Source organism: Amphibalanus amphitrite, unplaced genomic scaffold (genome assembly GCF_019059575.1).
Source record: "Amphibalanus amphitrite isolate SeventyFive unplaced genomic scaffold, NRLGWU_Aamphi_draft 000196F_arrow, whole genome shotgun sequence".
Classification (NCBI taxonomy): Eukaryota; Metazoa; Arthropoda; class Thecostraca; order Balanomorpha; family Balanidae; genus Amphibalanus; species Amphibalanus amphitrite.
The window spans coordinates 1-54,662 of record NW_024881691.1 but is presented as its reverse complement, the minus strand read 5'-3'; the positions used below and the strand labels follow the sequence as shown (position 1 = coordinate 54,662).

Genomic DNA, 54,662 nt, shown 5'->3' with positions numbered 1-54,662 from the left:
GTTTTCCTACAAGTTATTGCAGTCTCCCGCATAGTGCGTGTCTCTCCCTCTCTCCCGTAGGGTATGGCTAGGTGGTGGCGCCCCACATGTTATCACAGTCACCGTATGGTTTGGTAGTTGGTGTTTGCACGTGCATTTAGGTACCCACCACGCCGGAGATCGGCGCGGTGATCCCACCGCGGTGGGACAGGGGACAGGCGCTGTGGGACAGGGGACCGGCGCTGTGGGACGGGGAGCGGCGCGGTGGGACAGGCGCTGTGGGACAGGGGACAGGCGCGGTGGAACAGGGGACCGGCGCTGTGGGACGGGGAGAGGCGCGGTGGGACAGGGGACAGGCGCTGTGGGACAGGGGACAGGCGCTGTGGGACGGGGACAGATGCGGAGGGACGGGGAGCGGCGCGGTGGGACAGGGGACAGGCGCTGTGGGATGGGGGACAGGCGCTGTGGGACGGGGACCGGCGCGGGGTCCCGCTCGGTTGGACCGGGACCGTCGCAGTGGTCCCGCCGAGTCTGGCCGAGGGCGGAGACTGGCGGGCGGCACAGCCAGCGGTGACAGTGACCGGCCGATTAGCAGTTCCCGGTAGCACCTTTGTTTACGAGGAGCGCCGCCGCGGCCGGCCAGCAGTGCTGCCGCACAGGGGACGCGCCGCGGACGTCCGGGGAGTACCGCTCTCTCAGAGACCCGTCTGCGCCGCGCCGGCCGACAGTCAGCGGCGGTCGGTGATATCAGAGTGTCCTCGTCGGTACGCAGCAGCCTTGGGGGGCTCTCAGCGACCCGCCAGCCGCCATGTCTCTCGCGCGCCCGTCTCAGGGGTGTGACAGTGCTGAGCGCGCCTCGGCCGGCGACCGGTGGGCTGCGGGGGCGGCCGCGCCGGGCCCCGTCAGCGGCTGTGCCGCCGGCGACTGTCGGGTGTGCGCCCTGTGTGTCCGCGGAACAGAGAGGGATCCACGACCGGGCGCGGGTCAGACACCGACCGGGGACACCCGCCGGACCACCCGACACACCTCTGCACGACCAGTGGCACGTGAGTCAGCCGAAACCGGGGAACCGAATACTCCAGGGGTCGACCACCAGGGAGTCTCTATTTGGTATAGTACCTAAATCGAGTTTTACAATAAGCGTAGATGAATAAAAAGGCTGAGCAAAGAGCACGTAGGTAGCTTTTGTGGGTCACAAGTCCACTAATTAACAATGTAAGTAGGTATTATTAGGCTAATCAATGAACGAACACAAAAGGTCAATGCAGTCTGAGTCCGTCCAAGAGTGTCCGGCCGGCAACGTCCGACCCCCTCCAAAAAAAAAAAAAACGGATTCCGATCCCTCCGGCGATCGAAATACCTACGTACGACATTTCTGAAGTGAGCACACAACTATAGTTGGCGTAATGGGTACTGAAAGAGTTTGTTATGTGGTCTATATCACGGGTTGGTTACCTACCGTATACGGTAGGTAGAAAATAGAAAAATCGATAGAAAAACATGGTTGCCGATCGGATAAACTATTTAAGCTCAGAACGAGCCGACACAAAAAAGTTGAGTAAGTCATCAGTCATGAGTCATCTACATAAATACGCTCGCCGTGTCCATACCTATATAGTATTCATGAATGGACGGCGGTCGTACTAGCCGTGCCAGACGGCACCGTTATCGTGGCTGGTAATCCCGCATTTCATGAAACACCGGTTCCCAGCGAGGGGCGTTTCAGGAGCTCGGAGCCGTCTAGGGAGAGAAGGAGATTAACGGAACCGCAAAGCACGGTAATATTGCTGGGCTGCTTGGGCAGGAATATGAGGGTGAATAAATCGGCTTCCACGTACCTACCTTATCTACCGTGTTCGGTACATAAATATAGCTCCCAAACAGGAATACATCTATATGTAGGATTAGAAATCGGCAGCAGATGCCAGATATAGGCAAACCTTATAGAAAGTAAAAAGCGTAGTTTTTTTTTTTAATCACGTTCTACAGTTGATTATACATGATGTATGGCGCGATGGCACGACATGTTAATGGCTTATTAGTGAACTCCTTAGCTACGCAATACGCATAACGCATTGCTATCAGTGCAGCGTATGTACTTACACTTTAAATAAACTTGATCTAATAAAAACTGTGTAGTTTTCCTTCTGTCCGAGAAAAGCGGTGAAACTTAACCCGCGCGGGGCTGGGGGGGGGGGGTAAATTTTACCCCCCCCCTCGCGAATTTTTGCAATATCTCAAAAACGGCGGCGCGCAGCGCCGTAAAACTTTCAGTACCTTTTCCTACATCAATTTGACACGTTCCCTGAAAATTTGAGCGAAATCCGTCGGAAAATTTTTGAGAAATTGACGTTTTAATGACGTCATGTTCGCCATTTTCGCCTAAAAAACGGCAAAAGTTCAAACGCCGCTAACATCTTCATTTTTAAAGGAATCAAGACGCAACAAAAAAGGATATACGTAATTCTACTTTGTCTTTAAAATGGCTATCTCGGTTTTTTGAAAATTTTGGATTTTGGCCCAATTTTTTCAAAAAACTGACTTTTTTGGGAAAATAGCTATAAAATCCAAAATTTTGAGTGTATCAAAAAAACCGGAATATATGTAAGAGAAGTGGTCTATGTGCACCTACATACCAAGTTTTAAAAGAATCGGTTCAAAAATGTGGGAGTTATTCAAAATTGTATGACGTCACGACACACAAAAATTTTGAAAAATGACTTTTTTGGAAGTTCTAGACCTCGTACGGAAACAAAAATAGCACCATTCGATTCGCCGTGAAAAACTGCATCAGATAGACACCTTTTTAGGCCTTAACAACCAACTTCAAAATTTGACCTCACTTGACCTGACCTTGACCTGACCTCGAACTGAAATTCATCCAGATGTGGTTCATATCACTTATTGAGTGTGCCTATTGAATTCTATGAGTAAAATGACCCATAAAACATGTGTCGCACATGCCCTTTTCTATATTTTGTTTTTGGTGACCTGACCTGACCTGACCTGACCTTGACCTTGACCTCTGAATGATATTGTATGCAACGAATATTGTCTTGGTAGCCTAAGAGCACGTTTTGGGCGATCAGTCTCAGTCCATGACTCCATTCTTCGGCAACTTCGGTGCAAGGCCGATACTGTAGGAACTTGCAATTTGTACCCTTGACCTGACCTTGACCTTGACCTCGAACTTAAAATTAAGTACATGTTTTTAGTTGTTCGTGATGAGATCTTTCGATTGGCGTTTGAATTTTCCGAATCGGACCATTAGTTCGGGAGATAACGGGGGGGGGGGGGGTAAAATTTACCCCCCCCCCCCCAGCCCCGCGCGTTCGGCTGGAGACCCCAGCCCCGCGCGGGTTAATCAATACCGGGCTCCGGGAGGGGAACTCATGCCTAAAATGCCCGCCATCCATCCGCCAGCGCCCGCGATGATCGTCAAGGCACGCCGAGGCGCGCCTACGACACACGAACCAAAGCGCACAGCACTGCTGATACTGTGCCGCATGCCCGTCTGCCCTGCGGGACAGTATACCTAGCCACGGAGGAATACGATTAGCCATTCGCAGTGCCGAGATACGGGAATAGGAGCGAGCCAAATGATTGTTGGGTTTCATCTTTTTAGATGATCAACATGACCGGCGCAGCGGAATACGATGGAGTAGGCCGTAGGGTGTCAGCCATGTGAGTTTCTGTGTGCGTGGGCCGTGGGGGAGGGGGGAAGTGTTAGTGTAGAATGTAAAGACACGCCGCTGTTCTCACCGCCCCGATTGCCGTTAATTCTGGATAATCTTCGACTTCGTCGCAGTCAAACCTGGTCCGAGTGGTGTTAGACTGATTTGAGTCACCAAGCTGTTCATGTGAGATAGCATGCCGATCTGCACCAGACGTCTCCCGGCGACACCATATCCGGATCACGTATCTTTGGCATCCATCGTTTGTATCTTGATCTAGAGCGAGCGCTGTGGGCTCTGGTAACCCCGCCCCGGTCCCTCTGTATAACCCCCAGGTCAGTCGGCGCTGGTTTCTGGTGACCCGGTCCCTCCGTGTATTGTATAACCCTCAGGTCAGTCGGCGCTGGTTTCTGGTGACCCGGTCCCTCTGTGTAACCCTCAGGTCAGTCGGCGCTGGTCCCCCTCCTGCTGATCGCCGCTCTGGTGACCTCAGTGAGCGCCAAACCGGTCAAACGAAGCTGGCGAGACCCGTGTAACCTGGAGGCGGCGGCGGCGGCAGCCTCCGGCGGGAAGGCCACCGCCGAGACCAAACTGCTCGACCAAATCATCAGCGTCATCGACGTCATCCGACCTAAGGTCAACCGGCTAATGAACAAATTCGTGAGTACCGACTGTAGGGTAACGGGGAACGAATTGTCCCTATATGCGAAACTGCATGTGAACTCGTCACCAAAGATCTTGTGTGGATACGGCGTGAGGCACTGTGATCAAAATTCTTCGCTGATATAAATATTCCCCTTTCATGCTCACATATCATATTGGGATTGAGAAAACCTGGCATTCACTATTGCAACAAAGCTCACGCGAGATCCTAAGTGTTAAACTTCATGTGAATCTGAAAGTCGGGTAAAGAAGTACATCAAATAAACTGATACAGGTGAATCAAGGGAGGATTACAGCCTGTCAATGCCACGCCGAGATGCCACAGCGATAAAATCGGGACAAATCACACTGCCAGCCACCCCCGCGCCGCCGCGCCGGTCGCATTACGTCATCGTGACGTCACGATGTGTCATGTGGCGGAGAAAGTGGCGGAGCGGGGTGTCAGGCGCCGCCTGCGGTCTCACTGGTTACCCAGATAGTCGGTCTGCCGGCCGGCCGGGCGCCCTCAGGGTCGGACGGGTGTTGACCCGCCGGAGGAGGGGCTCTTGCGGTCACCTCCGCAGCGCCGCCGGCGACCGCAGAGCCAGACAGGATCGGTCGGGAGGCGACATGCTAACCCACACACGGACGCAAAAAAAGCGTCAGGATTTAACCCCCGCCAGACCTATTGGTTTTCTACCTAAGCGGCGGCCGGGGGGGGGGGGGGTCCGTACGTACGACTCCCCCTTCTCGTTTCGCCCCTGAATACTGAGAGGTAGAGCCTTAGGAAATAAGAGCGTGTGCGCCGTTACGAGACGCAGCGACTGTTACCCGATTTTAAGGTCTCAGGTCAACTGGTGACCTCTGAGGTCAGGTCAAGCGGCCCAGGACAGGGTAAGGTTTTTGATAAATAACTTCGCAAAAACGACTGGAGAGCCGCGATTTTAGCATCATCGTGTTCGCCTCGCTCAGGGGCATCGAATGGTATACTTCTTGCTAGGGTGAGGTCAACTTCAGGTGTTGCCCTCACGTCAAGGTCAGGTCAGAGCCCCCAGGTCACGAAGTTGGTCAAAGGAGGTCATGTTGCATATCGTTCGATTCGGCAGGTCTTCCTGAGTCCATTGAAGGCTTTCTTGACTCGCTAACTCAATTTGGTCGGGAGTTATTGACGAAAACTCTTATGACCCTAGTGACGTCATAAATGACATTACGCAGGGTCAACAATGCAAACGTGAAGCCCTTGCAAGGAGCGCATGAAATCACGATTCCGTGTGCTTGGGATAGTTGAGATCGTTCCCGGCGCCAAAATAGCAGTTTTCATTTTTCCCCATTGTGAGGTCACGTGACCGACCTGACCTCATGTAACCTAAAAGAAAAATCCGAGATGTACAACTTCTGAGACCTCTGGAGGATACTACGTCCTGTAAGTTTAATCTCCCTGTGAAAATTTCTCTGGTACTGACGGCGTTGCGAAGTTCCTCGCCTAGCTGGAGCAGACCGTACCCTGACCCCGCCTCCCTCCATTCTCAGCTGGAGCAGACGTACCCGGCCAAGGACGAAGCGGAGATGCTGCGCGACTGGGGCCAGCACAACGTCACCTGGCTCGAGTTTGTTCGGGAGACGATGGCGGCGCACGCGGCGCAGCAGTCGCCGCTGTCGGCGGCCGGCGCGCTGCCGCGCCTGTTCGCCGACCTGCAGCGGCTGGCCGTCGGTCTGGAGCGAGCTGCGCTGGAGGCGGCGCTCACCGGCAACGGCAGCGGCCTGGAGCTGTTCCGCGCCGTCCAGGCCGGACTCATGCAGGTGGGTGGAGAGAGGCGGAGAGAGGAAGGAGAGAGGGGAGAGAGAAACAGAAATGATAGAAAAGAAACCTTCGGAGAAATCCCATTCAATCACGGATGAAACTGAGGTCTGAGCTGCACAGGTCGATGCTAAATATGGATGGGGAAGCATACCCCTCTAAATGCTGATAGGGTAGGTAAGTGCTGTTCCGTGCGAAGTTGGCGTGTTTTGGTTTCCGCTGTTCGTGTTATCCCCCGGCCACTGAACGACGTCTCGCGTCATTTAACGGAGACGGCATCACCATTCCCGGGACAGTGCAGCGCCTTTTCTGGCGATCTGGCGCTAAGCCTTCCAGTCATTGTCGTCCCGTCAGGGACAGAAGAGCCTGACGCAATCCTGGCCACGGGCCCAGTCCCTCCGAGATTTCCCCGTGAAATGGTAAAACATATCCCAGCGCTTGTGCCTTCTCCAGTAGATAGCCTCTCAGCCTCCCTCTGCAGCTGCCTCTGACTCGCTTTCACGCCTTTCCACAGCTGTGTGACCCTCCTCTGACCCACTGTCCCTCCCGCAGCTGCTGTGTGAGCTGCAGCTGGCGCTCCTCGAGAAGCAGCTGGAGGCGGACGCGGCGCGCGTCACCGACATCCTCGAGCACGACGGACCAGACCTGGACGAGACGCGCGAGAGGGACCTGCGCAACTGGGTGCTCATGCGCGAGTACAAGGCTTACATCGGGCACGTGCACACGGTGGTGCGCGCACTTCGAGAACAGTCGGCGGCCGACTAGCGGCGACGGCCGGGGGCCCGGCGGGGGCCGAGGAGTGGTGACGCCGCTCTCCGGCGACCGCAGCGGCGCGCCGGCACCCCGGCCGCGCCGCAGCACTGGGCATTAGACGAGCCAATGAACGACGGCGCCCGTCGGACGTCGACAAGGCCAGGGGCCCCGGCGGAGCGGCCAAAACCGCCCTCTACGGAATGTCAAGGCGTCAAAAGCCGCCGGCCTGATGGTAACGGCCTCATCACGAGTCCGGCCGGATTTATCGGTGTTCAGCAAACACCTTGCCTGGGAGGACCTTAGTCGCTAAGGCGCTTTTCACGGCAGTGAGACACGTGCCATCAAACTATTGCAATGTGTTTGTCACTCTTCTGTGACCACATCAAGCAAGGGAAGTTGAGCGCAGAGTCCGACGCGCTACATGATTATGTACCTGATTGAACTGTGTCATGCAGCTGTTTGCAGCTGCTAACTAGTAAGTAACGTTGGCTGACTAAACGCTGACCGTTTCCAGCAAGCTCGATTACTTTCGGTGTTTGGTTTACGGCAATACCGGCTACACAGCGCGTGCTTCATGTCTATCGGAGGGAGAAAAATGTTATTTTTCTAGATTCAAGCGATAGCACCCACGGAGAAGACAGCCCAAAATTGTCCACATAAGGGACGTGGGTGGCGCTTGAATTTAACAGGCGCAATTCAACCATATTTGCGTCTGAAGCGATAATTGCAGATTGTTTCAATGGCGACATGTCATCGAGATCTGTGTTCATTTTATACGACTCGCGAGGCAGTTGCGGCTTCCCTGACAAGCTGTGAATGTCGGTACGAAACACTAGCACGCCGAAATCTTGACAGTGAGCTGTGAGCGATCATACCGTTCAGCCACTGTGCATTCCTAAATATGTGATACTTGCGTAGGAGATAGTTTTTATATGACTGTTCTTTTGTGAATAGCGCGAGCATGTATATCGCAAATGAAGTTCGTATTATTGTGTTACCTTTTTTTTTGTTAAATGAGCTTAGCTTTTAGTTGCTCTGAAGCCGACGATGTTTGACGCTGCTGTGTACCGCGCGGATGTGCTGAATACAATTCAAGGTAACAGCCGTGGCTTTGACGACAATAAATGCCGTGGAAAATAAATGCCGTCCCAAAGTCGCCCGTAGGCGTCAGACCTGGCTGGAATCGAGTCTGCTTTCATCAGCGACCAAGGCTGGTTGGGAGTGTCAATCTGCACGGCTCTGGCAAACGGCACAATACAGAGCCTGTCGTATAAGGCCACTCATATAATAATGACAAACTGGCCAGTCATACCTCAGGTCCTATCCTGTCATACTGAGTGTATTTCAAAATATCTTATTTACAACACAAATAGTTTCACTCTTAGCTACAGGGTTTTATTCTACACAACTTGGAGGGTAGCCGTTCTATTCAGCTTACAAGTAAAAAACGCACAAAAAGATAATAACAAGCAGCAGCCGAACGAACCCTGTTTCCAAGGAAGAAACTAAATACGAGCGTAAGTAAGAGTGTGTAGCGGAATTTTATCTGTCCAAATACGACCCAGCCATCTGGAAGAGAAAATATACCGTGATTCTGAAAAGTGAAATTTGAAAACCGCCTCCAGTCCCGTGATACCTCGACCGAGAGCCACGAGAGCTCCCCACTGCGGCCCCTCACAGGTCTCACTGCGGCCTTGAGGCCGTCCAGACACCCCACACAGGTGGAAAGAATGAGGAGTGGCGCCACAAACATAGAAATGATGCGCCAGAGGCGTTCCAATTTTCAGAAGTGCGACACCCCCGGTGTCTGAAGTGTATCGTTCGTTGACCCAACCGGTTTCTTCGGAAATACTACGCAATGTTTTGGTTTGAAGTAAGCCACTTAGCTACTCCTGGGTGAAGGCCGCCGGGCAGCGCGGTGAGAATTGAAGGCCACTGTATCACTGGGGCCCCGGAGTGGCGGAAAAGAATGAAACTCGCCGCGATCAACACACAAAATCCCGACTTGTGGCGGATAATCAGGAAGGCCATACCCTGCCCACAAATGGGACGACATCTCAGTGGCAATGGCCCGCAGCTCAGCACCTCCCAAGGCTGTGTGAGGCAATAGCAGAGTGGAGACTGTCGATGCTCACAGGACATACATACGGCTGCACTTCAACAGTAGACTAGCTTTGGGAACATTGCCAAACAAAAGAGACAATACTCCAGGACAGTTATCAAAACGCAGCGAAATTGAGTGGATCTAGCTCCAAAATGATAATGGAATATCAATAAAGAGAGTCCAGGATAAAAAAGGGACTTACCAGCATTCAGACAAGAAACTGATATCACATTTCATAATTCAGTGCGTATCGCATTGTGTTCTGGCCTCCGGGATTACTCTCCGCTGGCCACAACTGCGACCGATGAAAGTGATAAATACCGCCAGAGAAAAACACGTAACACATTTACGGGGAAGGGTTCGGCAGCCGCCAACATACCTAATAACCTCCGGCACAGGTGCGTTAACCCGACATGCCGTGTGGGCTCATAGGCGCCAACACTTTCTTCGGCTATGAGTCGACAGTCGTTTTTTCCGAGAACAGCTTCATACCAGTTTTGTGTGCGATTGCGAACACTTATGACGCAATAGGCCCGAGGAGCCGGAACGAAACGTCCGCTTATCGCAGCGGCCCTGACAAGGGATCTCCAGCCAATAATTTGACATAATTCTCGAAAGCTACGACCGTTTTTGCCTAAATCTCACAGCAGGCGTCGAGGCAAACGAACTTACGGCCATGAACCGGGTTATAATGATATCGTCCCTGAATCTCACGTGTTTAATTAAAAAACAAGATGTGCAACGATCGATACCTAGAGAGCTGCTGGCGCCGTCAGTGATGTGGAATGCGATTTGGGAATAACAGAGCTACCCGCTCCGGGTCATTCCCTTCCTATAAACAGGCGGTATAATGCCCGTTTGAAGCAGCGCGGGTACCATATGCCGGGTGTCATAATACGTAGTCACAGAAGTCGATGTGGCGGGGTGTGGTCGTGGTCATTAGTGTCCTGTATCCACAACTTTGTTATCCTCATTCTGTGTCTTCCATGTGAAATCCCAGCACAATTCAGGACCTCATTCTGTGTCTTCCATGTGAACTCCCAGCACAATTCGGGACTCATCAAATATCACCAATACCATCCGAGACTTCAAACCCAGTAAAATCCTCCCCGACGGTTCCAAGAGCACAACCCAATGAAAAAGCAATCACCATTTCCATCATAATGTAATCCATAGAATATAGAGGAAGGACAGATAACCGACCATTTTCCAGTGCGGCGGCCGCGGTGCGCTCACCACTTTTTCTTGTTCTGCTTCTTCTTCTTCTGGGCGTTTCGGGCCATCTGGCGGGGTCCGGCCGTCTGGTCGGGCAGGGGCGCCGCCTTCTGCTGTACCGCCGTCTTGGTGATGTCGCTGAGGGGAAGGACGGGGGGACGGGGGTCAGTGGGGTCGGACATACGGGGTCAGAGGGATGGGGTCTGAGAGGAAAGGACACAAATGACAACGTCGTAGGATGACGATAGAAAATCGAACAACTTTGGCGCCACACAAATTTTGATCGAATTAAGTCTGCGTTCGTTCTTTTTTTTGCATGGAATTTCTACGCTGAGGAATTCCTCACAAAAACAGTCGTTCGGGCATCACGAAACGTGAGGAATCCCGCAGGATCCCGCGAAACGGCCCGAACGGCCGTTTTCGTGAGGAATTCTTCGGCGTGGAAATTCCACGCGAAAAACGGCACGTCCGAACGCAGCTTTATGCTCCCGTGAGATTAGGACGACCAAAAGCAACATCGCACGATGTGCTAACAGGCAACTGCCTCCACTGGCCGTGCTGGACTGGCGACCCCCCTATCAGGCGCATCAGCGCCACTGCTCCCATCCCATCCCGCGCCGCCGCTGCTAGAGACCAGCCTGGGTACCCGTCAATGGTTATTTATGGTTGATACTGGAGGTTGCCCTGGACCACTTCATTGGTAATTGCGGCTTTAATTCACAAGGGGTCACCCTAGGCTACTTTCCGTTAGGTATGTACGGTCGGTACTCACTAGAGGTCGCTCTGCGCCGATGGGCCACCCTGGGTGCCCTTCATGGGCTCGTTGCGCCGCCTCTTGCGCTGTTTGAAGGTGGAGCGCTCGCGGCGCGGCAGCCAACGCTCCGGGTCCGGCTTCACCTTGGGGTTGTAGTTCTTGGGCAGCTTGGGCTTCTTCTTCTTGCGCTTCTTGTTTTGGTTCTGGATCAGCGCGTCACCGGGCGTATCCGGCGAGCTGGAACACAGCCGGGGGTCGGCAGCGTCAATGTGATGTCAGGCTCACCGATGACAGCAATCCATTAATTGGTTAGGCACGTAATTAGGTACTTTAACCCTCGCATGTGTAGGGGGGGGGGGGGGTCGGATGGACCCCCCCCCATGATTTTTCGCGAATAACTCGCGTAAAAAGCGGCCGATCGCGACGAAACTTTCAGTACCCTCACATTGATCAATTTTACACCTACCCTGAAAATTTCATGACCCTGACCCAAATGACCTTTGACCTGTGACCTCTTTTCCGAGACCATGTTTGGCCGGAATCGCGATTCTGCGTACCTATGTCGGCTCGCATTAGCCGCGCGTTTGCAAGCTTTTCGTGGTTTCAAACGTTCAAACATGTGATTTGATGTTGCTTCCATGCATTAGGGTGGGTGTCAAGGTCACCTGAAGGTCAGGTCAGGTCATTGACCTTTAATGACCTCGGGTGACCTCGGTTCACTTTTTCGAGCTGTACATGTTTCTAGGCTAGTTTTTGGAGCTGAATTCGAATTTAGCAACCATTTGAACATTTACGAAGTAGTTTTGGTGCCTTCGTAACATGTTACGAAGCTGTCAGAGGCGGTTGACACGTACTACGAATACCCGTCACGACGCCTACTGGTTGACCTGACCTGACCTGACCCGACCTGGTCTAAATGCTTCAAGACATCATCTGTGATCAAAACTAACACGATATTCGTGATCAGCACCCCGAAAAACCCCTCAGCAGCCACACTTTACGACTTTCTAACAGGTCCCGATTTTCCCGACTTTGGGTTATTGACCTGACCTGGCAGGTCAACCAATGACCTAGGACCTTAAATTGGGTATCATCGGCTTCCTCTCGTCACGGGCAACACGCTCGTTTTTTCCGCGAAGCTCTAGCTCGATCAGGGGCCAAACGGCAAGGGGGGGGGGGTCCAACCGACCCCCCCCTACACATTAGAAGCTGGCAAACGCCGCACACATGCGAGGGTTAATTCGGTATCATTAGCTTAACAGCACCAAAATAGGCATAACACATTGCCAGCAGAAATGTGCTCCTAGTCATAATTCCAGAGTGTTAGGTCCAGACGGTCGCCAGCATTCGATAATCTGAGTGATCAGGGACTCGGGAGGCCGTCCTTACCTGGGTGATCCGGGGCTGGGCAGGCCGTCCTTGCGGCGCGGCCGGCCGCCCGCCGACCACGAGGTGCTCTCCAGGGCGTCCACGTCCAGGCCGGTGCCGAGCTGCGGCGGGGGCAGCTCGGCAGAGACGCGCCGCGCCGCCGCCGGGTCGAACTGGCTGTAGGCGGTCACCAGCTGCGCCACGGTGCGCACGTCGCCCGGCTGGGCGCGGCGCAGCTCCTCCAGGCTGGCGGCGGCGGCGCGCGGCTCGCCGCAGCGCAGACTGAAGTCGGCCGACTGGCGCCACAGCTGGCTGGCGTCGCCGCGCGCGCCGGCCTGCGCCTGCTGCCTGACCGCCTCCTGCAGCAGCTGGGCGGCCGCCTCCTGGCTACCGGCGCGCACGCACAGCGCCACGCGCGTCGACACGACGCCCGGCCGGCGGCTGAGGTCGCCGAGCGCGCCCAGCTGCCGGCTGGCCTCCAGCAGCTGGCCGCGGCCCACCAGCAGCTGCACCTGCGCCAGCTGTACCAGCAGCTGCTGCTGCGGCGAGTCGGTGCGCAGCTCGGACAGCAGGCGCACCGCCTCGTCCGGGCTCTTGCGGGCGGCGGCCGAGGCGCGGATCAGCGCGGCCGTCACTGCCTCCTCCGGGTAGCGCTCGGTGAGCTGGGAGAGCTGCTTCTGCAGCGCCTCGCCCTGGTGGGTGAGCAGGCTGAACAGACACTGGTTGACGGCCATCACCCGGCGCTGGTGACCCGCCAGCTTGGCCTCGGCGCCCTCGGCCGTCACCGCGCGCATCCGCTTCTTGGAGTCGAACACGTTCTGGTCGCCGTTGATGCAGACAATGTTGTTGGCGGCCACGGCGAGCACGGCTCCGTCGGACGGCCGCTTCTTGAGCGTCTCGTGGTAGAGGAGGGCGGCGTCGGCGGGCCGGCCGAGCCGCTGCAGGCAGTAGGCGCGCTGCACGTCGATGACGGCCGTCTCCTGGTCTACCTCGTCGTCGTCGGCGCCGTCCTCGCGCAGCGTGTGCCGGCAGAGGTCGGCGGCGCGCGCCAGCTGCCGCTCGGCCGCCTGGTACCGGCCGGCCGCCAGCAGACGGCACGCCGCGTTGTACACCAGCTCGTACGTAGAGTCGCCCAGGTCACTGGCGTCCGGCACCGGCTGCAAGGGAACCGACATTCAGAGGGCGCAGCACGCGTCAAAGGCGCTCAGATAGCAGGGAAGTGCGAGACAGATAGGCATGCATCGGGTGTAGTCTTGGGGTACTCTCCCGTTATATCATTCACACCGTAATGTAGTGATCGTACCCTCCCTCTACTCGTATAATCGCCTTCATTCAGTTACCTTCAGCACAGCATACTCTCCCGGTATATCTCCCGTTATATCTCATTGTTCTCCTCCCGTCTTATCAAAGCGCCCCTCCCTGTCACATTACAGTGTCTGTCCCGTTCCCCAGTCGCACTCCCTCGTCTCCGACCCGTCAGTCCAGTCGTACCTGGTTGGTCATGGCCAGCTGCGCCAGCACGGCGGCCAGGTTGGCCATTCGCTCGTCGTTAAAGTCGTCGTCCGTGTTTTTGATGACCTCGCGGTAGGTCTGGTGCGACTCCTGGAACCTGAGAACGGATACGGAGTCTCAGACATCGACCGGAAAACGGCGGGGCTCAAGACGAAAAACGGAGCATACAACATGGACAGGAAAATGGTGAACCTCCATACATTACTGTAAACGGTGAGTCTTATGACATCGACTAGAAAACGGCGAGTTTCAAATATCGACCAGTAAACGACGAGTCTTACAAGATCGACCGCTCGAGATCGACATTGACAGCTGGCCTCCAATACCGACAGATAAACTGCAAGTCTCACGCATCGACCGAAAAGAAACAGAAACAGCGAGTCTCAGATATCGACCGTTAAACGGCGAGTCTCCAGACACTGAACGGCGACCGGCGGATCAAAGGCGTCGAACAACCAACGACGAGACTCAGATATGGACCGTTAAACGGAGCATCCCAATTCGACCGGCTTACAGCGAGTCTCAGACATCGACTGGCAAACGGGGAGTCTCAAATAGTCGATTACACAACACCCACACGTACATGTAGATAGCTAGTCTATTCCCCTACCCGAGGTCGTCTGTGACCCACCTGTCCAGTTTGTAGAAGAGCTGCGCCTTGAGCTCCTTAAGCTGGAGTGTCTGCTCGGGCGCCTGGCTGATGGCCTCCAGGGCCTCCTGGTTCTGGTTCAGGCGGTACAGACAGTAGGCCTTCTCAAAGTGCAGGGAGCTGCAGGGTGACAGGAAAACATACAATGCATACAATCATGACATCCATGGACCACATATTTCCACACCCATGGAAAACAGTAAAATAACCTTTTACTGACAACTATTTCAAAATAAATGAAACTCAGTCATCCAATATCACGAAGTTTCTTACCTTGCAAGTTTGGCGCTGTTGCTCATCTGTTTCAGAGCTTCATCAAATCTGCCCAGGTTGATTAGACTGATGATCTTATATTGCAGAGCCTTCAGAGCAGTCTTGTCCATTGAGAGGACTGTAAACAAAATGGTTAGATTGTGAGGGATCTAGGTATCAGAGCTTCTCAGATGTTGATAATTTTGAATGCAATCATATAATTTGGATTAAACAGAATTATACTGAAAAATGGAGTAGGGCTGCAAAAACATAATGTACAAGTTTAGAGAAATGTGATTAAAACTAATAAATTAGGCAAGCATATGTTTTTCTTTAACCCTGGAAAATGAGTAGCTATCATTCAACATCAAATCATTAAAACTTACTTTTATTGGAGATTTTGATAATCTTCTCATATTCATCTGCTTGTCCCAAGGTGTTAAGTTCAGCATAGAGGCCTGTTAAGGCTGCATTTAAGCCTTCTTTCTTCTTTGAAGCCATCTTACAAAACTTAAGTTGGTCTACAGCTGGAAAGAAACAACACATAGAATGGCATCAAATTAATGGCTTCAACAAATATTCATCTACAAAACCAAGCTCATCAATACGGCCCATACCAAGGCTGTCTCTAAAACACAAAACCAGTGACACTGGATATAAATATACAGCCATTCAATAAGCATACTCAATCTCATGCACAAACTGTCCCTTGCAATACTTGCTATCTCAAGCCTACTATAACTTGAACTTCTTTATAGATTTAATTCAAATGATTGAATAGACAAATTTAGGGCCAGAAATGTGCTAAGCTTCATCACAGTTCATTGCATAAGCACCAAACCCACCATTCTATTGTGCACTTTGTGGTAACTGAAAAATTTAGATACCAATTACCAAAGCTAAACATGTACATCAAAGCTCGGTCTGCTTGGACAGACACAGCCTGTTCCAGTCTACTGAATTCAACTGGCTGTGGCTGCTACCACCAGCCAGAAAATCCCCATCATGGGTATAATAATGTAGAGCATCAGACTTCAGAGGGACTCAAGTCACAACTGAGCTCTCACTCCCGGGACCCCTCGGCCCTGTTCAACGGCATGACGCTAGTTTACTACGCTACACAGCAGTGGCGCAGCCAGAACTCTGGCGACGGGGGTGAGAGACGTTCGCGATGGGCCCCCCCAGCAAAGTGGGGCCCCCTCAACCAAATGGGGGTCCCTTACCAACAACGAAAGGTCAGATCATTGTCATCATTACCAGTCAAATCGGGGAAAAGGACAAATATCTCTTGATCTGAAGAGGCACGTAAAAAACAACAGCATATTTACAGAAACACGACCATTCTGCCCATATTTGATGGACAGCGTGCAATTGATGGCAAGCGGCCACTCAAAGGGTCGGGCTAGGTCAAAAGGCTTTTAAAAAAGCTCAACGTCAGTTTTTCGACTATTACTTTTGATATAGGAGACGAGGTAGAGTTATGACATTGTCTTGAAGGTGTTAATCATCCATTACGGATCGGTTGATGACCATCATGAACTTCTCAAGTAAGGGCATGACCTTGATCTGCGGTCCCATTTTGAAGTTGAACTTTTTATGTGAAATTATAGGTAGCTCATTCGATGCATGTTAACAAGAGAATGATGACAAAGTAAATGTCTCAAAGTTTTTCTCACCAAAGTCCTTGCAAAAATTCTTAGCAAAACTGTTTTGGTAAAATGCGACTATTTAGATGGTTTTGCCGGTTTTACCCTCTGCTCTGTTGCCAAGCCATTGATATGAGGCATTGAGGTCAAATCTTAAAAGCGAAAGCGTTTTGAAAGGCCTATCGAATGAGTTGTTCCGCAAAGCTCTAGCTCTTTGGTTCACGAGTTATACGGTTATTTGTGAAAAATATAAAAACAAGAATTTTTTCGTCGTAATCTTGTCTTTGTGTTTATCATAATTTTATCATAATTTCATCTTCAATGACCTCAGCGATGACCTAATCGAAAAATAACCTCTACGATTCTGAAGCATCCTATAGCTATCCGTTGCTTTTCTCGTCTTTCTAGCCGTCTTAAATCATGATCGGGTTTGGCCGATACGCCCCCCCCCCCCCCATGGCTGATTGCACGAGTTAGAGAGCTATCGAACCCACTTTCAGCGCGCTATAGCTTTTTATGTCCTCGAGTGTCGAAATAGGCGAAACTTTTCTTTCGATGAACGTGATGACGTGTGCTTTGGCCTGAACTGCAATATGACTGAAGTAATTTCTCCATGATTTTCGACGCTCTTTAGAAAGCCGCCTACCGCCGCACTTGTCGCTACGTGACCCTGGAGTCAGGTTAGAAGGGAATATTCAAATACCCCTCAGGGGCGTAAAACTGGAAGGCCTGGGGCCCTGCTCTGCGGGGCGCGGTCGAGCTAGGCTAGAGCCAGTTTGGGATATTATATTTACAAGCCCACAAGTAAAGCCCTCAAGCCCTCAAGCCCTCAAGAACCTGCATAGAGCACAGGCCTTCCAAGACTTCGGGGTTTAGATATCGACAATCGACATGGTCTTTTGAGGCCTGCGTGGTGGTATCAGAGGTCGGTGGGCATCTCAAAAGCCGGTGCAGGAGCCTCAGGTGTCAGTTTGGAGCCATCATGGACCGGTGTGGGGTCCTGATAAATACCTAGGCGTCAAACCCCTAGACGTCGGGGTGGGGCCGGGCGGTGAGGCAGGCACAGGCCTGAGTTCAGATGTCGGCTTGGCAGGGCCCTGCATGGCTTTCTCAGAGGCTGACATATCGTACTGCGGGACCTCCATCATAGGCGGCGGAACGGGGAGGGCACCGTGCCCCCCTTTGATTTTGGCATTTTAACATTAGCCCTATGGGCGTTGCATGGAAAGAATGGGACCAAAAGTCGGCAGTGCCCCCCCCCCTTAATTGAAGGTGTTCCGCCGGTTCTGACCTCCATGAGCCTCAAAAACCTCTATGGGCCCCCTCACGCTTGGGTTACTAGCTTCCTGAAGCATAAAATCTCTGAGTCTTGAGATGGGCCCATTAGACATGAACTGGGCCATCAATATACATGTGGTGAGTTGACCTATATCAAACATGATATCAGCTCAATCAGGATTGCGGTAGCCCCTCTCAGACCCAGACCAGGCACGGAGTACGGACCCTCCCACACATAAGATGATCCTTTCATTCCTGGAATGTCTTCTCAGGCCTGAACTGGGCCCTCTCAGACCTGAAATGGGCCCTTCTCAGGCCGGAAGTAGACTCTCAGGCCTCAAATAGGCCCTCTAGGGCCTGAAATGGGCCCTCTCAGGCCTGACATTAGCCCTCTCAGACCTGAAATTGGCCCTCTCAGACCTAAAATGGGCCCCCTCAGCCCGGAAATGGTCCCTATCATGTCGAAAAGCGCCCCCTCATACCGTAACTGGGCCCTCTCAGGTCTGAAATGGTGCCTCTTATGCCTGAAATGGGCCCCTCTCAGCCCTCAAACGGGCCCTCTCTGGCCTCAAACGGGCCCTCTCTAGCCCCAAACATGACCTCTAGGGCATGAAATGGGCCCTCTCAAGCTTGAAATGGGCCCCCTCAGGCCTGAAATGGCCCCTCTCAGGCCTGAAATCATGACGTTTATAGGCGGCTCTGGAACCGAGCGAAGCTAGTTCTGTCTCGTGCGCGCAGGTCCTACTTAACAGAGTCTTTACACTGTGATGCGAAACATTTTTGGAATAGACTTAAGCGATTTGGTGCTAACCTATCTGCGAGAGGCTCTGCAGGCGCACAGTCACCAGACCGTGATGTGCTGAGCGCCGACCAGCTCAACGAGTATTTTGCCGGTGTCGGCGCTCGTGTGGCAGCTGAGGCCGCGCGGGCCGCGCAGGGGACCGAGACCCCCGCTGCCGGCCCGCGGCCTCCCAGGGTATGTGCGAGCGCCTTCGCCCCTCAATGCATAACGCTGCCAGACCTGATTCTGACCATCAGCCGGCTAAGTGCGTCGAGGGCTGTTGGGGTTGATGGCATTCCGATCGCTGCGATCAGAAGCTGTCTCCCTGCAGTCGGTCCGCCCATCCTTCACCTAATCAACTCATCCATATCCACCCTTACCTTCCCTGACGCATGGAAAGTTGCCATCGTCACACCAATCCACAAATCCGGTGACCCCAACCAGCCTGGCAACTACCGCCCCATATCCATCCTCCCATCTCTCTCCAAAATCCTTGAAAAGGTTGTATGCTCTCAGCTCACCTCCTACCTCATCACTAACCACATCCTCTCCCCATCCCAGTATGCCTACCGCCCATCCCACTCCACTGAAGATGCCATACTCGACATTGTCGAATGGGCGGCTCGCAGGGTCGACGGTGGTGACGTTGCCGCGGTGACGTCAGTCGACCTGAGCAAGGCATTCGACAGTGTCGACCACTCGATGCTTCTGAACAAGCTCGAGTGGTATGGCATCTCATCCCGCTGGTTCAGCAGCTACCTCTCTGGCCGTTCCCAACTCATCCGCTCCTCAACGGCCCTCCCACTCTCCCACGGTGTTCCCCAGGGGTCCATCGTGGGTCCCATCCTCTTCCTCATCTTCGTCAACGACCTTACCTGCTTCCTCCCCCATGGCCGACTCATATCCTACGCGGATGACACCCAAATCCTGGACTCAGCACCCTCCAATCCCACTGGCATCCAAGTGCTGAAGTCCCGGGCCGAGGAGAACATTCAGCAACTTCAACGCTGGTTTAGCTTAAACAGTTTAAAAATGAATGGAGAGAAGACCTGCTTCACTCTTCTTGGCACTCAAAATTCAGTTGATAAAGTCAAAAACTTCACTCTTAACGTAGATGATGCAACTATTCGGCCAACAAAACACATCAAGGTGCTGGGTGTTCTCCTCGACCAAACCCTGAGCTGGGAGCCACATATATCCTCTATCGTTCGGCGGTCAAATGGAATCCTTATATCACTGTTCAAAATTCGCCATCACCTCTCCCCTGACATCCTTAAAATCCTCGTTCAAACCCACGTTTTCCCCCACCTCCAGTACTGCTCGTCAGTCTGGGGTGGTGCCTCCAAATCCCGCCTGCACCGGCTGCAGAGGACCATCCATCTCGCTGTACGGCTCGTCTCTGGTCTCCGCAAATTCGACCACATCACCCCCGCCCTCGGCGCGCTCGGCTGGCCCGGCATTGGTGAGGTCATCGCACGCCGTGACGCGGTGAACGTGCAACGCGCCTTGTACGCCGCCGGCGCCCCCGACTCGCTGCGGTCCATGTTTCGCCCGCGTGCCGCCGTCTCCAATAGAGTCACCCGGGCCACGGCTGCGGGCGCAGCTGTGCTCGACCTGCCGCGGGTTCGACTGGCGGCGACCAGGCGGCTGTTTTCGTATAGAGCCGCCGCTGCATGGAACGGCCTGCCGCCGGAGGTGAAGGCGACTGGTTCCAGGAGACAGCTGGTGCAGCACTTTAGATAGAGACTGACAAGTGACATGACTGATTTTAGATATTTTATGTATGCTTTTGCGGGTGTTGCTTTATATTGACGTGTATATTGTATGTATGTATATGTGTGTGTGTGGGTGTGTGTACCTATCATGTATTGACTGGGCCGTAATAGCCACTTGTGGACAAGCCCTAAATAAACGAAACGAAACTGAAATGGGCCCCTCTCAGGCCTGAAATGGGCCCTATCAGGCCTCAAACATGCCCTCTAGGGCCTGAAATGGGCCCTCACAGGCATCAAATGGGCACTCTCAAGCCTGAAATGGGCCCTCGCAGACCTAAAACGGGCCCTCTCAGGCCTGAAATGGCCCTCTCATGCCATGGAACGGGCCCTCCTAGGCCTTGGATTAGATCAATCGGGTCTTGGATGTACCCTCTTAAATCATAAAATGAGACTATAAATGCTAAGGGGGGGGGGGCTATACAGGCCTGCAAACTGTTTTTCAGTTCTATGACGGACCTTGACGTTATGATAGAAAATTGTCAGGCTGCATAACGTTACAGTTCGAATCGACGGTGGGCCCCTAGGATGAGAGACGGGGGTGAGATCTCACCCCTTTCACCCCCCCCCCTGGCTGCGCCACTGCTACACAGCATGCTGTAGCACTGTGCGGTGAAACGGGGCCCTTGTAGCGGAAGTCCAATGCTCTACTATCTGAGCTACAGTCGCAGGCTTGCACAAAAAATCAATGCAATTTGTATCAGGATGGCAAAACAGTTCACACAGGAAAAAAAGATAAGGTGCTGGAAACTGACACCTCATTCCTCAACCCGTAATGGTAACTGTTACTGATTTGGGCTCATAGGATGGGTTAGCTACTTACCAGTGAAGAATATATCAATATAGGGCCTTGCAGTGAACTACCAAATAGAAATATACCAATTGAATATTACCCTCTACCTATCTCTTCTATAAACCCAAGGCCATATAGATACCCATCAACGCTATATTGATATAAACCTTCACTCAATATACCCTGATACAAGGCCATCTAATCTATAGAAGGTACAGTCACTCCCCCGCCGACCAATCAGAGACAGATCCTGAGTGACGTCACCCCTGATGCTCGAAAGGGGTACTCCATTCCTTTACAACGTAAAAATGACTAACTTAATTTGAAGATTGTTGGTGACACTCTACACATATCGCTCAACCATTGATGTCATTGGAAAGTCTAACTAATTTTCTAGCGATAAAAAAGAGCAGCAATATGTTAAGAAATGGCCGGTTTTGAAGATAAAGACGATTTAAAAACCCTCTGCAGTTGCAGGAAAGCAACATAAAAACGCATCGAGCTTATATTTTTACCATTAATAAATCATATTTTAGTAAGTTTTTAGATATGGTATCGATTTATTCAACAACTTTATTACAATATTTTTATTACTTGGAACTTAATTTCAAAATAATATTTTCAAAAATGGCAACTGTTGGCAAGTAGATGGCAAGTAGCTTTGAAGCGATTGTGGCGCGCCGCGACATTATTGTCCTGGGGCCCCCACATGATGTCATCAAAAGTGGAGTGACATGGGCCTGCCCTGATATAAACCATATGGCGGATACCATATTCATATGGTGGCGAAAAATATCCGTCCCCTGCGCCACGTTGCTCATACGCAATGACGTCACTGAATTGTGAAAATCATTTTGAGCAAATGAAAAGATAATTCTAAAGGGGCACGAATTTGTATTTCTTTGTTTTATGATAAAAGAAAATCGCTTTTCATGAATTAGCTAATACCAAGTTCCAAGGCTATGCTTGCAAGCTCGTTCAAAGTTTTGTTTTCATTGTATAAAAATGTTACATTTGTGACGTCAAATAATCAGGGTACTTTTTAGACAATTTTGAAGCATCAAATCAATAAACGACCTTGGCCAAACTTTTGTTTATTTACCCAAGATTCTTACAAATATTTTCCAGCCAAATGCTGCAAGATATATGGCTAGGTCAAGGTACTGAGAGCTGTATTTGAACCAAATTTGATCCATTTACACCACAGGAGTATTCGGCAACAAAGGTATGTATACATACCTTTGTTGTACCTTTGTTTTGTTGTTGTACCTATGAATGCTATTATAATAGCATTCATCTTTTTATTTCTATGCTGCTTAGATTGAGGTGCATCTTGATCTTGCCATCCATTACACATCAACATGATCATGATTCATGGATTAGGCATTTCTTATCCATGATCTTCAATAAGATCATGGATTAATAGGTACTTAATACATGGATTAATACAATGCACTGCTTCATCCATGACCTAATGATGAGACATATAACACTCTGATCCGGGATGTGACTTCGGCTCGCGCTTTCACGGAGATCGGACGTGTCAAATCGAGCTCTCACTCTCACAGGACCCAATCAGTGCACACATTAGTTAGGTACCCACGGCACAATTTCAACTGTCTCGGCGTATCTTCATGAGCGAAGATGCCAGTCCAGAGGTCACCTCCAATGTCGAAACCACAGCGGACCGCAACTGAAAATGCACTCAATTCGACGATCGCAAATGGATCTACAGCGACGCCATCGACGCCGTCGGATGCAAATGCGGAGGCCGGCGGCGGCGAATCTGGAGGCGGCAACGAGGTGAATGATTTTGTTGCCGAAGGAGCTAAAGGAGGTAAGGCAGGGAACTGTGCTATTTCTGAACCGTGTGGAATATTTGAGCTAGGCTCCAAGGAAAACCAGACAGATAAAATAAAAGAAGTGGCTGGTGCTGTCGCACGAGCCCCCCAACTGAGCTCACTTGCAACAGATTCCACAGAGGATGAGGCTCCCAAAATTAGGAGGCTCAGTAGTGACGCCTATAAACTGTGGGGCTCAAGGTCTTCAAACACGAGCCCTGATCCGGATGTAACAAACTTTGACAGAAACTCATGCAAGGGTGGTCCGAGCAACCCAATCTGTGACACTGATGTGAAGGATGGGGAAATGGGTGTACAGTGCTGCACGTGTGATCGCTGGTTCCATTCTAAGTGTCAAGGCATTTCAAAGCAGTGCTACAATGCCCTTGTGAAGCACAAGGTGTTATCTTGGCATTGTTCTGCCTGTAAACAAGCCCTCAAAACTAAGGGCAAGAGTGATGAGGACAACAGGCTTTCTAAGCTGGAGTCAAAGCTCGATGCATTGATTGATTTCATGCAAACAGCATTTGCAAAGATTGATGCCAACAGTCACAACGAGCACTGTGAGACACAGAGTGGTGTCAAGCAGCTGAAAGATCATGTAAATGAACGAATGGAAAAGGTGGAGAAGGTCATGCGTGCTCATGCCAAACTCATCGGGGATCAGGAGACACTGTTACAGCACTCCTTCAAGAAAATCCAGGATGATAGGGCGTCCTACGCAGAGGTCATCAAGGGCAGCGCTGAGGTGATGCAAAAAGCAGCCAAAAAGTTTGAAGCGATTCCATCCCAAGGGAAGGAGAATACCAGCCTCTGCACTGAGAAGGCAATAGCAGGTGTCTTTGATGACTTCTTAGAAAAAGAGAAGCGCAAGCTGAATGTGGTAGTGCATAACCTCCCGGAGCCAACAAGTGAGTTGTATGCTGAACGAGTGGAAGCAGACAAAGAAAAGGTTAAGGAGGTAATCCGTGATGCTATGCATCTCAATGTGAGAGTAACAAAGGCATACAGGGTCGGCAAGCCGGGTCAGGAGAAGCCACGACTGTTGATAGTGGGACTTGAAAACACTGAGGTTAAAAGTGATGTGCTAAAACTGGCACCTCAACTACGGTCGACAGATCTCTGGAAAAATGTATACCTTTCACCTGACCTTACCTGGAAAGAGAGGGAAGAGGGTAGACGCCTCCGAGAGGAGCTACGAAGGAGGACAGATGCAGGTGAAGTGAACCTCACCATCAGGAAGGGTCGGCTTGTGACAAGAAAACTGGACCTGACTCGGACAGTGGAAGCTGAACTTGTTCGGGGTAGGCCACAAGGTGCTGTAGCACCCCAGCAACATGCTACATCTCAGAGGCAGACCTTGACAACCCCAGGGACGGCCCAGACGGGTCAGACCCCGGATCAGGAAAGGTGCTGACAATCCAGGCCGGCAGGACCGAGATATGAAGAAGGTCTCAAGGTACTGTATGCAAATGCAGACCAGTTTGTGAAGAAACGTGATGACCTTTGCATGTTCATTTCGGGAAACGAACCAGACTTCATCTTACTTAATGAAGTCATACCTAAAGCCCAACTTCACCCAATATCCCCAGCCCTTTTGTCTGTACCTGGCTACGTCATGTATCTGAACTTCGACCCCTCGGAAACCAAGCTGGGCTCAAGTGGTATTAGAGGGGTCTGCATTTATGCCAAATCATCACTCCGGGTATCTGAAGTTGTTTTTAAGGATTCAACATTCAGAGAGCAGCTTTGGATAGAGATGCCGCTGGCTAGCTCTGATGTCCTTCTACTTGGCTGTATTTATCGAAGCCCGTCTGGTTCTGCCGAAGAAGATCTTAACAAGATTGGATCTCTATTCAAGCAGGCTACCAACTCTAGATACACACATGTGGTTATTGGAGGTGATTTCAATCTGCCGCAAATCAACTGGCAAGTGGGTCTTTCTTCAGCACCTCCCTCACACTGTTCACATGGGTTTGTTGACCTGTTGAACGACTCATTTCTGTACCAGCATGTTGACAGACCTACCAGATTTAGACTTGGCGAAACACCTCATACCCTTGATCTAATATTGTCTTCTGAAGAGGCCATGGTTAAGAACCTGGAATACTTGCCTGGAACAAGTGACCATATCATGCTTCAGTTCCAAGTGGAATGCTACTGTCCTCCCACTGAGCCATTGGAGCCACACCTCAATCTCAGCAAGGGCAACTACACACTCTTAAACCAACTCATGTCTGATGTAGAGTGGCCAACAAGTACTTCACAGGACACACATGCTATGTACCTTTTTATCAAGGCCAAACTGTCCGAGCACTTGACCACTTGTATACCCCTTGCCAAGTCCAAACAAAATAATAAGAATATCTACATCAACCACGAAGCCATTCGGCTAAAGAAGCAAAAACGGACACTGTGGTTACAGTACATGCGAACCAGAGATATGCTTGATTATGCCCGCTTCTGCCGTGCACGCAACAAGCTTCGGTCACTCACTCGGAGTCTTCGTGCGAACTTCGAGAGACATCTGGTGAGGAATCTGCGTACGAACGCCAAAGGTTTCTGGCGTTATGCAGGCACTCGACTGCGGACCAAGACAAGAGTGGAGGACTTGAAGGCTGAAGACGGGACGATGGTTCGGGAGGACCGCGACAAAGCCAACTTGCTCAATCACTTCTTCCAGAGTGTATTTACGGTCGAGGACCCCGTCCTGCCAGCACCACCACCTGTTTACCCTGGCCCCCTGCTGGACAACATTGACATCAGCACTGGCGCGGTCAGGGAGAAGTTGCTGAAACTCAAGATAGACAGCTCACCGGGACCAGACGGACTCCACCCGCGCATCCTTCGGGAAACGGCCTTGGTTATGGCAGAGCCATGGGCGCGTCTCTTTCGTTCTTCTCTGGACAACTCCTCCTTACCAAGTGACTGGCGCAACGATGAGATCATCCCTATCTTCAAGAAGGGAGTGAAGGACAGCCCTGCAAACTACCGACCAGTGACGCTGACAGCCGTCCCATGCAAGGTCCTCGAGTCATTGGTCCGTGACCAGATGATGTCCTACTTGATCGAGACGGAACAGCTGAGCAACCTGCAACATGGCTTCAGACAGAAGAGGTCGTGCTCCACTCAGCTTCTCGAAACTGTCGAAGACTGGACCCGTGCACTGGAGGAAGGTGACCCTGTGGATGCCCTGTACCTGGACTTTAGTAAGGCGTTTAATTCTGTGCCTCACCAGCGCCTGTTATTGAAGCTCCAATCCTGCGGCATTAGGGGTCGGCTGCTCGAATGGATAAGGGCCTTCTTGACTGACCGACAGCAGCGTGTGTCGATAAATGGGGCAAAGTCAGACTGGGTTCCTGTCACCAGTGGCGTACCACAGGGAACGGTCCTGGGCCCGTTGCTGTTCCTGGTCTTTGTCAATGACCTGCCCGCTTGTGTCTCGTCAGGGCTAAAGTTATTCGCAGACGACACGAAGCTGTACAGAAGTGTCGGCCAGGCTTCAGAGTCGGAGGCTTTGCAACGAGACCTCGATGCCCTGCTCGGATGGTCTGAGAAATGGCAACTTCCTTTTAATCAGTCGAAGTGCAAGTCTCTTCACCTAGGTCCTCGAAACGCCAATCACCTGTACCGTATGGGAGACACTCTGTTAGATCAGACGTTGGTGGAAAAGGACCTGGGGGTCAAGATAGACAACCAGCTCAAGTTCCGGGAACAGGCTACCGCAGTCGTGGCCAAAGCGTCACACATTCTGACAGTCATTCGTCGATCCTTCGGGATAATTGATGAGACTACGCTTCCAACACTCTTCCGGACCATGGTTCGCCCCCATCTCGAATACGCCAACGCGGTCTGGGGACCCTTCAACCGAGAAGACCAGAAGCGCATTGAACGGGTACAGCGACGGGCCACGAGACTGGTTGCCAGCATCCGCCACCTGCCATACGAGGAGAGACTCCGGAGCCTGAATTTGCCATCGCTCTACTATCGGCGCCGACGAGGCGACATGATCTCGGTTTACCAGGTGCTTCGACGGGGAGTGGATGTTGACCCATCTCAGTTCTTCACTGCGGCGACGACGACCAGAACTCGAGGGCATGAGTGGAAGCTGTCCAAGCCAAGAGCTGTCTCCAGAGTGCGGCGGAACGCCTTCAGCATACGAGTCCTGAACGACTGGAACTCTCTGCCATCCGCTGTCGTCGATGCGCCCTCAGTCAATAGCTTCAAGGCCAGGCTTGACGAACACTGGGCTCACGCCAAGTACACCATACATTCCAACGACTGATGCAGTGACACACTGACACAAAGCTCGTCACGTCCGGATCCAAGAGGCCAAAAGGCCTTCCTAAATTCCGCATTTTATAAGTATAAGTATAAGTATAAGTGTCTTATAGGTATAGGTATAGGTATCAGTATACCTGTTAGGTAATATAAATATGTGCGGGCCAATAAGCCCGCATCTTCAACACTTTAAAGCTAAGACTACGAAGATATAGCCTGGAGAACACTAAATTTTATAGGTGCCAAACCTTCCGCTAAAACCCGCTAGACCTGTACCTTTTGAAGTCTGCCAGCAGGACACCCTCAAGATTGATTCTTTTAAAGGCAATTGCTCACTTTCATGAAATTAGTTTTTTGCAATGAATTTATAATTTTTTTTTCTGCTAAAAATGATCAGCAGAGAAAGTAAAACCTCTTATTAAAAATATTATTTTCTATATTTTAATATAGGAAGAACTATTCAGTTTTAAAAGAGGGAAATGACCCCTGCAAGGCACACATTCCTCAGCAAGGTGCCTTTTTTCGGGACAAGACAAAGAGAAATGGAATATCTTTGCCTAGGGCGATCGTTGGGCCGTAAAAGCTCCTGATTTGTGCTTGTCTCAGCTCAAGGAGAGCTGCCGGGGAGAGCTGTGGGGTACCTCCCCGGCGCTCGAGGCGGGCGGCCCGCCCCCACCCGCGCCGTCCCGCGTACTGCGGTATATAGGGCCTTGGTACTGCGTTCATCACGCGTGGACGGCGCCCCGGCGCGGCGGTCGGCCGGCCGAGCGGGAGGTCAGCCCATCGTATAGGCGGGCCCCTCGCCCGGCCGGCCAGCCGACCGGCCCCGCTGCTTGGGACCGGTCTCGGGTTGGCCCGATGGGTGGGTGGGGGCAACATGTCAGTCAATGGACCAATCTGTTTGCGTACTATTTTGGTTAAAAACGGTTAAAATATTTTATTGAAATTATTATGAAAAACGGTTAGAATGTTTGGTAATAACTGTTAAAACGGTTCTTGAGTTATGCGCCGGGTTTTCGAAAATTATTGAAAAAGGCCAAATTTGACATTTGATGACCTTTGACCTTTGACCTGACCTAAAAAATGACCGAAGCGTCTTCTTCATTATTTTTGCGCTCTTTCGATTTTTGCTTGCCGCATGTCGCTACGTGGCCTATGAGCCGTGTTAGAAGGGGGCGTTGCCGTTAACCCTCGCCCATATTGGTGTTTTGTCAGCCGCGAACGTATAGGGGGGGGGGGTCCAACGGACCCCCCTTGCCGTTTGGCCCCTAATTGAGGTAGAGCTTCGCGAAAAAACAGCTTGTTACCCGTGACGAGACGAGAGGAAGCCGATGATACCCAATTTTAAGGTCCTAGGTCATTGGTTGACCTTCCAGGTCAGATCTCAAACACCCAAAAATGGAGTCTTTTGGGAAACATGTAAAACTCGAAAAAGTGAACCGAGGTCATCAAAGGTCAATGACCTGACCTGACCTTCAGGCGACCTTGACACCCACCCATAATGCTTGGGACCAACATCATATCACATGTTTGAACGCTTGGAACCACGAAAAGACTGCAAACGCGCTGCTAATGCGAGCCGACATACGCCGAATCGCGATACCTGCCAAACAAGAAGGTCAAAGGTCATTTGGGTCAGGGTCATAAAATTTTCAGGGTAGGTGTAAAATTGATCAACGCGAGGGTACTGAAAGTCTCGTCACGATCGTCCGCTTTTTTACGCGAGTTATTCGCGAAAAAAAAAAACAAGAGAGGGGCTCGTTCGACTTCCTACGAGTATACGGGCGAGGGTTAAAATGCACCCCCCCCCCCCCCCCCCCCAGAACGACACGGAAAACTCAGCCCACCAGCACGGCGCGGGTTAAGCGTATTGCATTCATTTTCTCTCTCTCTCTCTCTCTCTCTCTCTCTCTCTCTCTCTCTCTCTCTCTCTCTCTCTCTCTCTCTCTCTCTCTCTCTTCTCTCTCTCTCTCTCTCTTCTCTCTCTCTCTCTCTCTCTCTCTCTCTCTCTCTCTCTCTCTCCCTTCTCCCTGCCCCACTCCTTCGCCCATCTGATGCCGCTCTCCCTCTCACCACAGTGTCGCAGATGGCCTCCTCCACGCCGCCCACCCCGACCACCACCACCACTGCCGCCGCCGCCGCCGCCGCCGCCCCCGCCGCCGATGAGGACCAGTTTGATGACGAGGAGGACGCCAGTCAGCTGGCCGGCGGCTCCGGGCGCCGGCGACTCTTCAGCAAGGAGCTGCGCTGCATGATGTACGGCTTCGGCGACGACCGGAACCCGTACACGGAGAGTGTCGACCTGCTGGAGGACCTGGTGATCGAGTTCATCACGCAGATGACGCAGCGCGCCATGGAGGTGGGGCGCAACGGACGCGTCCAGGTCGAGGACATCATGTACCTCGTGCGCAAGGACCCGCGCAAGTACGCCCGCGTGCGCGACCTGCTCTCCATGAACGAGGAGCTCAAGAAGGCGAGAAAGGCTTTCGACGAGGTCAAGTACGCGGCCACCTGAGCGGAGGGCGAGGCGAGGGAAGAGGGACTGGGGAGGTCTTCTGGACAGTGGTGGCGCGCGAGCGATGCTGTGTAGTATGCGGTATTCGGTGTGCCGTGCGGTGTCTGCTGCTGAACGTTGAAGGTAGGCACTGGTGCGTTGGGCTTTGGTTTGAATTGACGTTCGCGTAATGTGTTATTGTGAGGCAGTGTCTTATGCGAGCACCACGTTTCACGTTGTATGCAAAGGGCAGTGGTGTTTAATCGTCATCGAAGATCATCATGCATCGTCACTGAGTTGATGAAGTGTGCACTGCTCAACGCACCTCAGTCTCATCGTATTAGCTATGTAATAAATCATCGTTATTGTTTCGAGTAGAAAATACATTGTCATTTAACTCTGTCACAAAATGCGGTATTTATTCCCTTGTATCCTAGTGAACCAAATGTTTTTTTTTTGTATTTTTCATCAGCTATGATCATGCATGCGCTATTTTCAGCTCAGTTGGCTCAAAGGTGTAATGCATCACATTAAACTTGTCGGTACCTTCAGCCTCTCATACGTTGGAATCCCCATAGGATTTAATTTGCAATCTTAGTGTCTAATTTGTCAGTGTGCCGAGAACCGAGGTGTTTTTTTTTTTATTTTTAGGGGGTGGGGACACTGTCGGTCTGGAATGCGACTGCGAACTGACCACTCCCTTCCACTGATCGTCTCGGTCCGTCCCTGTGCTCCCAGCCGACCGGCCTGGCTCCGGCGCCTCTCCTGCTCCTGAGACCGGCTCCGGCGGCCAGCCGGGGCGTTCCCGTGAGTGGCTGGCCGGCTGGTCCCCTGCCAGACTGCAGAACGCCGCCGGCTGCCCCCGACCGGCCTCCGATCACGGCCGACGACCGTGACCGCGATGAGGTCAGTGCTCAAACGGGTATTCTGGTCTGGCTCACCGCCTTTCCCGCCTCTCTCCGCCCACCCCTCTGTCTGATGTCCCCCACTGCCCCGCACCTCTCCTGACGCCTCCCCGCTGCCCCGCCCCTGACACCTCCCCGCTGCCCCGCCCCTGCCGGCCGCTCCCCCACGTGCCGTCGTCAGTCGGGCGGCGTCCGTCGGCAGCGGCGGGCCGCGGGACACGTGGCACGTGGCGCCGCGCCGGCCGGCCGGTCGGGGTGGCTCGTTTGCGGCGGCGGCGCGGCGCGTCAGTGCGGGTCGCGCCGCGGCGCGGTGGGCCGGTCAGTGCGGGGCCGCGCTGGTGTCTGTCCGGTATTGATCCCGCCCTGTCTGCGGCGGGCCGGCTCTCTCCAGTCTCCGCCCCGCGCCGGAGGAGGTGCGGCCACCCGGACACACCGAGATGGACGGCCCCGCCGCGCCGCCAGCCGCCGGTACTGCAGGTCAGTTCCACCCCGACCCGACCCCGGTCGGTGTCAGGTCTCGATGTTTGGGGGTATCGCCCCCGTCAAGTATTGACCTTCACGTTCCAGACCCATTCTCTGGCCTGTCGATTGTTTACTGTATATCCCGGAGAGAGGAGCAGGAGTAAGTGGCCACTTGGCTGGAGCTACCCGTGTCTGGCCCCGTCTGCAGCGTGCTGTTTCTACCCACCAGGATTCGCATGTCCTGTAATCTCACCATCCGCGGCAGTCTGCACGGCACTGGTTTCATCCTCGGCTCTCGTCTGAGACTCTCCACACTCGGTTCAGTCTGGTTCCTCCACCTTAACTGTGACCCAGTTCGATACCTTCCCGCCGCTGTTGGCTGTTTTTAGTCGCCTCCACGGCCGGTTGTCCGCCGTTTTTACCTGCCTTCCATCGGGTCCGTCCCCTCCCCCGTCCCGTCTCCTCCCCTCCAGTATGGGACTGTGATCGCGTCGCTGCGCCTCGGTCTGCGTCGACAGCCGACACCGGTCTCTGCCGCCACCGGAGCCGGGCGGGTGTCGGCGGCCCGCGGCAGTCGGTACCGCGCCCAGGGCTGTTTGTTGTGTCAGCCGATACTGGCCGGAGAGCGCTGCAGACCGGCGGGTCGGCTGGGGTCGACACTGGGTCCGTCTGGGTCGGCTGGGGTCGGCACTGGGCCCGTCTGGGTCTCCGCCGGCTGGCTCGTTTTGGTCTGTTTATATGAAGACTCGGCCGGGATGGTGCACAGAGTCGTCTGTGTCGCTGATTTCAGATGAATTCTGAGTCACGCGGTTAGCTCAGGCTTATCGGGACGACTGATGCCCCTGTGTGATACAATTTAGCACCGGGTGCTGCCATTTGATCCAATTTCCGCGCTAATTGAGTTCAATTTGCGCGGTCATGACCTCAAGTCCCGGTGGTGTCGGCGTCTGGCTGGAAATGTGTCATTAGTTTATGTGGCCCTTCCGGTCGGAGACGAGGAGAATCGTCCCAAATTCTGGTCTACCATCAATGTTTCTCAGTTCTTGACCTCACTTCCAATGGGGAATGATGGTCGGCGGATGTGACCCGAGCTGCCAAGGCTTTTTGAAAGCAGACGGATTTTGAAAGCCGCTTTCTCGGGACGTGAGTGGCGCGACTAGTGAACCGTTTCATTGGCATGCCCGATGCCGCTTTTCTGAGGGTATGGTGGCCACGAATCGTTTCTTTTTCCACTTGCTCACGAAGTCGTGTGTCGAACTCGTGTCAACTTTTGCTTGGTCACCGAGTTGGTGGCTGTGAAAACCAGAAAGGTTATGATGATTTGCACATTTTGAACGCGAGATGTGTCAAATGAATGTAGTGCCAAATTAGCAGCTCTGCCAACCATATCCACTAACAGCTGCTATATTCACGCTACATTTATTAAAGGGACCCTCCCACCTTCAAAAAAGTTTATTACGGAGCGAGCGAAGCGAGCGGAGTCTCATACTGAATTAAGGGAAAATCCTGAGTATGAGCGGCCGGCCGGCCGGCCGGCCGTGGGGACGCTCTTCAAAAGCTAATATCTTAGGAACGGGACATCCGATTGACAAGCGGTCTTCTTTACTGAATGTCACTTGGACGTAAAAGTTCTGTGGTGTGATGGCCACCATGCGTTCTTGCCAACCACCGCACGTGGCGCGTGGTAAAGTTGGACATTTTTTCAGAGCCCCCAAAATTGCAACCTCAATAACGGGACAAGGGTTGGGCCGATTCAATTGAAACTCGGTACACAGTTAGGTCTCCATCAGATAATTCATCTGCATGTGTTAAGGTAGGGGTGCTACAGCACGTGCGCACGTGCAGGGGGCGCTCCCAGATCTCGAGAACGGCTGGGCCGATTGCGCTCAAATTTGGTAGCCACCTTAACGGCGGAGACGGTAAGGTATGTTGACGGATCGGGTAGGGACGCACGGCGAAGTGAGGGGAGAGAGGGGGAACAACGGGAGGGGGAGGGACGGCGGGAGGACGGCGCATGGCCGCGGGGAGGCAGGGGCGAGAGGGAAGCGGAGAGGGACATGCCAGGCGCCAGTCGACAGAGGGCAGCGAGCGTGGCAACACGTGCAGCAGTGATTTTTTTTTTCTGCTCGTGGGTGCGACGCGCAGGCAAGGGAGCTATGGCGAGACGATGAGTGTGGATCAGTGAAAGAGATGGGAGTCGGCGAGATCGACAGCAGGGGATTCGCACTCGGCGAAGGAGGTTGGAGGCTAGAGGACCGGCAGCAGGTGACCCAAGGGGAAGGGAGTCAAGAACAACAGGTAAGGGGCCATGAACGGTCTGTTTTCCGTCTTCCGTTGCCCGCCACGAGGGACCGAGATCATGAATGGCGTCTGGACCGAGTGTGGAGCGCAAGGAAATGCCTCAGGCGCTGACTGGGTTGACCTTGGGTGATATCTGTTGAGGTGTCGTTTTTTTCTGCTGTGTTCAGTTCAGGACGGGAGCTGACCTCAGTTTGGACCTCATTAATGTTCGAGGACCGAATGTGGTACTACTGTGGCACCTGCAGAGGCGAGGTATGCATGTAAGTACCTCGCAAACGCACAAGTCAGGCGCGTATCGCGGCTAGCGCGCCCTGTAGCACGGACGTAGTCTGTTTGCCCACAGTGAGAAGACGCAGGTCCACGGTCCCGCGGGCGTCGCCGGCGGCTAGCCCCAATCGGCGGAGACGAGGGACGGAGGTCCGACAAACAGCCCGTCTTTTGGGTCACCAGTGTCCGATGGCGACGGTCGGGGAGGCCGAGGGCCGAGGGCTGTTCACGGGCCCTGTGTGCGGTCGGACCGCACACAGCCTCGAAGCTCCGCCCACTTCGTCCCTACGTCAGCCTTCCGTCACCGCACACAGCGATCGCTGTGGCCGGTCGGGACTAGCCACAGCGGACCGTCCACCGCCGCAGCCGTGACGTCAGAACCGCCTACCCATCCCCTACCCCCACGCCTGCTGGACGCACCGCACACACCGCACGCAGCAGTGTGCGGTGCCCGTGAACACCCCTGTTCACAGACGAGACCGGGGATGATGTTTAAATGTGGACGATCGAGCAAACAGTGGATTTTTGAGGACCAGATTGGACAGGAAGCAGAAGAGGAAGGACATGGGAGGTGAGTGAGCATGACTGGGGGTAGAGTGTGGTTGGGTGATTCGGCCGGTACGGCCGCTGGTGAGCCGGGAGCGGTCGGCTGGTGAGCCGGGAGCGGTCGGCTGGTAAGCCGGGAGTGGTCGGCTGGTGAGCCGGGAGCGGTCGGCTGGTAAGCCGGGAGTAGTCGGCGGGGGAGCCGGGAGCGGTCGGCTGGTAAGCCGGGAGCGGTCGACTGGTAAGCCGGGAGTGGTCGGCTGGTGAGCCGGGAGCGGTCGGCTGGTAAGCCGGGAGTGGTCGGCTGGTAAGCCGGGAGTGGTCGGCTGGTGAGCCGGGAGTGGTCGGCTGGTAAGCCGGGAGTGGTCGGCTGGTAAGCCGGGAGTGGTCGGCTGGTGAGCCGGGAGCGGTCGGCTGGTAAGCCGGGAGTGGTCGGCTGGTAAGCCGGGAGTGGTCGGCTGGTAAGCCGGGAGTGGTCGGCTGGTAAGCCGGGAGTGGTCGGCTGGTGAGCCGGGAGTGGTCGGCTGGTAAGCCGGGAGTGGTCGGCTGGTGAGCCGGGAGTGGTCGGCTGGTGAGCCGGGAGTGGTCGGCTGGTAAGCCGGGAGTGGTCGGCTGGTGAGCCGGGAGTGGTCGGCTGGTAAGCCGGGAGTGGTCGGCTGGTAAGCCGGGAGTGGTCGGCTGGTGAGCCGGGAGTGGTCGGCTGGTAAGTCGGGAGTGGGCGGCTGGGGAGCCGGGAGTGGTCGGCTGGTGAGCCGGGAGTGGTCGGCTGGTGAGCCGGGAGTGGTTGGCTGGTGAGCCGGGAGCGGTCGGCTGGTGAGCCGGGAGTGGTCGGCTGGTGAGCCGGAGCGGTCGGCTGGTGAGCCGGGAGCGGTCGGCTGGTGAGCCGGGAGCGGTCGGCTGGTGAGCCGGGAGCGGTCGGCTGGTGAGCCGGGAGCGGTCGGCTGGTTAGCCGGGAACTTTTCCGGTCGGGTCATGACCTTGACCAGCAGTCAAATTTTCAAGTTAACATTTAGGAGTTAACTTATGGTCTGTCGACTCGTCTCGACGAGAGGAGTACGATGCTTGCAAAGTAATGTCGTGGCTCTACTGAGTCAAGGTGGTTGAAAAAAAAAACATTTTCTGTAAACCAGTTATTTCGTTTTTTTTTGCCCTCTAGAGGCCTGACCGTGGGCATGGGGGTCAAATCTGAGGACGCAATCCGGAAAGAGGGTTAAAAGTGCTATCGAATGCGCTCTTCCGCGGCGCTGTGGCTTTGTTGGTTCTCGAGTTATGTGCCGCTGTTACCATTTTTTTCGAAGTGTTGAACAACACGGAGGTTACAGCGCGCTCCTGAAAAACCGCGACGTCACCGCGAATAGGTGCGCATGGAGGAGGAACGTGCAGTTTCTCGTTCCGGGTAGTTAGCGGGACGCGACCGGCTGGACGCGGCGCGACCCAGTTGCGTGCCTGGGGACGCCGTCTAGCCGACGCTGATTTATGCGTCTGAGGAGGGTGCAGTGTTACGGTATGTGGTGGCGGCGCGAGTCGCACGAGAGGGCGAGCAGTGCGGTGGGCAGCTGCCGCCGCCTGGCAGAACCCGCGGCGCGGTCCAGCAGAATGGCCCTCAGCGGGGCGGCTCGGTTGCCCCCCCCCCCCCCCAGCGTTTCCACCCGCGCCGCTACGTGACAGGACAATGGACAGTGACCGCGGCCGAGACACGCCCCGGCGAGGCGGTCGCTCGGGTAGGGAACTGACGGTCGTCGCGCAGGTGTGTCGGGGTCACACTCCCTCCCCCTGACCCCCTGGGGAGCCGATCTGGGAGGAGGCGGGGGAGACTGGCCGATACGTCGGCGCACCCTCTTCCGAAGAGGAAAGGAAGGGATGGGACAAGGGGCGCTGATCGCCGGGTCGAGGCAAGAGGGGCAGAATAAGCTACAGCGGGGAGGGATTGGGGACTGCAGGGGCCGTGCGGCGCTTGCAGGAAGTATGTGAGCAAACGGCAGGAAAGCGGCCGTAGTCGTTTCGGGGCTTGCGAGTTGTTGTCTCGCGGCCGATTTCATATCTTGGTAATATCTCACATCACGTGGTATTTTACGCCCCAAGTAACAACACTCTCGATGCCTAATATGCCCCAACTGTATGTCTGCGTGCTTGGGTTTCAGTTCACTTTATCACTATGGAAATCATAGCTAGTAACATAATACGATAATACCATTCAGCTTTCAAAAGAGAATAGGCGGAAAACGGTCAGATATTTTTTTTTTTTAGCCACCTTTATGGAATCGACCGCTGATGGTAGCTTACTGCGAAGACGAAATGTATTCCGTGCAAACGCGTTCCGGGCATCTTCGGTCTGCACAGGAATGTAGCTTCGGAAGTACGACGTGACGGTAAAATATTTTGCCGCAGAACGGCATGAGAGCAGTAATCGCCACGAAACTCGAATGGGCAGATCGCTCACGAGGGCGCAATACAACACATACAATATAGTGCATACAATGCATGACAACCTAACCGGCCCGGGAGGACTGCTAGAGCTGTGCGAGGCTTCTAAGGAGCCTGTCAGGAGCGGGCAGCTGTGGCCTGACCGGGACCGGTGAGGGTCTGTCGGGGGTTATGTGGTCTGACCGGGATCATGACGGCTGGACAGGAGCCGTGGGAGACTGCTGGAGCCGTGCGGGGCTTATAAGGAGCCTGCCAGCGGTGGCCTTATCGGGGTATGTGAGGATCTGTCGGGGTTTAGGTGGTCCGTCTGAGACCAGAACGGCTTGACCAGTGCCGTGGGAAACTGCTGGGGCTGCGAGGGGCTTGTAAGGAGCCTGTCAGCGGGCAGCGGTGGCCTGATCGGGGCCTGTGATGGTCTGTCGGGGGCTAGGTGGCCTGACTGAGACCAGGACGGCATGACCGGTGCCGTGGGAAATGCTGGGGCTGCGCGGCGCTTGTAAAGAGCCTGTGAGCAGCGGGCAGATGTGGCATGACCGGGGCCGGTGAGGGTCTGTCGGAGGTTACGTGGCCTGACTGAGACCTTGCTGGCATGACCGGTGCCGTGGGAAATGCTGGGGCTGCGCGGGGCTTGTAAAGAGCCTGTGAGCAGCGGGCAGCTGTGGCCTGATCGGGGCCGATGAGGGTCTGTCGGGGGTTATGTGGTCTGACTGAGACTAGAACGGCTGGCCTGGCGCCGTGGGAAACTGCTGAGGCTGTGCGGGGCTTGTAAAGAGCCTGCCAGCGGTGGCCTGATCGGGGCATGTGAGGGTCTGTCGGGGTTTAGGTGGTCCGACTGAGACCAGAACGGCTTGACCGGTGCCGTGGAAAACTGCTGGGGCTGCGCGGGGCTTGTAAGGAGCCTGTCAGCGGGCAGCGGTGGCCTGATCGGGGCCTGTGATGGTCTGTCGGGGGTTATGTGGTCTGACCGGGAACACGACTGCTTGACCGGAGCCGTGGAAGACTGCTAGAGCTGTGCGGGGCTTGTAAGGAGCCTGTCAGGAGAGGGCAGCTGTGGCCTGACCGGGGCGTGTGAGGGTCTGTCGGGGGTTATGTGGTCTGACCGGGACCACGACGGCTTGACCGGAGCCGTGGAAGACTGCTGAGGCTGCGCGGAGCTTGTAAGGAGCCTGCCAGGAGCGGGCAGCTGTGGCCTGACCGGGGCCTGTGAGGGTCTGTCGGGGGTTATGTGGCCTGACTGAGACCATGCTGGCATGACCGGTGCCGTGGGAAATGCTGGGGCTGGGCTTGTAAGGAGCCTGTCAGGAGCGGGCAGCTGTGGCCTGACCGGGGCCAGTGAGGGTCTGTCGGGGGTCAGGTGGTCTGACTGAGACCAGGACGACTTGACCGGAGCCGTGGGAGAACGCTGGAGCGTGCTGGGCTTGTAAGGAGCCTGTCAGTAGCTGGCAGGAGGGCGCCAGTGGCCCTTTCCGGGGACTACGAGTCGTTTGTCCTAATGGCTGCATCACTGCGAATATGTATGCATTTCCATGCGCACGCGCACCGAGCTTCTCGGGCCAGAGCAGAGATGGAGCTTCGTAAGTACACGTCTCGGCAGAATATTTGATGCAGGTTGCCATGGCCGCTTTTTTTCCCTCGTGACCCTGATCACTTGATAGGTAATTGTTGCGTACAAAGGGGGCGAATGCTCGCGTCTCTCTCTCTCTCTCTCTCTCTCTCTCTCTCTCTCTCTCTCTCTCTCTCTCTGTCTCTCTCTCTCTCTCTCTCTCTCTCTCTCTCTCGCTCTCTCTTTCTCCATATCTCTACTTCGGCAGGGACGTAAGAGAAGGAAACGGCCGGTGACCTCAGACGTATGTGGGGCCGAGGGTCATGTGTGTACGGGGACCGTGGCATTAGTGCGGCTGGCGGGTGCCGCGGCCGGTGGCCATGAATGGTGACACCAGACGAGTTGTCCTTCGGGGGTCACGATCGGTGTCATCAGGTATGTTGCGCAACTGAAGGTCACGCCCGGTGACGCCAGGTATGTGGTGCATCTCAAGGTCACGACCGGTGAATTAAGGTATGTGGGGCAACTGGAGGTCTGACCGGTGACTCTAGGCTGCGGGGCAGTCGGAGGTCGGGACCGGGCGACCTGGGAAGGTCAGCTGGAGGTCAATAATAGTGACCCCAGATGAACGGACGGCGCGCGGCCGGAGGTCATGACCTGTGACCTCGGGAGAGTAGCCGGCCGGTCATGGCACGGCAGGCGGTCACAAGGGGCGAGCGCGGGCGCGTGAAATGGCGGAAGGTCATGACGGTGACCTTAGGCAGGAGGTCGGCGGGCATGAAGCGGCGCCCCGGGTCATTAGTCGGACCGCAGGTGTGCGGAGCAGATAACCTCTGGTGACCTCAGGTGAGTAGGCAGCCGAGGTCATAAGTGGGATCTCAGGCGGGTGGCGCGGCAAAAGAGGCATTGGGTCGTTTCCTCCGGTTTGGCGGGTTTGGCGGTGTGGTTCTCTCGAGAGAACTCGTCAGCGGGGGATCGACCTTACATCAGCCAACTATGTGAACGTGATTACCGTGCAGACCGGACCGAGGACGTCAATAGCCACCTTAACGGCGGAGACGGTAAGGTATGTTGACGGATCGGGTAGGGACGCACGGCGAAGTGAGGGGAGAGAGGGGGAACAACGGGAGGGGGAGGGACGGCGGGAGGACGGCGCATGGCCGCGGGGAGGCAGGGGCGAGAGGGAAGCGGAGAGGGACATGCCAGGCGCCAGTCGACAGAGGGCAGCGAGCGTGGCAACACGTGCAGCAGTGATTTTTTTTTTTTTACCTTCTTCCATGGAATTCCTAGAACGCTATTTCGTTTTTCTCGTTAAAGGGGAGGGGCCGTTGTGAACCCGCAGGCGGTGTGGTTCTCTCGAGAGAACTCGTCAGCGGGGGATCCCTTACATCAGCCAACTATGTGAACGTGATTACCGTGCAGACCGGACCGAGGACGTCAATACACGGTTGGGGACCAGTTAGTAGGGTGCCGTGCAAAAGTCAGTTTGGACCCCGCTTGCACGTGCGCACGTGCAGGGTGGCGCTTCCAGATCTCGAGAACGGCTGGGCCGATTGTGCTCAAATTTGGCACATCGCTAGAGACCGGTTAGTAGGGTGCCGTGCACAAGTCAGCTGGAGGTACCCCCTCGAAATTTCGCACGTGCAAGGGTCACCCTCTCGCTCGCTCCGTTAGTCGCCCCAAAAGGCGTTATACTGGTGAATTGGCATGAAAGTGATGTCGCTCGGTTCAGAAAGAGCGAAAACGAATATCTACCAAATTTCACCGAAAAATATTCACCGGTTTTCAAGATATTAGACTTTTACTTTTGTTTACTTTTTGGGATCTCCGCTGTTCCTATAAGCGACGTCATTTGAAAGTGCGGCATTTGTTGCGCGCAAAGCAGCATATACCACCGCGTGCTACAAAACGTTTTAGTCAAACATTTAAAAATCGTTAGATATCTGCGCTGACGTCACACATTCAGAGGGGTATTCCTATGCATTAGCCCCTCTGAATCAAAATGCTGCAATTTTGAAATTCAATATTTCCGATTTAAGGCATTTCTCGATGTTGTGAGTGCCGAAACCGGTAATTGTGAGCCAGGGACCCCATTTTGGCTATCTCAACTCAAATCTAATGTTAAGGTGGGAGGGTCCCTTTAACCCACGCTGCGAGCTCGACACTTATTGAACAATAAACATAAGCGGGGCAGACTAAACGGCATGTCTTAACTCTCGAGGCTGCTCAGAAGCCTTTTATTTGATAAACGTTTTACCGTTAATCCAGCCTGGCGCACCTCCTTCGAGCCTCCCGGCAGGCTGATGTGAGCGGAAACGGGACGCCCACAGCCAGGCGCCACACCAGATGCTGAGCCTGTCCTCTACGCGGCTCTCGGGCAGACTCGGGCGTCTGTAAGGCAGAGGATCAGCTTTTCCCATATCAACGCAGAATCAACGTTTTCTTAGGCGACCTTTGCGACTCATCTGTCCCTTCTTCTGAATTGATCTGGCCGAAATGCGTCTCTCAGTTCGACTGACGTCGGGTGTGACCTCTGCCGACCTGCAGCTGCCAGCATTTGGTCCGGTGTCCGTTTTTACCGTCAGTCCGTCTCTCCGCCCGCCCGCCTGCCCCTGCCCCCTGTAGCCGGACCGGCAGCGGCTCGTCAGTGGGAGCTCCGTTGTTTGGCCTCGGCGGAGCGGCATGAGTCAGCAGGGCCGAGGGGCCGCGGCCCGCGGCCACGAGCGCCGTCCATAAACCCACGCATCCCCTGGGGAACCGTCTGCTGGATTAGCTGCAGGGTTTAGCGGGTCAGTAGTGTTTGCAGGATAACTAGGTATTTGTCGGTGGATACTTTTAGTTTAACAGTATTTGGACGTTGGGATCTACTGAGATCTACTGACAGAATATGAAGAGCGTCGGCGGACGGTGGAGCGGCCGACGGGCGATAAAGGGCGTCTCTGCTGCTACTCCTGCGGAGCTGCTGTGCCGTTCAGAGGCGACGGTGGATTTGCAGTAACGAGGCAACAGCTGACGTAAACTGTGGCTGGAGAAGGAATAACGCAGACCGGCTAGGCAGCACTCGTGCCTGCCTAGTTTCCTTCCTTTGGTAGCGTCATCTGTGGCAGCAACTGTACTTTTATCGCCGGCTTGTTTTATTCGTCGGATGCAGCATATGATCCCATCATTTCAAGAGGAAAGATGTCCCGTTGCGAAGGCGAATCTCTGGTAACGGGACATAATTGTGTGTAGGAAAATACCTACATGCATCTAACGACTGCGAGTCACTGTGACTCATTCAGCATTTTTTTACATATAAACAAGTAATGTGGTCTGGTTCCCACTGGTCGTCCCGGTCTCGCCGGACGTTCCTTTCTATATCGGGCGCGTCTCCGACCCTTGCGACGCGCCGTCCACGCCCTGTGGTGGCTCTGCTCCGGTATGGTCTGGTATCCGCTGCTGTGATGAGTCACAGTCTCTGTGCCGGCTCATGCCCGCTGCCATGTGCCACGGACCTGTCTGACTTGGGTGCACCGCGACTGCACCACCCAGTGAGTCGCCGAGTCGTTACTCAGTAAGTCCGGCGATGTCTGGGTTAGCAGGACGGCCGAGCGGCAGGAGAGGAGCTGTCGGCACGCCGCCTGGCGAGATTCACGGCCAAACTTCTCTCACAGACGGTTCGTGCTGCTTAAAGGCGGGATAATCGGGAGACCCGGTTCCGTCGCAGTGTAGGGAGGCCGCCTGACAGCGGCTCATCCTAATCTTCCTAGAGTCGACCTGCAAGTAGCCGGTGTCTGCAATTTCTGCATCACTGATGCAGCTGCCGTATTTCTGTAATCCTGATGAAACTTTCCACAATTCGTCTAAAAAATCAGTTAGCCATCAATGCTTGCAGCAGCACGGTCTACGTTCTCATGCCCTTGCACATTTCTGGACTGTTACCGTGTCTGACGCAAGCGTGCATTACGATTGGTACTCTGTGAAAGACGGCATGGCTAATTGGATAGGTATAGGTATCATTCTGTGTTGAATGTTTTAAAGGAAATAGTTCACTTTTTAACATGGGTTTTGAACTGGAATAGCAGTTCCGTAGCCTGGGCTGAGACGAGCATAAATCAGGAGCTTTTACAGCCCAACGATCACCCTAGGCAAAGATATTCTATTTCTCGTCCCGAAAAAGGTGTCTTGCATTGAGGATGTGTGCCTTGCATATATTCGCATCCAGTATGAAAAGAGCATGGGTACCAAAAATTATTCAGAAACTAGAGAAATTATCTACGAGAACTCTAGAGAAATTCTCGTACTGATCAATAAGGACATTCAGCAGCAGCAGATCGCCCAAATGCCGGTGGCCGCGATAATTTATCTAGTTTCTGAAGAATTTTCGGGACCCATGCTCTTTTCATACTGGATCGCCTGTGCCTTACAGAAACTGAAAAGTTCTTCCTATATCAAAATATAGAAAACAATATTTTGTTATAAATAGGTTTTATTTTCTTTGCTGATCATTTTGAACATAAAAAATCATAAATCCATTGCAAAAAAAATAATTTCGTGAAAGTGAACTATTTCCTTTAATCTCGATGTCATTCTTAGGTGTTGGTTTTTATCCGCTGGGACTGAGAGCGTGAGATGATGTTTTTCGTACTCCAGCGTAGAAGGATGGCTACCCTTCTACGCTGGAGTACGAAAAACATCATCTCACATAATCTCGATGTCCTTTTTCTGTGTGGTTATTACGGGAATAACTGGATGACACAAGTAGGGGAAAATGGTGCATTTACCGCTAGGTATATGTGGCATTGTTTGGCGACCGTTGGCCATCATAACGGCGTAATCTGTAGTAGGTACTTAACCGTGATTGAGTCTTATCGATATCACCAAATAACTAATAATGCTTTCATTGCTAATAGTCACTTATTTTAGCCATCCCAGGACCACCCACACATTCACGATCCAAGACAATTAATGAACATGGAATGCTCGGCTGAACAATTGGAAGAGGATGTCTCAGAGCGGGAGTTCTTCCACTGGCTACCGGCCAGTATTTCGGCTTGTTTGTCGGCTGCCCTTTAAACAAACCACCTGTTAACCGAGACCACGTCACCCGGGCTGAGAGCCTTGATGCGGTGAGGCTGTGGGCGTGGGTGATCAGGTGGACATGGGCCTTCCCAGGTTGTGGGTATGGTCTCTTCCAGATTTGGCGCGTGTCCAGGCTATGGATTTATCTCTATCCAAATGTTCAAGCTGTGAACCGAGTTGTGCTGAACGAAAATGGAAGTCTTCGGTTATGAAGCCACTATGGATAAGATGGTAGTTATTTATGTAAGGTTACTCCTAGTTGATTTATTGTATCAGCACACCGTTGTTAATTGTGAATTCCGACCAGACACGTCCAACCTTCAGTCGATGATAGCTGCAGTGGAATCCATATTCCCGTTTGGCAGCGGCGGGCAGCTGCTCTATTTACCAGCCACCCCGCTGAGGGTGCTCCGTAAAAGGCAGAGGTCGGAGCGGCGCAGTTGTTCGTCCCGCTGAGGGCGCTCCGTAAAGGGCAGGGGTCGGAGCGGCGCCACACCGAGCCGAGCGGCCGAATAACGGTGGCGCTCCATATACCGCGCGCAGGGAGATCGAGAGGCGGGCTCGGCGGGTCCATATGCCGCACAGAGGCTGACGCGGCTCTCCCGGTGACGGTGATATACCACACACCGCAGACGACACAGGTGCCTCCCGGCCGACCCGCGCGGAGTGACTTCTCCAGAGTAACTTCCGGTCTGGGTGACTTCTCCAGAGTAACTTCCGTTCTGGGTGACTTCTCCAGGGATCGGCAGGGAGACGAGAGAGCGATAGAGCGAGCGAGAGAGAGAGAGACAGAGAGAGAGAGAGAGAGAGAGAGAGAGAGAGAGGGAGAGAGAGAGAGAGAGAGAGAGAGGCGGGAGCCAGGCTGTTGTCGGGACCGTACCTTATGAGGAGCGGTGCCGGCGGCGCCCCGGATGACTCTCCGTTGCCCCGTTTGGTGTGGGCCGAGAGAGAAATGGACGTCCTCCGGGAGACGTGGGCGTAGCTGAAGAGGAAAAGGGAAGGTGTGCTGTTTATGGCCCTCACAATGCACCTGGAATAGTGGGCTGGTAGATGGTGTCGATGCATTGTGGGTGACTCTGCAGACCGTTTGTGTGATGCTGCTGATGAGAATTACACACAAACGACGGTGGTCGGTGAATGTTAATGAAAATGTGCATGTAATGAAGTATCACCTCTTACAAGGTCTCTGATTTGTTTGTTTTGTTCGGTTAGGCCCTTTCGGTCTGACAAGACCATTGCAGAGCCGGAAGGATGATAGGAATTAGGGGGAGACATTGGTCTGGGCAGGCACCCTAGTGAGCCCGCCGGGGCTGAGCCCGTCCAGAGGACAGGCCATCCAGCCCCAAGGCACTCACTGCACCCGGCTACGGGGTGCGCTCCCTCAGGAGCGGCGGTACCGCTCCAAGGGAGCAGCCCGCATGAGATAAAGTTGCCTGTCCAGCCCGGAGGGGGGTTGCGGCGTGGAGGAGAAGGATTTCAGTATCCTGAGCATAGAAGCACGGAACGGTGTGAAGGTCTCTGAACTGGCCATCAGAGGTTTGATGCGATTATCGCGGAGTCGAGGTTTCCGAGCGCCGAGACCGTCACATTCTGTCCCTAGATGTCGCTAGTGGTAGACGCCTGAAGTTATGCTGCGCCGCTCGACACGCGTAGTTTGTATTTCTGTTCCTAGGTGGCAGCAGGGGTAGGCGCCTGAAACTATGCTGCGCCGCTTGACACGCCTAGTTCGTATTTCTGTCCCTAGGTGGCAGCAGGGGTAGGCGCCTGAAAGTATGCTGCGCCGCTCGACACGCCTAGTTCGTATTTCTGTCCCTAGGTGGCAGCAGGGGTATGCGCCTGAAGTTATACTGTACCGCAAGGCTGACATATCGGCCCCTGTTGCCATTACTGCCGAGAGGATTCACCGTAGCTGTCATTTATGGAGCGAGCTGTCCTACTGAGCCTTTTTATTAGCGCACCGACATTTTGCCGCCCCGACATCTACTCTAGCTGGGATAATCAGCTGATGACTGCCGGTCTGAGTGTCCGTCTCCGTCGAATTCCGTCGGACATCAGCACCGCTGACACCCGGCTGAGCCGTCCGCCGTATCTGCCCGACCAGACGCGGAAGAGCCGCCACTCTGCCTCGTTTGGCGGCCGTCTCCCGGTGTTCAGGTCGATATAGAGGCGAGACATTTCCCGTGGGGCAGTCCCCGCCGACCGACCTCGTCCCGGAGACGGGCTATGGCCGGTCGCTCCGCGGGCGCCACGGCAGCCTAGTTCACAGGCGCCACATGGCGCTGTCGCTTTAAAGCGGTCCCGCTTCGGCTATTTCGTCGTGCTATCTCGTTCTTCATTCTCTCTCTCTCTCTCTCTCTCTCTCTCTCTCTCTCTCTCACTCTCTCTCTCTCTCTCTCTCTCTCTCTCTCTCTTCTCTCTCTCTCTTCCTCTCCTTTCCCTCTCCCTCTCTCTCTCTCAAACTTCTATCGCGCCGTTGTTGGTCAGTTCTAGCCGCTTAGCCGCTTTGATTTCTCTCGTACATACGGCTCGTCTCCTGACTATGTATAGTGGATATATACCTTCGGTGTTCGGTTCGGTGCAGACTGCGGACAGCCAAATTTCGTTGCAGTCTCAGACACTGGGAGTTGGCCTCTGTCTGCACTCTGGGCCAGCCCGTGAACCGATCGATAGTGGGTCTGGGCCGGAGCCAGCCCCGGCCGTCTGGCCATGCCCGGTCCTCCGGAGACCGGTAGGCCACTGCCAGCCCGGCACGGTGGTAAATGGTCGAGTCGAGTGGGGAGGCACTCAGCAACTGGTTGGCACTTATCATCGTTTGGGTTTTGGCTGTTAGGCCTTTTTACCGTATGTCAGCAGAAAAAATAGGCGAGAATGAATGTGAATTGAGCTGCGTCAGTTGTGTTTGATTGTTGGGAAGACGTTGGACATCAGTTATTCACGACTATTCACTGCTCGTTGACCGTAGTGTGCCCTCCATCCGTCCCCGGCATTGTCAGACCCGATTGTCTGTGTATACAGCCGGTCTGCACAGCCCGCGGTCGTGTATTCCGTAGTCACATCCGTGTCGTGTCGAGAGGCGTTTCCTGTCTGCGGCAGCTGCGGTGACTGTACCGGCGATGAGCGGCAGATGGAAGTCACTGTTTAGGAGATCACGGGTGAAGTTGCCCGCTGACGAGTGTCGCTCGGCGGGCTTGGCGCCAGGACCACCGTGTGCCGCTGTGTGCCATCAGGGGGACAGCTCCCTGTTATCACCACTGCTCTATAAGGCGTACCGCCTCGTCCCGAGGGCCGGACGGTGCCCTCAGTTGATACTCAGTGCAGCGCTATCGGCCGGCCAGGCCTGCGTTTCGTCTCTGACTGCGGAGCGGTCCGGGCAGCGCCGCCGCTTTATCTCCGGTCAGACGCGGCTACCGCGCCGAGCACTCAGCCGCATTGGTTTCACACAGGCGGCCACTTAGCTGATTGATGTGTTCAGCTCCGTGGGAGGTGAGAGAGGAGCGCCAGATGCCGAGGGACAGGGCCGGCGGCGGCGGCAGTGACAGAGACCCAGAGCGGCAGTGACAGAGACCCAGAGCGGCAGCGACAGAGACCCAGAGCGGCAGTGACAGAGACCCAGAGCGGCAGTGACAGAGACCCAGAGCGGCAGTGACAGAGACCCAGAGCGGCAGCGACAGAGACCCAGAGTGGCAGTGACAGAGACCCAGAGCGGCAGTGACAGAGGCCCAGAGCGGCAGTGACAGAGACCCAGAGCGGCAGTGACAGAGACCCAGAGCGGCAGTGACAGAGACCCAGAGCGGCAGCGACAGAGACCCAGAGTGGCAGTGACAGAGACCCAGAGCGGCAGTGACAGAGGCCCAGAGCGGCAGTGACAGAGACCCAGAGCGGCAGTGACAGAGTCCCAGAGCGGCAGAGTGGTCAGCGATCGAGGCCTGCATGCATATGGATGACCGTTTCAATGTATGCATGAACAGTGGCGGACTGTCGGCGGCCGGGCAGAGGATTGCTATTTTGAACCGAGTTCGGCGCTCGCCCAAACCATGTAGACTATGCTAATTGGCTGCCGTTCTGTTCAGAAATGGCTTCTGGCATTTGACGAGCTGGCTAATGGCCTGCCACTGTTACCCTTTCCGCTGACTGGTTCCGCTCCCAGTCAAGCAGAGCGTTGGCTAAATTTGAGCCGCCACTCCGACCCCTTTCATCCTATCGCCCCCTCATTCAGGCTGAATGCTTGATGCATCGCCCTCTTCAGACGTGTCCCGTCAGCAGTTACGTATACTTCGATAGCCGTTGAGAGCTGACGGACGGTTCCACTGCAGTTCCCTCCGCGGGGTCTGGACTGCTGGTCTCGTCCCCGGGGCCGGGTGACCTCTGACCCCGTCGGCGCCGGCGGCGGTGTGATCAGCTGCCGCTCGCCGCAATCGATGGAGGCTGCCCCCCCCCCCCCTCCTCTCCGACGTCTGAGCCGCGGGCTGTCGGGCCGAATGGACCGTGGACGGACAAACCGGTCCGCTCCTTTGTCGTGGAGAGCTGGGCTGAAATTTTAACTGGCTTCTCCGTCAACTGAGAGCAGTTTTGAAGCTTATTTGCCATCGAAGCAGTTGTGTCGTCCCACTTAGATTCATCGTGGAGTGTTTCAGGGGAGTGCCACGCCCGACGTCCATTGGAAAGACGGTGGCCTCTTGAGACCCTTGTAACGCATTATTATGACAGCTTGGTCCTCCGTCCCCCGTTTGATTGCCGGTTGTTTTTCCCTCATGGCATGGCTCACTCCCATCCCTGAGGGGGCTCGTCTGCCCCGGCTCCCTAGGGGCCGTCGGTGTCGGTCTCGCCCGTCGGCTCCCTGCCGGTCCCGGGCTCGGGGATCGATCAGCGCGTGGGAGCGCGTGGCGGCCGCGCGGCGCCGCCGCGTCGGCGCGCTGTCTGCTGTCCGAGCCGGGCTGGGCCGCGCGGCGCAGCGGTACAGTCCCGCCGTGTGCGCCGGCCGGGACGGCAGGACGGTCGGGTGGGTGGCGCAGAGCGGTGAGGAGGTGCGCGGGCTGCTGAGAGGGGAGCCGGGCCGCGTGGTCGGTGACGCGCTAGTGTGGGCAGTGCACAGCTGCAGAGCGCGGTGAGCAAGTGCTAGGGTGAGTCGGCTGCAGCGGCACGTGCAGTGTGCTGTGTATCGGTCTGCATCGTGTCCCGGTGTTTGGTGCATCAACTGCTACTGTACTTACCCCGACCTGCAGTCGGTGTGTGTGGATCGGTCACCGGTGTTTGTGTGGAACAGTCTCCGGTGTTTGTGGACCGGCCGGTGACGGGCGCGGGCGGCTCGGAGCGGGCACTTGAGAGTCGCACCGGCCGGCGGGAGGCCGGCCAGCCGCCGGTGGTGGACCGTGACGCTGCCGGCGCCAGTCGTAACGCCATCTCGTGACGGCCGACCGTGACCCCGAGCCGTCACGGACGCGGCAGCCGGCTGAGTACGCGCCAGGCCCGTGACGGGAGCGGGCGGCGGTGCCAGGGTCCGGCCCGGTGCCAGGGCGCCCCGGTCGGCGGTCCGGCGGTCAGTCGGCAGTGTGCGCGGCCGTGACACGGGCGGCTCTGACTCACGGCGGCAGCTCCGTGCGGCGGCCCGGCCGGCGGCGTGTCGTGCACGCCGGCGTCAGTAGCGGTCTGAGCGGCAGGTGGGGAGGTGCGCGCCAAGGCGCTGCTCGGCTGTGGTCACGGGTCTGGCGGTCAGCTGCGGTGGTGGTCTGCCGCTGGTCCACCGGTCCCTGTCGGCGGTCCATTGGTCCCTGTCGGTGGTCCATTGGTCCCTGTCGGCGGTCCGCCCGGCGCCGGACCGGCGGCCCCGATCGATCGGCAGTGCCGGCCGCGCGCGCTGCCATCCCGGCGCGGCGGACACGCCTGAGACGCGGCGGCGGCGCCGGCTGTGTCCCCGCAGTGTCCCCAGTGTACGGGACGTCTGTGAGTGTGCTGAGGGCGTGTCTCAGTGCCGTACCGCGGTGGGTCGGCGCCCAGCTGAGGACCAGATGCGCCGCCGCCGAGTACCGAGTGACGTCTCCGCTGAGTGATCCGCTGAGCTCACGGTGAGTGATCCGTCTGTAGCGCTCGCTGTGGGTCTTCTCACCTGTACCGCCGCAGCTGAGAGGGCCGTGCACACCGGGCGCGGTCAGCTGGGCTCGGTACGGCCCGGCGTGGCGCGCGGCGGCCGGTCGGACCGTATGGCCGGGATCGATCGCCGGTAAGCGGTGCGGCGCCGGCGGCGGTTCGCCGGTGGTCAGGAGGCGCAGCTGTGCTCAGTGCCGGTGGCCAGCTGTCCCTTTGGCCGCCGCCGAGACAGGCTGTGTGAGCAGACTGTGGGTGATTCATTAGCCGGCTACAGTCATCTGCGGTGAATGGCGCCCGCCTGCCGCGGTCAGAGGTGCCGTGTCCGTCCATGCGTCTATCGGTGTTTGCCTCTCCCTGGAATGATGACGCCATCAGGTGCTATCGCCAGGCTATGACGCTGCTGCAAATTGGCCCAAACGCCCCGCTATGTGATAGGGAGGAAGTGATTGTCTGATTTCCGCATGGTCTGGAGTGGAACTGGGAAAACGATTTTCCTGGTGGGAGGTTCCCACGGCACCATCGGCGCCGGCCATCTATAACCGTTTCACCGTTTGTCTCTATCGCCGGCCGTCGGTATATCAGCGTTAAACGCAGCCTGCTCGGCCGGGCGGAGCGGCTGTCCCGGCTGTCCCAGCCGCTGATGGAGCGTTTAACCGGTCTGGGTTTACACAATGTTTCACCGTGATGGCTGGATGCTGGCAGTGCTGCCGACTGCGTCCTCTGGTGCTCGTCCGTTGTCGCTGTGAGACAGTGCTGGCTCCCTCTCCGCACGTGCGAATACAGACTGTACGAGGCGCCGGTACAGCGCCGCTAATCGTCCGTGAGAGGGCCAGAGACCAAACAGAGCCACTCGGCGTTAATTTTAGCCGTCCGGGGACTCGGCGGGCGGCGAGTGCGCCCAGGCACGTGCTGTCACCGGGCGTTTTGTGGCTGCGCCCGCCCCGCCCCCGAGCCAGTCCGCTGCCAAGAATGTGTGCGCCATCGGCACAGGGGGCTGTTCTTCAGGGGCGCCGCGGAGACGGGCCGTCATTGACCAAAGCTCTCCGCAGGACTGTCATTAGCCGTCACTCAGTGTTTGGCCGAGTTTGTGTCCGCTGTCAGCCTGGCTGTCTTGACAGTGACATGGTCTAAGGACGAGCCTGTGACCTTTGTGGAGGGCCGACCGAGCTGGCGCAGTGATGGCGAGCTGTCTCCAAATTGGGAGCTCTCCAAGCCGAGGAGACCGCGCGCTTTGGCCGACAGGCATGTCCGGAGGTGGTCCGCCGCTCCCCGTCTGACCGGGTCGCCGTGTCAGCCGGCGCCCTCCGTTCTCTCCGGCGCCGGGCCCGTCCGACCGACCGGTCCCCAGTCGCCGCACATGGCCGCCGGCCGCCGCCGATACCAGTATTGGTCCTGGTGATGGGAGGCCTGTCACTGTGCAGGGATGCTCGGCGTCCACAGAGGACCGATCCGCGCGCGCCTTACCCTCCCTCGTGGACGGATGATGATTGTGTTTTGCCGACGAGTCGGCTCGCGCTTGGGCTTGGTCACTCTCTCTCTCTCTCTCTCTCTCTCTCTCTCTCTCTCTCTCTCTCTCTCTCTCTCTCTCCTCTCTTTTTCTCTCTCTCTCTCTCGCTCTCTCTCCCTCTCTATCTTTTTCTCCCTCTCCCCCCACTCACCCTTTCTCCAGGAAAGAAGTCTCACGCCCCGCCCGTCCTGTGCCGTGACCGAGCGATCTCCCCGGCGAACCGGACGGCTGCTCCAGCCGCCCCAGCTGATATGATAGCAGGCCGTTTTTGCTCCGCCGCTGCGGTGCGATAATCCTCAACGGCTGATGACGGGCGATTCCCGTCATTATACTCTGATGGAAAAGCTGTCCGACGGTGCCGAGTCATGGTGTTTGCATGGGGCTGGAATTGGGCCTTGCCGTCTCATCTCACCTATTTTGTCGACTCGTCTCGTCGCGATGAGTGGGGGAGGGGAGGCAAGTCACCAATGTATTGCGCACCTTCGTCCTGCTGTCTGTGCTGTTGTTTACTTGCATGCTTACGTAATTTAGTATCTGGGTCGCTGCCTTCAATTCCTCCTCCGTCTCCATTCCTCTGCAGCGTCAGTTAGGTACTTACTCCGCTCTGTCGGTCCTGTGACCTCTGTCTGACCGGTCAGCCTGTGTCCATCTACCATGTGCCGTTCTCACCTCGACTCTCAGCTCGGCACCGGTACCCGCCGATCGTCTCCGCCATTAGTCCCGATTGTGGGACCGCTACTGAGCGGCTGTGTGACTGTCGTGAGACCGTGTGGGACCGCCGTTTATCGTCTGTGTGTGTTACAGACCGTTCGGAGCTGCTCTGCTGTGTGACTGTCTATGTGATCGTCTGTTTGACCGCCGTGTGTCTGTTCCAGTCGGTTCGGAGCGGCGCCGGCGGCGGGCAGACCGCGCCTCTCGCCGAGCCGCCATCCTCCGCCGGATCGCGGAGCTGGAGCGCACCCAGTGAGTACCTACTGAGTAGCCCTTTACACGCCATTGGGGAGCTTTGAGTGGGTTACAGGCTGGGGCGGGAAGTCATCGGATCGCGGAGCTGGAGCGTACCCAGTGAGTAGCTCGGGGCGGCATCGGGGAGCTTTAGGATAGTAACCAGCTCTGGCGAGGGTTGGGTCACATTAGTTCGTGATTGTATGTTAATTGTTGCCACTGCCTGCCTTCTTTAAGCTTTGTCGTTTGTAAACTTGTGATAATCGCCGGGTCACAGCAGGGTCACGACTGCAGCCCTGACGTGACGCTGTTTTAGGCCGCAGACTCCGCCCACCGCCCTCGCCTCACGAGTTAGCCTGTCCGCCCCTCGGGTCAGCTCGATTAGAGACCTTTCGTGAAGGGCTGTCCCGGTGCCTCGGTCACAGTCTGATAGCGTTGACCGTGCTCGCCCCGGTCAGTTTCGCTCCGACCGTGTCCGTGAGACGTTCACTGTGAGCTGCTCTCTCATTCTGTGACGGATTGAGCCGTGACGGGTGTTACCTGTCCGGTGAAACTGACCAGACGACTCGTGACGTTGGGGTCAGGACTTGTGAGGGACGTGCCGCGCCCGGCTGGGGCGAGACGTGGCCTTGGGTCATCCGACATCGTCCATGTGCTTACCATGTTTGTGTGAGAATGTGACACTGAATGCGACGAGATCTAACGCTCTACATTATGCAGCGCCGGGTAGCATTGTCGGAAACGGTCGGAGGGTGCTCTATATAAGGCTTGCGCAATCACAGATTCACAGCTACAAATCGCCCCTGAATTCCGTGGGGCTAATCCCTCGGACGATCGCACATGGCGCCTGAATCGTTAGCATAAGCTGCTTGTAGCGGCTCCCTGGCCGCGCGGGTCAGCCCGGTACCGTCTGCCGTGCGGGGCTCCGCGGTCCGGCAGTCCCCTCCCGAGCGCAGAGTGTCACTGAGCTGTGCGCTGTTCCAGGCAGACCCAGGCGCGGCCCGCAGTGAACGAGGACGAGGAGAAACGCTGGCTCTACAGTCAGATAGAGGCGCTGCAGAGGCGGCTGCAGCACCTGGAACACGGACCGGTAGGTACCCGCGCCGAGCGGCGGCGGACGAGTTGCCACCGGCGTACACCGGCCGCTAAACTTGATAGTCTGTCTGATTGATGGCTGCCAATCCATTAGTGCACGGATAATGACACGGAGTTTATACTTAGCCAGCCGGTAATGATCCTGTTCACAAATGAGCCGGTGGTTCTGCCAGCAGTTTTATAGCTTATTACGATCCGAACGGCCTCTGATGGAATCATTACTCCATTATAATCGCGAGTGGTCCGTCCGAATCACCGTGGTAAGGGACAGGATGTAATTAGATAGTTTACGGTGAGCCGGCGCACGCTACACGTGAATTGTGTTCGTGACATGTCACAAGCTCGCGTTCAAGTCACACGGTCGCCCATACACGCCCACAGTCCACGCCGCTCACCCTCTCCTCCCCTCCCCCTCCCCCTGATGCACGCGCTGCGCACGCCCGTCACGTGAAAGCTCGGCTTTTTTCGTGGCCTGACGCGGGCTTTCCATTATGCGGTGTAATCAGCGGCTTTAATCGCCGGGCCTCTCTCGGCCGACGGACGGCCCGCGAGGCGACCTGTGACCTTGCATTGTGGCGCTCTGAGGGACACGGCGGTGCCATTGTGACGTCGTTTCCGGCGGTGCCCGGCACGGAGCAGTGTGATAGGTGCCGGTTCTGTCGCCAGTTCTGTCGCTGTCTCTGACTCCTCGATTCTTTGTCACGTCCGCAGTCACCGGCTGACGCTGCCTCGGCCTGCGCTGCTCCGCCGACCGCCGGTACAGACTCCGTCTCCTGCACCGCCCCGGCCGCCGGCAGCGACCCGCTATGTCCCGCGGCGCCGCCGCAGGAGACGACGGCTGACATCGGCCCCGAGCTCAGCCGACTGAGACGCGAAATGGACGACATGGTGAGAGCCGGGCCGGGGCTGTGGGGGATGGAAACTCACCCAGGGTAGGTGGGCTGGGGACTTCACTGGTTAGTCGCGGGTCTGACCGGGGACAGCGGGGGCATGACATGGTGATGGGTCACCCCATACCATTGATGAGTGTCTGGCTGGGGCTTTAGTGGTAGGTCACGGGTCACTGTGGACCCGGACCACCGCGCCGGCTAAACTGAGCGCTGCGGTCGGTGTTGGCGGTCCATCAGCCGAGCAAACACCTGTCGACCGCCGCCGCTCCGGTCCCGGACTAATGACAAGTGTACACACTGTGTGGTCCGACCACTAGTTAATGTCCTCACTGTGACCCGACCCGACCACCAGTTAATGCCCACTCCACTGACTGGAATTGGGCCCCCCTATTGTGTGTCCACACTCCACACTAAGAGCAGGACTGTGCTGGCGTAAAGTGAAGCGGCTCCGTTATTGTCGACTGTTTTGCTCTAGCTCGCTCTATCTCTCGGCGTGCTCTGGCCCACTCTATCTTTCCTGTCGTATTGTTCAGCTATACCCCCTCCCCAGCTCCGTCCGCAGCACTGTCGCCGCCGCTGCTCAGTGTTTGTGCCCAGGTCTGTCAGTGGGGAGGGGGGGGGGGGACGTTTGCGGTCGGCGGTTGCCATTGTGCAGAGGATGCGTTGAACCCGGCGGTTTGTCGGTCTGTGGCGAGGTTGGAGGTTGAACGGTGGCGGCTGGTAGACTGAAATGGCAGCAGTTTAAACACCGCAGCTGATGAAATGTTTTATTAGCGCTCCGCAAACGATAGGCGTGTCTGTAATTAGATACGCGCCGCTTATGAAACGGAATGCTGCCTTTTATTCATGTCCGTTTTTCGTCACTGCTTTCTTATGGTACTACTTGCAAGGCGGCATTATGCATTCGTAGAAGCCAGTGCTTTGTATCAAGGAAAGGGGCTGGTGATGTCTTTCGTCTAAGTTTTTAATGACTTCTCTTATTACATTGTTCCATCATTCTTTGTAGAAACAGCAACTGGTGTTCCGGCTTTTTACGTGGTAGCTATTTT

General features: G+C 55.2%; 3 protein-coding genes and 1 long non-coding RNA gene across 7 annotated transcripts; 3 read left to right on the top strand and 1 right to left on the bottom strand.

The window, feature by feature from the left end:
• Positions 1–787: 787 nt before the first annotated feature.
• Positions 788–7,763, top strand: LOC122384699. The gene is made up of 4 exons (XM_043372352.1): positions 788–1,025; positions 4,096–4,313; positions 5,826–6,095; positions 6,646–7,763. The coding sequence occupies exons 1-4, from the start codon at positions 788–790 to the stop codon at positions 6,856–6,858; spliced, it is 939 nt and encodes a 312-aa protein (XP_043228287.1). The 3' UTR covers positions 6,859–7,763.
• Positions 7,764–10,100: 2,337 nt separating this feature from the next.
• On the bottom strand, positions 10,101–21,186 carry LOC122384701 (signal recognition particle subunit SRP72-like). Of its 3 annotated transcripts, none has more exons than XM_043372356.1 (8): positions 21,001–21,186; positions 15,087–15,227; positions 14,722–14,839; positions 14,431–14,568; positions 13,779–13,896; positions 12,309–13,444; positions 10,938–11,156; positions 10,101–10,303 (listed from the first exon to the last, which is right to left on the bottom strand). In XM_043372356.1, exons 2-8 carry the CDS (start codon positions 15,199–15,201, stop codon positions 10,183–10,185), a joined length of 1,965 nt encoding a protein of 654 aa, XP_043228291.1. In that variant the 5' UTR covers positions 15,202–15,227; positions 21,001–21,186; the 3' UTR covers positions 10,101–10,182. The 3 variants fall into 3 exon arrangements, with proteins under 3 accessions (XP_043228291.1, XP_043228290.1, XP_043228292.1); XM_043372355.1 differs by having other exon boundaries at positions 21,138–21,164; XM_043372357.1 differs by having other exon boundaries at positions 21,113–21,160.
• A 607-nt stretch (positions 21,187–21,793) lies between these two features.
• On the top strand, positions 21,794–29,970 carry LOC122384700 (transcription initiation factor TFIID subunit 13-like). 2 transcript variants are annotated; one of them, XM_043372354.1, is made up of 2 exons: positions 21,794–22,195; positions 29,171–29,970. In XM_043372354.1, the coding sequence occupies exon 2, from the start codon at positions 29,179–29,181 to the stop codon at positions 29,605–29,607; it is 429 nt and encodes a 142-aa protein (XP_043228289.1). In that variant the 5' UTR covers positions 21,794–22,195; positions 29,171–29,178; the 3' UTR covers positions 29,608–29,970. The 2 variants fall into 2 exon arrangements, with proteins under 2 accessions (XP_043228289.1, XP_043228288.1); XM_043372353.1 differs by having other exon boundaries at positions 21,829–22,130.
• A 19,072-nt stretch (positions 29,971–49,042) lies between these two features.
• On the top strand, positions 49,043–53,599 carry LOC122384682. The gene is made up of 4 exons (XR_006257079.1): positions 49,043–49,154; positions 51,559–51,646; positions 52,613–52,718; positions 53,435–53,599. It is a non-coding gene; the product is annotated as an uncharacterized LOC122384682 (long non-coding RNA).
• Positions 53,600–54,662: the final 1,063 nt, after the last annotated feature.

Excerpts from the sequence above, each read along its gene's own strand:
- LOC122384699 (XM_043372352.1), top strand. The coding sequence starts at position 788 with ATGTCTCTCGCGCGCCCGTCTCAGGGGTGTGACAGTGCTGAGCGCGCC. Across the intron at positions 1,026-4,095 it reads CTCTGCACGACCAGTGGCAC|GTCAGTCGGCGCTGGTCCCC; the intron begins GTGAGTCAGCCG and ends TGTAACCCTCAG. Across the intron at positions 6,096-6,645 it reads TCCAGGCCGGACTCATGCAG|CTGCTGTGTGAGCTGCAGCT; the intron begins GTGGGTGGAGAG and ends TCCCTCCCGCAG.
- LOC122384701 (XM_043372357.1), bottom strand. Across the intron at positions 13,897-14,430 it reads CTCTTCTACAAACTGGACAG|GTTCCAGGAGTCGCACCAGA; the intron begins GTGGGTCACAGA and ends ATCCGTTCTCAG. Across the intron at positions 10,304-10,937 it reads TCGGCGCAGAGCGACCTCTA|CGACATCACCAAGACGGCGG; the intron begins GTGAGTACCGAC and ends CCTTCCCCTCAG.
- LOC122384700 (XM_043372353.1), top strand. The coding sequence starts at position 22,103 with ATGCTGCAAGATATATGGCTAGGTCAAG. Across the intron at positions 22,131-29,170 it reads AGATATATGGCTAGGTCAAG|TGTCGCAGATGGCCTCCTCC; the intron begins GTACTGAGAGCT and ends CTCTCACCACAG.